At 35.3% G+C, this 72089-nt stretch overlaps 1 long non-coding RNA gene across 1 annotated transcript; it reads left to right on the forward strand.

The window, feature by feature from the left end:
* Positions 1-36574: 36574 nt before the first annotated feature.
* On the forward strand, positions 36575-42387 carry LOC134199037 (uncharacterized). The gene is made up of 3 exons (XR_009973362.1): positions 36575-36633; positions 38622-38758; positions 42200-42387. It is a non-coding gene; the product is annotated as an uncharacterized LOC134199037 (long non-coding RNA).
* The last annotated feature ends 29702 nt before the right edge of the window (positions 42388-72089 follow it).

Consider the following 72089-nt stretch of genomic DNA (forward strand, 5'->3'; position numbering starts at 1 on the left):
TTTTCACTGAAAGCGTGGTCGCTATGGAGGTCTAATTGATTTAATTAAAATGTCGTCCGCAGCTATAATAGTGTAAACAACGCCTGCCCTTTTGCACACGCATTAAAGTTTCAATTGAATTGGTACCGTACCCTTCGAATAGAATTGCTGACTAATTCAGAAATAGCCCCAGTATGGTCGTGCTGACTGATGGCTGTTTACACATGCGGGTCTTAGAAATTCGATGCACAATCATTAGGAATTCATAAACAAACTTCCACAAACCTTGTGTTTGTTGTCTTTATGATGGAGAAGATTGCGTATTTATTGAATAAGTTAGGAAAAAATAATGCAGACTGATGATAAAGTATTAGCCACAGCGGCTCGGGTACAGCAGGATCGCACACCTGGTTTTTTTAAATTATATTCCCCATAAAGTAAATACCATCACTCACTATAAGATATGGAGGTCAAAGGCGTAACTGTATTTTGCTGCTTTTTTCCTTCCTAAGCTGGTATTCTTAGAGGGTTATGCCAGCGTAACCTGACTAGTAGGTGAGCTCGCGGGGCTCTAACCTGATGACGTTGCTAACACTAGCCCTAGCAAGAGCAGTGATTCGCCGAATCTACCACCGGATCGGAAACGCGACTAACTGACGATATCAGACGTGAAACTCAGTGGGTTGTATCTGTGGGTAAATTTACTCGCCGTGGCCGGTGCTTGAGGTACCTAAAAGCACCGTTAGTGGAACGGGAGGATCCGTAATGACGTGTTTAGGGCGACGTCGACTGTTTACCATGGTATTTTGTCACTACCCACTATTCCAACCGGACTCAAATATGGTCGTACGCCTGCACGCCAAAATATACTCAATTACAATTAGTTACGCATTATATTTAATTTTAGTGAGTTTTTTTTGGTCACCTTTATTCGAACGAAGCGATGAAACTTTTTAATAAGAAGATAAGAAGCTTTTATCAATAAAACTGGAAGTAATCTCATTGGACTAACTATTTTTTTTCTCTCTACCAGGCAGAAAATTAGTAACGCCAAGGGCACAGACGTAGGTTCTGTCTTAAGCTGAGGACTCGCAAGCCACTTTATTTGATTAATTATCTAAAAGCCGTGAACACCAAAATCTTCTTGTATCGACTCCAAGTAGTCTAATGATAATTTATTGACACACAACTGATACCTATTTGACATTAATGGCCTAAGTTGAGGATCTAATTTAAGATTTCTTTCCTAGGTTTTTACTGGTGGTAGGACGTCTTGTGAGTCCGCACAGTTAGGGGTGGTGGTAACCACCCTGCTTAATGCATGTCAGTTTGAAGAATGGGGCAGCCGTCGTATTGTTAAAAGTGAGAACCTTAGAACTCATGTCTTAAGGTGGTTGACGGCATTTACGTTCTAGATGAGATGACCTCCGGTAACCATTTACTATCAGATGGGCCGTCAGCTCGTCCAATTACCTAAGCAATAAAAAAAGGCAGCGGGCCATAATGATCGTTTATTTTTTTAAACTATTTAGTAGAAACTTTGTACGTATATGCATGAGCAACATTTATCAAATCTACCACATGCGAATATATTTGTATAGTAAATGTAGGGATTCTTAAGCAGCACCCACTTTACACGGTACGTTAGTTCCAAGCGCATCTCCGTGGAAGGCGCAGTGATATGTGAAATTTAATTAAACGAAATGCAGGGTGATTATACTGAGCGAAGAACGCGCTAATCTGAGGAAAAGATGTGCGGAGCGTGGCGATGAGCAGACGATTATCATTAACAGAAATTATTCTCCGAGGACGTTCTAAAGGTTAAAACTCATACATTTGAATGATACGGTAACAAAATCAAATTTAGAATTTTTTCTATTGTTGTTTATTCGAAAACATTCTTTATTCCATTTATGATTTCGATTAAAAAAACAAATTTTTAATCTAGTTTTTTTTTTCTTTGAAGCTTAATAATTCAAAGCTAAGATTAAGTGTCATAAAAATTTTACCGACCTCAATTTCCATTTTCAAATTAAATTGCTATCAAATATAATCTTAAAATAATCAAAATTCTATCTTAATAGTTACACTTTTTGTCAGCATGAAATAAGTAATTAACAAATTGCCGATTAAATAACTTTTTTAAATTAAAAAGCGCTCCTAAAACTTCGTCTAAATTCGCCACACTTTGCACCCCATTCAAGATACGTTGAGAATGTTACGATTGCTCATTCGCGCCGAAATAATGATAGCGCCAGTGTAGTTTCCCCTAAATTACGGCAGTTAGTGTCTTAGTAAGTACATATGCTTCAAGTTACAAATGGTATATTAAAGCCTAGTCAGATATTCATAACTGTTAGAATAGAGGAAGTTTAAATTAATTGCATTATGTGTAAGGGGCCACTTGAATTATGTAAGGCGTCAAGACTGACAATACAGTGTGGCTTAGTTTGTTTTGAACTTTCGACGATTTGGTTTAAATGTAACGGTAACATTATCACGTAAAATATCACCATTCTAAATACATTTATTTAATAACTAGCGACCCGCCCTCACTTCGCTTCGGAAACATTAAATTTTATTATTGATCTCGCGATGTTACCCGCGATTATTGTCGTACCGCGGGTGAAGCCGCGGGGCGAAGCTAGTCTAAAAAAATTTGCCTAAGTTACTCCTTATATTATCAGCTACCCATCAGTGAAAGCTCGTCAAAATCGGCCCAGCCGTTCCTGAGATTAGCCGGAACAAACAGACAGACAGACAGACAGATTGACAGACAGACAAAAATTGTAAAAAATGTTATTTTGGTGTATGTACCGTATATACATATATTCATATGCATGTAGTAAAAAGCGGTTATTTCAATTATTATACAAACAGACACTCTAATTTTATTTATATGTGTATAGATAATATTAACTATAATAATCATCAGTCATCAGCTCCAAATTAAAATTTCCTTTGATATGAGTACCAAAAGACGAAGAAGGGTCATCGTACCCCCTTACGGGGGCACGGGATGTGCCTCGGAGCAAACCCCTCTGCCCAGGCAGAAGACTGATGTCGTGCGGGACTTATATGTAATTCTGCATGCGCAGTATTTACAGTGTGGTATAACATATTAAGAAAAAACAATGGAAAAAATTAAAAGAGAGAGAGAGAGAGTATTCTTTATTGTACACCAACAAAAGAAACAATGCAAAACACTAAATACAAAAAAAAAGTATAATTGGCGATTATATCGCTAAGAGCGATCTCTGTCAGACAACCATCAGGTGGAAAAGAATCGTTTGGAAACTAACTACACGCGGTGTACCAAAATTCAAAAGTGGGAAGTTAAAATAATTCAAAGAAATTTCTAATTTGAATACCACAAATATTTAATGCTTAATACTCCTTATTATGTGCCGTAAGAATCACAACTACATCCAGAAGAACGATAGTTAATTAAATAAAATCATATCTGTATCTAATGATTAATATTTAAATCTAAAAAACTAATTCTAAACCGAGAATACGGTAGGCACTCGTCATGTACTCATTATCATCATCTCTTTGTAGAATAAGAAAATATAAAAAAAATACCTTATTTCATAAGATATTGTATTTACACAAAAGGTACGTATGACCTTTACCTTTTTTTACGTACGATTTATTTATTCCCTGACTACTATATTATTTCACAGATATGGATAAGCTTATTTGAAGCATATATACACCATACCTTTCATTTCCATATTTGAAGTACCTATTCATCTAGTTAGTTACGTTCCTTCTTGTGGACTTTGTTCGCTATTAAGGTCGAGTAGGGTTAAGGCGTATATACATATATTAGGTATATAACTTTATCTTTCATTGAACTACATTTTATTAAAAAGTCTTATGTGTACTTATATGTAAACAATATAGATTTTAAAGTATATTATGTCGGAGACGATCATTAGTTTGGTAGCTAAACGAAACGCAGCACGATTCCCGAGAGATGGCAGCACGATTGCGGTATCGTCGGAACTCGGCTAACTTCGTGCTACGACAGAGCCTAGCCGATGGAGGCGCGTAGACACCAACACACTTACCAACCGGCCTTCTTGAAGAGCGGTGCCTCCGTCCTAAGAACTGTCATTCGTTTTCGTTTACTAACGTCAAGTGAAGGTTTCTAAATTGTTCTAAGACATTAAACGTGATTGGTGTACTCAATATTTCTCTTAGCTCGATCACCCTATTCGCCCCTACGATGTCTGACAATGGGTTTAGTAGTTGTGGCATTCTCCGACATATATTTGAGTTCTTATAGCACAGTGAATTTCTATTATAGTTTGGACCAGATGACTCTGCGTACTCGTAATTTCATCACGTTTATTTATTTATTTCATTAATCAGTAAGAAAAAATTAAATAAAAGTCTGGATTTATATACTTTCAATATGTAGTTTACTTTTGATTATTGGCATATCATTTTTATATTGAATAACGGATTGGATATTAGCCTTGCCAACCTGTTTTTGACTCGCGCTATGCGTCTAAGCCGTAGTTTAAACACGTATCGGTTTCTCGTGTAACCAGACGTTGGCGTACAGAGGGATGTACAACATCATTCAAATCTTTACGTGCCCTTGCTGACTGTTCAAAAAGGTAAATAGTACTAGGAACTGCGCAGAGTTCATTCTGGTTGAAGTCCGGGATAGTCATTATACAATAAAATTTGAGGCTTCGACCTTGTGTTCTAAGGTATGTTTTGACTTTCCACGGTTGTACGCTTGGGATACGAAAGAAAAAAAAGATTTATTAATCATTAATACCAACCTCTGTACTAACTTCAAATATATTCTTTAACTAGCTGACCCGGCAGACTTCGTAGTGCCTCAATCGATAAATAAAAGACCTAAACATTTGTATAATATATACTTAAAACAAACAAAAGGAATCCGTCCGACGGGGGACACATCAAAGGGAAAACAAAATTGTTATTTTTATTTAATTCCGAGCATTTTCATATTTATCTACCTTTTAAACCTTCTCTGGACTTCCACGAATAATTCAAGACCAAAATTAGCCAAATCAGTCCAGCCGTTCTCGAGTTTTAGCGAGACTAACGAACTGCAATTCAGTTTTATATATAGAGATAGATTGTTAGATATAATATTAATTTAAAAATCGGACATGTGACTCGACATCTTAAAGTAACTGCCACTACTTTACTTCGATTCATTACTTCATTACTGAGAATTTTGATATAATTGATTTTCCAAAAAAAGGTGCGAAATGTCGAATAAATTTTGTTTTTAAATTTACTGTCACAAGCACTGAATGAAACAGTAAAGAATTTAAGAAACAAAATTATACAGGGGCTCGCACATATTATACGAAAAGCTAAAATGCTTTCGGGTGGAACACTTAAACCCTTTCAACGGTGATCCGGGAAGGGTCCAAGGGTGTGACTCTCAAACAGAACTTCACAATTTTAACCCATTTATATTTCATCAGATAATCCTGTGTGCTCATCGCCAAATTTATAATTAATCGTCTATTTACGACCATTGACGGCAAAACGGACCAAGTACCTACGTCTAATAGCAACATAACTTTACTGGAATAAATTAAAATAGTTGAACTCTGTTATGCAGGTTAAATTTATATAAATATAATATTAATATGCCACGATAACCAATTCAAATATGGTGCAAAGATTATTTTTAAGTTTATTTTTAACTTTTTATTAACTACTTATCTTTATTGCGTTTCGTTAAAATCAGTGAGTACAATTTGTCGCGAAAATGTACAACAGATGAAGTTACTTTCGTATTGTTAGGTAATGATGTATTTATATTGGCAACACTGCCGGTATTTGCTTCCGCCATTATAGTCACCCTGGGCTCATGTCTTTTTACTCTAAAATACATTTATTTATTTTTTGTTTTTTTTTTTTACGATGGAATGATTACTGGTGGCTCGGAGGCCTTTCCAGTTTCACCAGGACAGGTGGGCGAGCAAAGGCTCAGCCAGGAGGGAAATTGCCCACGCTACAATCCGGCCATCCTACGACTTCATACGTATTAATAATATTTTCTAAGCATAATAACTTCTGACATAAAATAACATATAAGTAATATAAATAAAATAATACAGGGTTTTTCTGCAACATCCAATCTTAATTTTTTTCAGTATAGTTACAACGGCAGCCTCACCCTTCATACCGAAATGCATTACTGCTCCACGGCAGAAATAGGCTGGGTGGTGGGTGGTCCTACCCGCGCGGACTCACAAGAGGTTCTACCACCAGTAATTACGCAAATTATAATTTTGCTGGTTTGATTTTTACTACGTGACACAAAATGTTTTCACGATGTTTTTCCTTCACCGTGAAAGTCAATCATGAACATTTGTCAAGTAGGTACGTATTTTATTAGAAAAAATAGTATTTGCCAGCGGGATTCGAACACCGGTGCATCGCTGGATACGAATGCATCGGACGTCTTATCCTTTAGGCCACGACGACTTTTTAAACAAAGCCCCAAGTTAATAATTATCTATCTGTGAAAATAGCGCAATTGTTTAAATAGTTTTTCAGAGATGTGCGAGATTAACAAATAAACAGAAAATAATTAATAAATTTCTGATTAATGTTCTATCTATTACTTTTCTTTATTATCGCTATTTGATTTTAATATATATTTTTTAATGTACCGACACATTAAGTTTTACTGTTTTATATAGTACGTATTGATAGATTTTGTTATTAATTTTATCAAGGTTCACTGTGACTATCGCTGTGTATACACAGCAATTATTAATATTCAATCATATTATTATGTGCTTAAATAACACAGAGTTTTAATTAGAAAGGCAAATGAAAGATACATAATCCTTGTAAACGCGGACAACAAAACAAACATACAAATTAAAAAATACTAGAGGTCCCGCAGCAGTCGAAATTCGACTATAATTAATTGGAATTGTAAGTTTGTACACTATTATTATTGTATTTTATACTTCTATAATCACAAATTTCGCCAAAGCTACACTATAAAAAAATATTAATAAAGACAAACAATATTAATCTATTCTCAATTTGACCATAAACGTCAAGAACAAAAGTTTGACAATAAATAGTATGCATGCGTGTGTGCGTCAAATACATGGTATGTAGTGTGTGTAATGTTTTCTTTATTGATTTAATGTATCTTTTATGCATTATTTAAAGAAAATATTAGCATTGTGCACTTCTTCTCTATATTCTCTATAAGTGTAGAAAGTTTCATACCTACTCCTCCGTCCGCGCAATTTTCGTAAAAAGGGATACAAAGTTTTTGCTTCATGTATTAATATATAGATGCGTTTTTATTTCCTAATGGCGTTTTACAATGATACTTCAAATGAATGTATTCTTTACAAATTTATCACAGTCTACAAAAACACCTCGGGCCGTTTTAAATTATCTTTATTCGCCGTTGATCTACTTTTATGAATTTTTCTTGTCGCTCTTGTGACAATTCAACATTATGAATTATTCAGAACGTGTCGTTTTGTTTTTGTCTGGATAATTAAAGTAATCTAAAGATCTTGACACTCGTAAAACTGTTTTGGAACGAAGTTCCTTATGGGACGATGCGGAGGCGTACCCTAACCGGGAAAAAACGTCCGTAACGTAAGATTTTTATTTGTAATACACACAGTGTACGACTTAACTTTGTATTAACGTACAAAAATATAATAACATATTTTTTTATCAATCATTGACCACGATCTCAGAGCGTTCGTTTGCGCAATACACTAACCCTTATGCAAACACCTGTGAATGAAGTGTACCACAATAAGTTCGCACGTTACCGAATGACCGTGGGTGTTGCGAAATCTCCGGTTTTATATTCTTTATACCTCGAATAGAACTTGAAATTAATATTTTTATAATAAGGAACTTCGTGCCTATCCGGTGTCCCACGACACCACACATCTTTTTTTTATGTTTGAGGTATTACTGGTGGCCCGGAGGCCTCTCCAGTTTCACCAAAACAGGTGGGCGAGCAAAGACTCAGTCAGGAGGGGTGGAATTTACTAACAGCTGCCCGATCGGAATCGCCACCCGCTGAGAAACTCAGAGGGCAGATGTTTAGGTTAGGTTGCACGTCGAACTCTTTGCCGAGTTCGACGAGTATGGTTGCCGGAGTCCCTAAGTCTGCTCCTAGTGTTAGACCTGAAGGCGTCTCCGTAAAACTGTTGTATATCAAGACTTGTTTGTGTCTGTGGGTCAACTTTCAACACCCATCTGTTTATTCAAGATTTGAGCATGAAAGATTTAAAATGAAATTTAACAATTTATGAAATTCTAGTATTCATAATATCCATTATCAAACAAATGCCGCAGAGCTTGCTGGTCAAGTAGTTAAGAACTACTACTATAATATAGGTTTCAATTGTATAAGTATAAGAGAGTATTTACTGGCTATACTAACCTTCAAACCAGAAAGGATGATTATTTTGTAGCATAAATATGTAGGTAAAACGTCTGTCATTAAATATCAACTTTTAAATTATTGAATTTATACTAAATAATTGTTAAAACTAACATACTTTTGATTATCTATCTCGCTCACACATGACTTTCTTAACGTAACGTAACCAAGGTGGAACATTCAATAAATTGCTACCTATAGATTTCGGAATTATTCTCCTATAATTCTGAATACATCATGTCTTTGATCAGACATATTCAATATGTTATTATTGTTTTTGTTCCATCATATGTTATCTCTAGTACAATTACATACAAATTGTAAAGGTTACAAAATTCTATATAGAACCTTAATTGTCAATTTGATATATTAGATTAATTAAGATATTTGTATGACTTCAGTTTGTCCTAACGAATGTTTGTTATGTTAATATTCATTTCAAAGAATACTTGAAACCTACAATTACACACAATACACACAAGTTGTGAAATAGACAACATTATTAAATCTTACGTTACGGACGTTTTTTCCCGGTTAGGGTACGCCTCCGCACGGTCCCATAAGGAACTTCGTTCCAAAACAGTTTTACAAGTGTCAAGATCTTTAGATTACTTTAATTATCCAAAGAATATTAATTATCAAAAACTCACTTTTATTTAACACAATGATATTATTTAAATGTAAGAAACCATATTTTTTTCAACGTATGAAACATATATCACGGCTGTAGTTACTAAAACCCAATATCCAATATTTACATAAATTGTAGTTTTAGCCATATCTAATCTAATCTAAACACTTACACAAATACTTTTTTTAAAACACTCCCCTAGATGGATGCTTCTATAAATGGAGCTTTCCAACTAAATCGTTCTAGATTGTTTTTTTTTTCTTTTAATGCAACCTTTACTTAGGATCAGTGGACCACATCTATTCAAGATCTTAAGTAAATAATAGTAAAGTAATATAGCACTTAACAAATCTTTGGGGCAACATTGTTTTTTTAAAATTGAATATTTATCATTCAACTAAATCAAATAATCCGATAGAGCATCTCTTTTTTTTTTGTTGCCCCAGTAGGCTGACGATCATACGGCCCATCTGATGGTAAATAGCTACAGTTGCCCATGGACTTCAGCAATACCTGGAGCAGAGCCAAGCCGCTGCCTACCGTTAAGTACTCTCCACAATCCTCGTTTGAAGAAGGACAAGTCATAGCGCTAGAGAAACACTGTAAAGAGAAGCTCATTCCAAAGCCGGATGGTACGTGGCAAAAAAGATCTCTGAAAACGCACTGTAGATGAACGCAGTGGCTCCATGTAGTATGGATGAACTCTACTCCGATGGCGGGCCGTGCGATGGTAAATACGCGATGATGGAATCATCTCAAACAATTCCTCAGAGCATTCCCCATGGCACCTTTTGCTCTCTATATTTTCTCAGTACATTAATAACGTGATACACCATTTCTTAGAACGTAAAGTTTATATGAAAAGCTTTATGTTATTCCCCGTAGAACAACTAAACTGGAAGTTTCAGGAAAAGCCACGGGAACTCACAAAGTCTCAGCCTACAAAGTACGTACTAAAGACCAAACTGTAATTATCTACACTGAATAAGTAATGTATTGCTATAAGAGCTTCGGAAGGTTCCAGATAATTTATCATATTACATTTGAAATTTACTGTGAATGAAAAACATAAAGAGCTGAAGGAAAAACAATTTGGTATGTTCATTGTACTAAGGTTGGATGGATTACGTTCATATTACGTGCTCCGTTATTCCACAGTTATGAATATTAAAATATTTCCTGTTCACGAAAATTACTATAATGTTTTACTAAGCTCAATATAGTCTTTCAATAGTTTTTTTTTTTTTTTTCAATAGAATATATTTTGAATGGCATTCTTGTGCAAAAAAGATGTGTGGTGTCGTGGGAAACCGGATAGGAACGAAGTTCCTTATTATAAAAAATATTAATTTTAAGTTCTATTCGAGGTATAAAGAAAATAATTATTTGGGTATACATTTTTTATTATGATTTTTTTATTGATAATAATAAAATAAAACTACTTTACAAAGTTATCAACTTTATTTTATTCACAACGGTTTATAAAAAAATAGCGACCCGCCCTCGCTTCGCTTCGGAAACTGTAATTTATTATTGATTTCTCCACTATTTAATGGATGTTATTATACATATAAACCTTCCTCTTCAATAATTCTATCTATTAAAAAAAACCGCATCAAAATCCGTTGCGTAGTTTTAAAGATTTAAGCATACATAGGGACAGAGAAAGCGACTTTGTTTTATACTATGTAGTGATATATAAAGAAATATGGTATTTTTTGTACGTTATTACAAAGTTAAGTCATACACTGTGTGCATTACTAATAAAAATCTTACGTTACGGACGTTTTTTCCCGCATCGTTTTCCCTCCGCATCGTCCCATAAGGAACTTCGTTCCAAAAATATATGCAAAGTTTAAAGGTTTAATTTAAAAAAAAAAAACCGGATCTGTATAAGCAAATACTCGCTCACAAAGCTAACGCAGGTAGTACGGACGCCCTTACGGCAATAGCCACTTTACCCAACAATATGGAACCCTAATAAGGTTTAAAAGACTATAAATCGTGAGGCCATCAATTTGCATGCTAATAATAATATAGAAGCGACTGCCTGCCGCAGACAACTGAGTGACTAGGGAGAAACTTTAACAGCGCCCCCACCCCCTGCCGTGGACGCCCAAATGATCCTTGGGGTATTAAGACATTTTTCTTCTCTCGGCAATTATATTACAGATCTGCTATTATTAAAAAAAAAACCGAAGTGTATAAAGCTACGTTTCGTTTTTTTTAAAAAGCAATTTATTCATTCATCTGCCAGTAACATTTCTTAGGAATAGTGATTAAAACGAGAACAATTATTCATTTTAATTAATGGTACTACAGCGGTGTGCGGTTAATGTCGTGAAATTGAATTTGAATTTTGGAATCTGTCAGGCTATTGGTTTTTTTTTTAAATTAAAATTAATGAATGCTAACTTTGTCCGAAACAATTTTGTGGCTCTATTTAATTAGTTTAACTGGCAGATGGACAAATGTTCTATTTGTTTTTAAATTTCATCTTAATGCCAAAATAACGTAATGCCATTAATTATATCAACAAGCTGTCCGCAAAAGGCAATTGAAGCTCTCGAATAATAAGCCGACTAAATTAGGTTGACATTACACAAACAGTGTATCATTATCATTACTAAATTGTTATGAAATACACAAACACTAAATTACAAATTCGTCCCACGAATCGCCTTGTTTGTTTGGGTGAAAGCTTTTGATACGATTCATTTACGTTGTTAATATAGGTTACTTCTAGCAAAGTTATATATTTGCTTATATAGATTTTTATTCATTTCGGCGAATGGGAAGGTAAACAAGGCAGCATCGTAATGAGAAAATTCAAAATGCGTTCTCCGCCTTAGGACGATATTGACAAGATGAAACAAAGCCAACACTACACAAACCCAGTTCCTTTTGCTGATAGTAGACTGACTTGATGAACATCGTGGTTCGTCTATAGTTTTTTTTTTAAATTCTAAATGGGTGGACGAGCCCACAGCCCACCTAGTGTTAAGTGGTTACTGGAGCCCATAGACATCTATGACGTAAATGCGCCACCCACCTTGAGATATAAGTTCTAAGGTCTCAAGTATAGTTACAACGGCTTCCCCACCCTTCAAACCGAAACGCATTACTGCTTCACGGCAGAACTAGACAGGGCGGTGGTACCTACCCGGGCGGACTCACAAGAGGTCCTAGAGGTCCAATTAAATTGTAGTATATTAAATTTCTCAGTGCAGTTGATCAATTTAAAGAAAAGGTGATGAAACACTGTGTTTTATGATGACAAAAAACTGTGTGCTTTTTCTCGTAAAACTTATAAACAGTAATTTTGAGATAGATATGCTCATATTTTAGATTAAGCAGCTCATTTAATTAAATGACTTCAATAATTTAACTGTTGACATTAGAAGTGTAATGTTCGTTTTTATTTCTTTTAAATAAGTACCTACAGACGTGAAAAACACAACGTTAATGCTGTCATTCACAGTTGAGACAAAGTCGAAGTCTCCATTGAAGTATGGAGGTCCCGCCTTTGAATTGGAACAATTACTATAAGGAGGATATTAGAAGCATCCGTTCGAGCTAATAGTACCCTATCATTAATAGAATAATAATTGAAAATTATGTACAATCACGAATCTAAAACATCTCTGGGTCTAAGGGATTGCCGTTCCGTAGTCACTAAGTTCTAGTATTGAATGAACTATCAAGTTGTTCACTATACTCGTGTAGACAATCTACTGCATAGGTCTAACGGAGTCTCGTACCTAATAACAGGAGAAGTTGCGAGTTGATCCGCTGGCCCGAACGCTTTGTTTCACGGAATTTACATTTATATTACTTCGAGTTTTCAGCAAAACTTGCATGCCGCCTGTCTCTCCCAACACCTTTGCAGTTTCTCAACATTAAAACAACTTTCCCTGTCAAATCGATTGCAAATATCTTTGAAAATTCGAAGAGCTTATTTAATTCCTATTTCCTTTTATGGCTGTTTATGGGCAAACGAAATCACAGCCCAATTGGTGACAAGTGGTTGCAAAAACTGGACAATGGACAGTGCAGGTGGCAGCGGACTGGACATACCTATATACACTAGAGCCGACGATCATTAGAGCAAACGGATTTTAGAGTGGAACCGTGTACGCGCATACATAACGTGAAGAGTCCCTAGATCAAGTGGAGCGATGATTTCCAAAGGATAGCCAGCATGAAATGGATGACAAGGACCAAATACTGGTTCCATGGTGTAAGCTGGGAGAAGGCTGTGTTCAACAGTGGACAGCTGTGGACTTATGATAATGATAGACCAACTTTGACACAATGTAGCCCACTAAATTTTTCGCCATATCTTCTCAGTATGAAAGCGTTTCCGATCCGATGATAGATTCTGCGAAACACTGCTCTTGCTAGAGCTAGTGAGAGCAATTTCGTCAGGTTAGAGCACCGTGAGCTCGCCTACTCGCCCGGTGAATCTAGTAAAACCCCTCGAGGCTATCAGAATAGGTACAATGATAGGAATAGGAAACAAACAAAATGATCTAAAAAAGATGAAATACGATACGACACAGTAAAAACATTTAGTATTTTTTTTAAATTTTAAAATATTATTTATAGCTATCCACACTTAAAGCAAAGTATTAAGGAAGGCCCATAATTTAATTGAACTGTTTTATTAAACTTAAGACGAAACGTTTAGAGTTTCGCATTACCAAGTTTTATACCCGAGCCCTTCGTTTTGTAATCGAATAAATAATTCAGCTAGTCAAGAGAAATAATTCCTGGGAAGATATTTTATTACGTATTTAAAGAGATCTCCAATTAATTTAATGGCATTAATATTCAATTAAGATTAAATAGAAATAAGTTACTAAGTAAGATTGAGGATTTAAAGAGAATAAGTAAGTGCTAATAGCAAAATGTCTAAGCCTGCTTGGTTATTTCTGCCGTCAAGCAATTTACAGTTCGATTATATCGCTACGAGTATTATTACCTTAATATTGAAACTGCTACCTCATGTCTTTCGTTTTACTCACACAATGTTACGTCCTTAATGTGAAAGTAATTCTTCAACACATGTTAGCTCAGTTAGGTACGCATTTACGTAAGAAAGTTAATAAAATAACTGTACTATAATACTCGACACTTTTTTGATGGAAGGATCATTGATGCCTCGAGGGCCTTTCCAGTTTCACCAGAACAGGTGGGCGAATACGGGATTAGTCAGATGGGGTGGGATTTTCTAATAGCAGCCCGAGCTCCTCTGAGATTATATATCTCAAAGAACTGTTTCGTGAATGCATCTACAACCGGATAGAAATCGCGACCTGCTGTGAAGAGAGAGTGTTTCTGAGATTCTCTCAGTTCGTACGGTTCTTCTTCTTCTCAGTCGCATGCACTCTTGGCAGAGTGGTCGTGGTCATCACTTCGGTTGGTGGTGCGCTTCACCAGACGTCGCCATTCCTCGCGTACTGCGGCCCTTCTTGTGCACTTGTTAACGGTACCGTTTAAAGCTGCCTTTATTTGGTCGGTCCATCGTAACGGTGATCTGCCGCGCGGTCTTGTACCCTCTATCATGCCCTGCACCACAAGGCGCTCCACTGAGTCGTCACCCTACCGCGACATATGCCCGAAGAAAGTGAGAATGCGACCCTGAACGATGGAGGATAGTCGCTGCTTGATGCCGAGTTCCTGTAGAATTGACTGATTCGTTCGTACGGTTATCGAAGTCTTAACGCCTATTCCTACAGTTAGACCTGCACCTATCTAATAGCTTTATCAGTAATCGGGTAGATCCGTAAGAACGTGTTTAGGACGTCGACGGTGACAAACTCCTGAGCGAGCCGTTTTCGGAGGGTAGTCAATAGCGGCCACGTTGAGGCGGTCATTATTACTCGACTGACTAGTAATTTAGGGTGTATTTTATACTGAAACCGGTATTTACAACCACACTGCGTATTTATCGTGTAAATCAGTTATGCATTGTAGATAATGAATAGAACAACCTATAAAATTAAAAGTAGCGAATTCAATGCTGTGGTGCTTAGGTTAAGGTAAGTTTATATCGGTTAAACTGAGAGATTACTTTCTTATATTTAGTACACGCGCGCAGGCATGAAATAACATCGTAGATTTTTCTTTACTGTTTGTTTGACTATTATCTCTTATCACTAGCAAAACCTACTCACGTTTCACTTTTTTTTAATTTACGACCTACCAAATTACCAAATAATATACTCACAAGCACATATATCGCAAAGGAAAGAACATATTTATTATATACATTTTTATATGCAAGATAAAATTTTAAAAATTGAATTGAGAAGTAACCAATGATTTTCCATAAAATAGCAATTACCTTAACCCGAATATAAACAACGCAACTATTAATTTAACAATAAAATCAAACGGAGCCTACAATGTGGGATAAAAGGATAATTTCCTCATTATCCATTTGCTTTACAGCTGTGCCCATTAACCGAATGAGCATCACGCCATCACGAGATGTGTAATGAGTAATTAGTTTTAGGAAAGGTTGTTAAATAGATCTCTCTTATGGAGGCTTTTAGTTTAGTTGCTAGTCATATCGTTCGAGTATTCAGGTATCTCCGAATGTGTTTCACCACTCGTATAATCACAAATAAAAAAAAAAAGGATTATGTGGTTTTACGACAGCACGGTAAAAGTGAAACTTTTTTTCACATTATAGACATTTAACTCTGACAAACAACATTTACATCAAACACGGACAAAAATAAACAAAATAGCGTGGAGCACTGGCACAAATTAGTAATAGTCTATCACACTACACACACGGTCAGCTGCTGCGAACTATAGTCGCCACCATTTATTGGCCTTGGCTGCTCTGACGAGCGCCTTTCACTTTATCCCTACTCCTCGGCCGACCGTCATGCGACATGCAACACACAGACGAAAAAGTTTAAGACGATGTAATAAAATAATAATAATAATAATAACTCTTTATTTATATAACACCTTAATATGTACACAGTAAAGTAATAAAACAAAAGTCGGTATATAAATCGGCGGCCTTATCGCTGAAAGCGATCTCTTCCAGGCAACCTTGCAGGGAGAGGAATAAGTTAACTGGACGGTGCTATATCTTAATAAACTTACATAAAAATATATACTTAAATACACATGTGAAAAATAAATACCATATAAGATAAACTTACATACGATTAAATACAAATAAATACTAAAAATATACAAGATAAAATACAAAAGAAGTAGAAACTTATACAGCTATATCATAGAAGCAAAGTAGTGCGATTTCAATCTGGACTTGAAAATTTCCGGCGAGGACGATTGTTTAACGCTTAAAGGTAACGCATTCCATAAACGGACAGCTTCAACCGCAAAGGAATGGTCATAAAATGACGTCCCGTGAGCCGGAAACTTCAGCATTAAATTCTCCGATGACCTGAGTGAATGAGAGCTTGCAGTATGTAGGAAATCAAAACGTTCCTGAAGGTAGCGCGGGGACGAGGAATTAAACAGGACACTGTAAAGAAGAGACAATATATGAACATTCCGGCGATAACGAATAGGAAGCCACTTGAGCTTAACTCGATACTCAGAGACGTGGTCATATTTGCGTAAACCAAATATAAACCTTATGATAAAATTTTGAAGCCGCTCAAGTTTATTTAGCTGGGCCTCGGTTAGATCAAGATAGCTGGCGTCGGCATAATCAATAATGGGGAGTAAAAGAGACTGTGCAAGTGCAATTTTAGTAGATGTTGGAAGAAAATTACGCAACCTACGTAAGGAACCTGCAGAGGAAAATAGTTTGCGACTGACTGACACCAGTTGTGGTCCCCATGACAAACTGCGGTCAATGATAACACCAAGATTTTTAACGGTGTCACTAAACGGGATGGTTATCCCGTCAAGAGACAATTGGGGCAGATGTGTCCACTCTATCTTACTGCATGTCCTTTGGCTGCCAACAATTATACACTGCGTTTTTGTTGGATTCAGTTTAAGGCCGTACGCGTTACTCCACTCAGATAAGACGCGTAAGTCGCTATCCATAGTTCGAATAGCATCATGTAACTGAGGAAGTGGAGCTTGACAATACAGCTGAAGATCGTCTGCATAAAGGTGGTAGGACGAAGTGAGATTACAAGATATTGAATTAATGAAAAGAGAAAACAAAAGAGGAGATAAAACGCCACCCTGAGGCACTCCGGCAGATGTATTACACCAAGATGAAATCGATTCACCAAGGCGAACACACTGTCGGCGTCCGTACAGGTAATTACGAAACCATTCAATCACAGTTGGAGATATGTTGAAGGAGCGAAGAACGGCAAGTAGTATGTCAAAATCAACCGTATTGAATGCATTGCTGAAGTCCAGCAGTGTCAACACAGTTAACTGACCGTTTTCCATACCCAGGCGTATGTCGTCGGTGATTTTTACCAGAGCAGTGACTGTACTATGGCCAGGACGAAAACCGGACTGAAAGGGGTTCAGGAGATCATGACTATTAAGGAACGAACTCAACTGGTTATGGATAAGGCGTTCGAGGACTTTAGATAGGAAAGGAAGAATGGATATAGGTCGATAGTCGGAAAAGGATTTAGGGTTAGGTTTTTTTGGCAGAGGTATTATCTGTGCTTCTTTCCAAACAGAAGGAAACACACAGTTGGAAATTGAATAATTAAGGATGTGGCAAAGAATAGGAAGCAGGATATCAACTAATGGGATGACCATATTACGACTTATACTATCTGTTCCGATAGCATTGGACGCTATAGAAAGGATACTCCTTCGAACATCACAAGCTGTGAATTGACGAAATTTAAAAGAAGAATGGTCAGGAGCGGTAATGTTAGAAAGAGAATTAATGGTAGATGACTTAACAACGTCATCTAATAAAGACGAAGAAGTAAAGAAAATGTTCATCTGATCAATGTTAATGTTTGTAGAATTACACTCTTGACGAGATTTACCAACTCCTAATGACCTTAGAAATTTCCAGACTTTTGCTGGATCTTCAACTTTAACGGAATCATGAATGTGACGTCTTTGAGCGTCTCTACACACCATATTGCAACGATTTCTGATCTTAACATAACGTGTTCGGTTAAACTCGGTTGGGCGCAACTTATACTTAGTCTTAGCCGCAGACTTCCTCCTCTTCAGATCTCTAATATGGTCAGTGATCCAAGGCGCCGGCTGATGTTTAATTTTTATCGCCCTTAAGGGAGCATGGATGTCATATAAACTGATCATTAGTGAATTAAATATTGCCACTTGGTCATCGATTGAGCTAGCCGCCATCACAGGCTCCCAATCTACAGTTTTGGCATCCGCAACAAATGCATCCATGTCCATTCTACCAAAATTGCGTTGCAGAATAACGGTAGGTTTACGTTTAGGAGGCCGAATTTTGTAGGATAAGAAAATCAGATGATGGTAGGAAAAAGAGTCAGCTGAGCATTGTCCGTGCCTGGCAACATGCTCTAGGGAAGAAACTAAGATGAGATCAAGCAGGGATGGGGAAGAATTTGGAAAATGGTGGGTAGCGCTAAGTGGGAGAATGTGCATGTTGCTCGACGTGATAATGCTTTCTAAGGAAGAAGAACGATGATCACGTTTAAGAAGGCAGGTATTGAAGTCACCCATAATTATGGTGTGCTCATAGCAAGGAAGTAGGTCTTCCAAGACCTTTTCAAAAGAAGAAAAATAATTAATGTGAAGAGATGGGCTATAAAAGACTCCAAGTAAGATTTTAGCATGTGTTAGACCGACTTCAATGAACAAGTGCTCGCTGACATTCGGCAAGGGTGATTGGTCGGAGGCGCTAACGATAGTATATGGTATATGGGAGCGTAAATATATGGCAACACCACCGCCGCCTTTGCCGATTCTATCATTGCGAATTAGGTTGAAGCCGGGTAAAGAATACGAGATAGAAGGAAGAGACGGTTTAAGCCAAGACTCGGAGACTAATACAGCATGGATGTTTTTTATATCAAAAGATACCAGCATATCAGAGAAATGAGCCGGAATGCTCTGCGCATTTATGTGAACTACATTCAGATTCCTAGGTACATCGGAGAAATTAGAGTCCAACGTTTCTGCGAGGGAAGGGATACTCAAGAAGCTATCTTCACTACCGCTACTGGATGAAGTAATAGATAAATAGTCACTACTATCACTACAATTCAACATATCAGTCATAAAGATAATACCTATTATAAACACAAATAAGTAACAAAAATATATATAACACTAACAATAATATATATATATATATATATAAACAATAATAATAAACAAAAAATAAATACATTTACTCAACCTGCCGGCGTCTGATACGAAGAGAAAACTTAAAAATTAAAACTTAAACAAGACAGAAACAAATTTTACCATGTGCATTGCATTTGCCAAATACAACATGAAGTGCAATTGTAAATTACGAACTGATGTAGAATAAAATAAAATAAACTATTTATAAATGAAAACAAAACAAATACAAAAAAAAAAAAAAAAAATTATTAACACAAAATTATTAAAAATAACTAATTATAACACTAATAGGTAATTAAAAATAAAAGGAAACTTAAAAAGTTGTTAACACATTAATAGAACGTAAGAATAATGTAACAGCAAAAACAAAACGTAACAAATAACATATAAACAGAGTGGCTGTATGGCAGCTTCCATAGCCTTATACAAAAACAACAACTACTAATGACAAGTAATGTCAACAGTCAAAAATACAATAACTTTGAGTATTTACCTACTTAATAAAAATAATATTTTAACTAAATTCTAAACTACATTCTACATCAGTTATTACTAAATTTGGACAATGACAATAATGGACAGACAATTGCAGTGGGTAACAAATAAAGAAGCAGTGAATGACACCGAGAACGAACACTACTTCTTGTTCGCAGCCACACGTTTTGGTCTGGTCGCAGCTGCAGACTCCTTTGTGTCCTTGCCGGTTTGTGCCCTCTTTTGAGCAGCATCTTCCGGCATAGTCGTCTTGGCAAGAGCATCCAGATCAGACATCACTTCGACACGATGTCGCACCCCATCCGATCCCTGAACGTAAACGCAGCCGTCCCGAGTCCAGCACCTGGTTACTCCGAAGCGTTGACGTGCAGACATAAAAATATCATGACGTCTTTTAGTCAAGAACTCGGAGAGTGTTATTCCTGAGCCCTTGAGTGAAGTCTTGGCAGCCCAAACCTTAGAACGCAGGTTCATGTCGCATAGCTTCAAAAGAATGGGCCTAGATCTTTCTGGAGTAAATGTTTTACCCATTCTGTGACACCGGGAAATGTTAGATGTATTAAAGTCCATAAGTTTCAATTTACTGACAATGGTTTCGACAACTGTAGCTAAAGTGTCCTCTTTCTGTTGTTCAGGAACACCGTGTATCAGAAGAATTTTTCTCCTTGAGTGCATTTCTAGGCGATCATTTTCAAGTGAAATGAGCTCCACTTGAGTCTGTAGTGCACGAAGCGCATTCAGAGTGAAAGTTTTAAAAGCAAGAAACTCTTCTTCCAGTGTGGAGAGTGTTGAAGTGGAGGGAGCGCTCAGTTTCTGCTGTCTTACCTCAAATTCTGCAAATTTCTTGTTGAATATATCAGTCAATTGTGCCATGGACTGCTGAATACCTTCCATTGTGAGATTGTGAAGTTTAATAAATAAAAAATAAAAAAATGTTCTGTAGTGTTTTTATCCAGTGGAATCACTGCCGGCAGGTTAAAAGTGTTACAGTCTATGCATATATATCATTACACTTTAAAATTAAAGTGATTTACTATTTTAAAAATGTATTTAACTGAGAGCACTTTAAAAAAAAAAAAAAAAAAAAAAAAAAAAAAAAAAAAAAAAAAAAAAAAAAAAAAAAAAAAAAAAAAAAAAAAAAAAAAAAAAAGTTTCACTTTAAAAAACACAAATTCAACACCACATAAAATATGCTTAGCAATAAGTTATATGTTTAGGTTATCACAAACGTTTGTTGGCATATACCATAAACGTTATTATTTGATAGGTTCTTCTACGCGATTTTAAAAATTCATCCCGAAATTACGACGCTTTTGAAAGCGCCAAAATTTACATAGTTGGACATGACAGACATCTGTCTACCCTCTTTCTATTTTGTTTTAGGTTGTTACCACTTGAACGCGAAGATACCTTATAAGTATTTTGTCGGAGCGAGTCATTAGAGTAGGAGTAAGTATAATTGTACCTTATTTAACTATTTAGAATTTTTTTAACTTTTATATCAGGGCTCGATTTTTGATTATCGGATAACGTTTTCTTTTTGCGTTACCAGAAATACCAGAAATTGTTCCTTTTATAAATTAACAAACGGGCGCAATTTGACGCGTACTCAGATTTCGATAAGTCAATAGGAAACTTAGGTGAATTAGCGTAGGTGCTGAAGGCAGAACTTTTGTTATAAATTTATTCGCTACTTATTCTAATCTGTAATTCTAAGATGTATGTAATCAGTGAAGTGTAAAACATTGTGATTTATTTATTTATTTGCCCGAACCTGAATACTCTTCTTCTTTTCCACCTCCACCTTATCCCACTATGTGGGGTCGGCACAGCTAATTTTTCTCTTCCATTCTCTTCTATCAGCCGTCATCTCAACACTCACTCCTCTCTCTCTCATATCGTCATTCAAACACTCCATCCATGTCTTCTTCGGTCGACCTCTTCCCCCTCTACCTTGCACTACCATTTCCATACATCTCCTAGTCACATGCATCTTCTCTCTACGCATCACATGTCCATACCACGCTAACCTGAATACTAACCACAATAATCATATGAAAGTGGAGTTTAGGTTAATTGAAGCATTTGGATAGATACAACAAGAAACGATATATTGTGCTAACACCAGATGGCAATGATTCATGAGTGGAATGGCCCTTACATCCAATCAGAGTTTTTTTTTATTACTTAGATGGGTGGACGAGCTCACAGCCCTGGTGTTAAGTGGTTATTGGAGCCCATAGACAGCTACAACGTAAACGCGCTACCCACCTTGAGATACATGTTCTAAGGTCTCAAGTATAGTTAAAACGGCTGCCCACCCTTCAAACCGAAACGCATTACTGCTTCACGGCAGAAAGAGGCGGGGTGGGGGTACCTACCCGCGCGGACTCACAAGTGGTCCTACCACCAGTAAAATTCTATCATTGAGTCAATGAATTGAGTCTAAAAGTCATTGAATTCTACTATTATTCCATTGTCAAAATTGGCAAACATAAGAGAAAGTGATTTTCGTATATCCACAAATTGTGCTTACCGTCTATAAATGTGTATATATAAAGCAACAGCCACATAATTGACAAGACTTATGACCGGGTTTTATTAATCTAATGTTTAATAAAATGAACGTTTGTGGTTGGCATTCGAAAGGAAGATTTTTGTTATAGATCATAGACTGTTGATACATATTTTATGGCGTGCTATTAGTTTAAATAATATAGACGGGAGCTGGGTCGAGTTTCAATAGTTTGAAAAAACAAATGTTGGTTCTCAAAAGTATACTGTCCTACAAAATTACTTAAATTTTTACTGGTGGTAGGACCTCTTGAGAGTCCGCACGGGTAGGTACCACCATCTATTTCTGGCGTGAAGCAGCAATGCGTTTCAGTTTAAAGGGTGGGGCAGCCGTTGTAACTATACTTGAGACCTTAGAACTTGTATCTCAAGGTGGGTGGCGCATTTACGTTGTAGATGTCTATGGGCTCCGGTAACCATTTAACACCAGGAGGGCTGTGAGCTCGTCCACCCATCTAAGCAATAAAAAAAAATAGATATCATAATAAAAATACATTCTGATTTAAGCGGCCATTAACCCAACGTACATGTCTAATTAAATAAACTATTCAGTAAAGTGGGGAGACTAAAACGGGAGCTCGTTTTATGAAAATTAGACGACTCCACAATGAGTTTTTACAGGGTTCCGTGTTGATGTAACGGAGTTCGTTAATCGAGATTTGCTTAATTGGGTAGCCGTAAAATGAATTACCCCAAAACCGTGTTGTGTTTACCTATTGTATCAACAAATGCGTTAAATATTTTACGCAGAAATACTATTTATGACGTTTAAAAATGTCACATGTTTTACCTACTGTCTTCAATGTGGGAAAACAATAAATAATAAAACAAAGCCGCTGAAAAGTCCACTGAAAAAGTCTCAGTAAATGACCACTATTTTGCTGAGATTATATTTCATCATATATCATATCATCTGATTTCATTTCATGCCACGTATCATATTAATCAACTTCATTTCGTTTCACTTCATTTTATCATTTTTCATATATATAAAAAATATATTAAAGATTAGGCTGTATGGTATGACACCGTTGCCTTCCCAGTTGAAAAAATAAAACTACTACTACTTCTTTACTGTCTTGTCTGTTATCTTTTTGTTTCAAAATTTTTGTATTTTAATGCTGAAAAGAATACGGACACGCGAAAAACAACGTTTTTAAATACCCACATAAGGAGTTCACTATGAATTTTTTTTTTTTTTCTTTTTGGACCCAACACCAAGTGTTATTTGCTACTTTCAAAATGTCCCTTTTTATTTTTTGTATATAATAACTTTTAGTTATAAATATTTTATAGTGCAAAATTTAAATTGTTATCATTTAAAACGAAAAAGTAAAGTGCGAATGCTAATTTTGTCTTATCGTCAGTTCTCTACAGAGATCTGATGGATTTGATGAAGGAATTTATTCTGATGGAGATGGGAGATTTCTTTGATAGCGTTTTGTACAATTGCGTTGTTTCCTCTTTGGTATCGGAGACGAACGATTTTACGACTGGGCTTATCGGATCTAAGTTTGTACTATATATCAATATTTCATGCTTTAATTGAGCAATAATATGTTATATAGCCGCAGCAACAAAGAATAGGTCAACTCATTCGAAAGCTGAACGAACTAAGGAAATGAAGGTTTGGATTCACTTCACAGAAATAACGTTCTTATTGTTTATAAATAAGGTTCGTAATTTATTTACAGGATATTCAGCGAAGATTATCTTTTTGTGCAGAATCTTTCCTACGAAATGTGCTCCGGACGGCCCACGCCTAACGGCCCACGCCTATTTGTTCGCATTTATGCTGGTCATGTTTCGTTCGTCTGAAATCTCAGACGCCTCAATCGAAGCCGTTTAAGAGTTAAATTTATCTTTAGTTAATTGGTATTTTCTTGTCTAGATTACACATTTGAATAGAACTTGATTATGATTTTAGTCAGTAAAACAAAAACCGTATGATCCTTTTTTATTTATTTATTAAAAATGATAGTTTGAAATTATATATGAATAAACGCAGGGGCGCATGGTAAGATTATGTGAAGGTAACGAGGTCATTAACATGAAAATACGTAATGAAATAAAACTTCTCCATAGACGTAGAGGTTCTAAACAAGCCTTTCCCAAAGTGGGCGATAACGCCCCCTTGTGGGCGCTGGAGGACCCAAGGAGGGCGTTAAGAGACTCAGAAAAAAAATGGGGGCGTTGTGTAGAGGCTTGGGAGGCGATTTGTAATTTCATCTAGGAGACTCTTAGACACCGACTGAGCTCTCGCTATTGTGGTTTTTAAGTAGGCGAAAAAATGGGGGCGCTAAAATAGAATTTATTCTCAAGGTGGACAGTAGACAAAATTTGTTTGGGAACCACTGTTCTAAACGATCCGTGTTCCGTGTGGCTGAACAAAAAAATATTTTAATTGCCAATGAAAGTCAAGGTAAATGAAGTAATATTCAGTTTCATGCAACAACGTTACCTACACTTCAGTGTGGAGTAACACAAAACTTTAAATCCAATGTTTATTTCACGTTCCATTACGAACGAGTTAAATCGAGCCTCGTATCGCGTTGTATTATTCGCGGTAGCAATTTCGTTTTTAAGCTCCGCGTTACAATTGTATCGATAATTGTGTCTCGTTTGTTTACACACTCGACAAATATCAAATTAATTAGTTTTCAAAATTAAATCTGTCGAATTTGCGCTTAGAATTGATTGACGTTGATAGCTCGTTAACGTTATTCATTTATGTAACGGTTAATTAATTTTGCTTTTGTTATTTCCAAAAATACTTACTGTATTTATTTATTACCTTAACGTGATAACGGATTTATTCTAAAATCTCAATGATGTTTAACTTTAACTAGAGGTCCCGCAGTAGTCGAAATTCAACTATAATTAATTGGAAATGTAAGTTTGTACACTATTATGATTGAATTTAAAATTCTATAATCACAAATTTCGCCAAGGCTACACTATAAAAATATTAATAAAGACAAACAATATTTAATCTATTCTCAATTTGACCACAGACGTCAAGAACAAAAGTTTAACAATAAATAGTATGCATGCGTGTGTGCGTCAAATACATGGTATGTAGTGTGTGTAATGTTTTCTTTATTGACTGAATGTATCTTTTATTTATTATTTTAAAAAAATATTAGCATTGTGCACTTCTTTTCTATATTCTCTATAAGTGTGGAAAATTTCATACTCCTCCGTCCGCGCAATTTTCGTAAAAAGGGATACAAAGTTGTGCTTCACGTATTAAATATATAGATAATATGAAAATTGCTATAGGTATTTATGTTTGATTTTCCTATTGCTATTTGTTGTAATTCTTTTCTATTAATACATTAATTTGTGAAATAAAATAAGGCGTGCAAACTTATTTGTCACCTTACTGTTATGATTTTTGTGGGCAAAAAAATAAGCACAAATTTCTTTGAGTTCAAAATCTTTGGAAGTGAAGTGATAAGATATTTTGAGAATTGTAATGTGTGATTGTGTAATTGTGTAATGCGTTAAAGATAGAAGTATAATATAAGCCATAGATGGATTCACAATTATAAATAAATAAAAATATTTTGCGGAACACCTTAAACTATGAAGCAATAACAGACGTTTATCCGGTGACTGACGATACATATAAAAAAAGCGATAGTAATATAAACGCAAGTAGTTAAAGTATTGTCGTATTGTAATTAATGTATTAGTTCCATCAATCAATATGTTTAAATACATTTTTGATGAAAAACTTTTCTCTCCACGAATATGTAGAATTCGAACCAATATAATTTTCCATACAGATCGACCAGAATACGGTGAGCTCTCATTTGTAATATCGATTAGTAAAACTTCAGCTAACATCACGAAAGAGCTAACTTATAATATGATGAAATGATAATACGAACAAAGTGCCGCATCACGAACAAGGTGCCGTATCACAATGAATACAAACTTTAAAACAAATGAACCATAACATTAATAAATCTTACAATATAAGAATTGTCGATAACAGTAGGAAGGTACGCTGCTCTAGACGATATAGGCTCGGCCAAAAGAAATAAAGCCACGGCGAATGACCAATTCCCCGATCTAAGCCTACATTCATTTAATGCTAATAACAGCTGCCTCATTTATTATGCAGTTGAATTGCTTACCATAAAATTACGTACTACTAGGTTCCTCGCATAAGCCAACGGAACCACAACATTATTTCCTGTAATAAAGTACATAGTATTTGTTTGGCCTATTTTAAAATAAGGTGTTTTTAAGGCGTTATCACGCTGACATGTGGGCACGCCTTTGTCACGGGGAGCGGTCTTTTTGTTTTCGTGTCAATGGTGAATATACTTTTAAATTAAAGGGATATATATATATATATATATATATATATATTAAAAGGATATTATCAAAATAACCCTTTTACTCATATCTGTTCATAAAATATTTATAACTATTGATACCATGCACCCCACGCTTTTTTACAATAAAATCGTTTTTTCTTACACTATTTTTAATTCAAATTTATTTTCTATTTTTTAGTTGAATTTTCTATAAAAACGTATTTTGTTAGTTTTTTTAAACTATTATTTATTTTTAATTTTTTAGTTGAATTTCAATTTTTCAATTTTTTTTTCGTTTTTTTTTTGTATTGTCATGGGTCCTTAATAAGTAAACCAAATTTCGAGTTAATCCGACGTTTTGAAGGGGTTCAAAATCATGTTCAAAGATTCCATTACATACATACGTCTGAAGCTAATAAAAGCGTATTAAAAATATAATGACTATCATTCAAAGCATTTTGTATGATTTCACTAAATTCTCGAGGCATTAAGATAGCTATCAAGAAAGTATAAGGAAGTCTGCTGTATCAGTGTTCCCCACAATGGATGATGAGTGAGGGAAAGAGAAATACGGCAATTTATTTAATGGTGCTAAAGTACATTACCGCGTGGTTATGGAGGATTCAGCATATCTACGTATTTTTCTGTCAGCGGCAATATATCTGGTATAATGTACCAATTTGTTTAATAGTAAGAGTATTCGCATCGGCTAAGTCAATATTTAGTATGAATATTAGGTATTTTTTAAATATCATTTCTTCTTACTCTAAATCAAACAATTAATGAGAAAGTTTTGCGGCTACATTTTAAGCATCTGAATTTAGAGTTGCTGTACCATTTCTCAAGCACGTTTCTCTTTCTTAATAGTCAATAATAACACATATGATATACGAATATATTCTGAACGTTTAAGACATTTGCGTTGGCAGAAATATATCAAGTGTCATTTCAATCGACAGTGGTTTTTACGGATGTTCCGTTATAACTACTGAACCATGCATCCGATTGACTTGAATCTTGGCATCCATGTAGAAAATACACGTACTTAATGGATAGACTAATATTTATATGAGTGTTGGACTCCCTACACCAGTTGCGGAGGGGTTAATAATGAGAATCTTTGTGGGGGTGAGAAATAATAATGTTAATTTTAAATGCCCAGCGAAGCGGACGGGTACAGCTATCGCTAAATAAAACAAATATAGATGACGTCAACGTTTCGAACATTTACATTCAAATAAATACGTACAATTTTTATTCCTTAATTTAAAACATCAGCGTGGCTCCCGTCTGCGACCCTGCAGTGCGACTGTCTACTTGAAATTCCAGAATTGCGCTGCGTACAATAAATTTAACCCCGGAGAGTCCTTCGTAGTTAATTTTATGCTTATTTTCTACAAATTGTTTCAGTTTCACTACGTTTCTCTACAATGCGATAGTTGCTGAAATACGTAGTTAGGAAAAATATCTTTTGTATTCAGGTTTAATGAAGGATAATTCAATTTTGTTTTTTAAATGTTACAAATTGGAAATCGTTTTAATTTAATAAGTGTAGCGATATAATTATGTATGAAACTTTAGTGTTTATCCATTATCGAAATAGGTAAAACCATAAACAATTTAGTGATAAGATTAAAAAACGACAAAAATCACAGTAACCGATGTTCAAACATAAACTTTGCCTAAGCTTTTAAAAGCTCTCGTCGAAAGAATATCTTTCTTTTATCTCTTCCAATTTAAAAAATTAGGTTCGTACTTCAAAATGCTTTTGAAATAGCCATTGAAGTGCCTGGAAAAGATAGGCCAAGAGGCATCTCCAATATTATCGACTCAGTGGCATTTTATGTTGTCCGATACTTTAGCACGTACGTGTGGTTGCATTTCATAATTTACCATCATTAATTATTTTACGATAATGAATTATTACTACCCTTTTCTACGTTGAAATATTTAATATTCATTTAACATGTTTTCTTCTTCCATACTCCTCTATCATATACCATTTCTTCGCTATTACTAGTATGACAACATTATAGGTTTAATATATTAGGTCATATATGCACTTCGGTTAAATGAAGCCAAAGAAAGTCTTCCGAGGCTTAATACCAATAATCTTTGGAGTAGTTGTATCTGGAAGCAATGCCGATGCAATGATCAATCATTATGTATTAATACAATATTCATTTTTGAAATGTGAAAATAAAATTTTAAAATTTAACTACGGAATAATTGGATTTACTTTAGTCATTACAACTGTTTGACCTTAAATTTTTTTATATATTTGCACGAGTTATCGACCCGATTAAAGAAATAAAAATCTAATTTAGGATCAAATCTTGGGCTAATCTTATTTTATATAAATAATTTTAAATCATAGTTTAATTCCATTTATGCTGTTACCTAAATTTAATGTAATCCATTTTCTTGTTAGGTATTATTTATTCCTCTATGGTGCCCGAACCAAAATTAATTGGTTTTATTTATTTACTGACAATTTTCATGATCATATTACATTACGCTGTAAATTCCGGTAGCCACTCAAGACCAGGTGGGCCGTGAGCTTGTTCCCTGATCGGCAAACTACGCAATTAATAATAATAAAACGTTTTGTTAGAAAGTCCAGATTAGGTGAGTGTTGTCACGCCATGGAGAATAAGTGATAAATATCAAAATATTGTATAATAATTGTATGTATTAAATAAAGAACAATTCGTCAGGTACTTCATATCACTCAAGCGCCCAAAACGAGGTAAAAAATAAGCAAAAATTTCAATCTCGCTACATTTTAAATTAAATTCGAAACGCACGGCAGTAAATCCGTTTTTTATGTACCCTTTGATAACAGGCAACTTACAATGTAACCTTTCCACGAATTTTATTTACCGGAAATTTTCAGCTAAAACAAAAGAAAAATAACATGACCCTGACGTTCCGGACACAGTAAGCATTGGTGGGAACGCTCGTTTTTCTAGCTATTAACAAAGCCACGAGGAAAGAATCGGCCATAGAAACAGCCATTACACCGTCTATTGCAGCGAAAGCGTTATTTTCCGTAATCCCTTGTAAGATTTCTGCTTGGTGTAGCTCCTAAATATTTATTACACGGTCCCTAACCTGGCGTTGAGGAGTTCAGCTCGATGGGTTTTATGTTACAGATCTGGAATAATGAAGCGACCCAAACTAAGCCCTAAATACATAAGTGAATTTGGCACTTTTAAATTTTATTCTCATTTCAATATTTTTCGAGACATAGTTACGTAATGTTGCCTATTAAATTGTTATGTCTTTAAAAAATATTTATGTTACAGTTAGTATTATTCTGCATCTATCTTCTTCTATCTTTCGGCCCACCAACGTCCACTGTTGGACATAAACCTTCCCTAAGCCTCAACGACCGGTCCTACATTGCTTGCATCCCGCGGATGCCCTATTTTTCCAATATTTTCCATCATATTATATTTTTTTATATTATATTTACTTTAGAACTAATAGACCATAGGAAAGGAAACACAAAATCTTTATAAAAAGAAAAATCCAACACAAACATTTTTCCTTCTTTTAGTTATAAATGCAACCGACCCAAATTAATTCCGTAAGCTGCACGGATCCAGAAATTTATTCCTCAATAAAAGAAAACCGTTGAGCTAGCGCATTTAATTCGATCTCGGCTAACAGAGTATATACTGAAACTTATTAATTACGACCTAAGTTGAGTTAGCTTATCGATTTAATTAAAAAATATAGTATTGCCTCCATTAATTACGGACACAATCTGAATGAAATTAATTTCGATATGCAGTTTACGAACGTCGCGCTTGCCCGAACTTTCTGTTTGATAGCGTTCGTTAGTGGCCAGGAAACATACCCTGATGACAGTTTGTATACTATATTTATTTAATAAGATTTGAGGTGCCACATCATGTTCAAATGTTTTTTTTTGAAGTATATACAAAACCCTGCGATAAAATAAAATTTAAGAATATAGCAGATTATCTATTAATTCCTATTATAGCGGCCCAAGCTAGCAATTTTTACGAGCCAAAAACGATGACAAGAACTAAGTGTTATCAGTCCTCAGGAAAAAAAAGAGCGGATAATTTTAATAAATTCTACGAATTTTATTGAGAACGGAATCTTTTGACAATTAAATTTATTGAGTTTAATTTTCTATTTATATTATTCTGAAGCAATTTTAAATACTTTCCACGTACTGTAAAAATATTAGATGTGAGAGCCACAAGAAATCTCTTGGCCTGGTTCGAGCAGACCCTGACCTATGGAATTAGATTGCTAATCTATGTCATACTTCAAGTTTCCTTATTGTTTATCGGCGCCAGGAAAATAGTCTCAGAATGCTTGTTTGTAAATTTGATTTGATTTGATTTGATTTGATTTATGTAGTGCTTAGAAACTTTCAATAACTTATTTCCATTCAAGGTACCACTGTGACCATATTTGAAGATGACACCAAGGAAGTCAACGAAGAACAATGGACAAAATCTATGACCCAACATTCTTTTGTTGCATTAATAGAGTACGAATTATCATTAACATAATCATTGTACATACATAAATCAATGTAGGGAATACTTGAGCTATAAGATTTCAATAATACGAGTCTACCTGGTTTGTATGAAAAGCAAAATGCCCACCCACATTTAGCCGCGACGTGATTGTTGAGATTAGTGTCCAAATTGGACAAGGGTGGAAAACTAGACCAGCATTAAGTTTAATATTTGATGGCTTCAGAAGTAGAAAGAATATGTCTTGCTTCTGTACAATATAAAAAAAAATTATATTATATTTAAATGATATAGATGATTTATGTCACAATAAAGAATGCTAAAACAAAAAAGAATCTCTGCCAATCCTAGACGAAGACAAAACCTCAGCCATAAAAATTAAAAAGGGAACCAGATCCCAAGACAGTGTTTGTTTAAAAATAGCTGCTTAATCTGAGATTGTTAGAAATGAAAAGTATATTATCATTGTATCTCACCGAGTTTTCGATAATGCGTCTTATATAATAATGTGTGTGCCGCGTTAAAAATCTCTGCTTTGATATCTAGTTACAGTTTTTAATCCTTTGCAGTGTATATCAAATTTGAATTGACTTCCAACGCAACTTTTTTTCAGCATTATCTTCACTGATGGATTAAAAAAATACTGCACTGGTACCATAATACATGAAAATGTGGTAATAACTGCAGCGCATTGTTTGTATGTATTTTATGCATATTCATTTATAATTCCTATTTTCAATTCCTCCCGTTCGCGACCCATGTGGTACTAAGTCCTGAGACCTAAAGACATCATACCGTCAACTTCGCCACACACCGTAAGACAGATTTTTTTCTCGCAATTGTATTATAATTACGCAAATTTTAATTCTTGCGGGCCTTATTTTTTATAAATGTTGTTATTCCTTCATCGTGCATTGTCATTCAATCGGAAAATTTAATATCATATTTCCGCCGCGACGACTTCAAGTTAAAATTGAATCTATTAAGTTTTCAAGTAGACAAGCAAGATGGTATCACAAACAAAAATGTTTTTAGTGTATCAAGCAATAAGAAAGTGATTCCAGAACTCTCAATGTCATTCGTGGTGATCGGTACAAAGAAGATGTTCGATACGGGCTATGAACATTACCTTCCGATAGAAAGAATTTTGACCCATTCAAAATTCAATGGTCTGACCGCTGATCTATCTTTAGTGTTTACGTTCGTTTCCATGACGATGGATAAACCCGGCTCGGTTATAAAATTGTCAGGAGAAAGAACGACCACCCCTGTCGATTCAAACGTCACGGTTTTGAGTTGGGGAAACTTTGAAGAAGATGAGGTACTGTATTATCAGATATTAATACATCTAAAACATTTATATTTATTTAATAGTTACATATATTAAATGCCGCCAAACTCTTTCCACCGTCTAAGTATAAGTTTTATAATACAACGGCTGCCCCAACATTTTTGATAAGGACGAAGAGTTCGAGGTGCGAACTACCCCTTAGACATCACACACTCGCTGCATCTTCAAAGTGGGTCGTGATTCTGTTCCGGTGGTATTTTCTGCGAAGCACTGTTCTTGCTATGGCTAGTGTTAACAATCCACTCAGATTTAGAGGAAAAAAGCCTTCAAACCAAACGCTTTATCACTTCGCGACAGAAATAGGCAGGGTGGTGGTACCTACCGGTAGGATGGATAGTGGATGAGTAGTGTTTTTTTTTATTTACCAGTGATTTTATAACTTCGTGTAAATTATGACGTCACTTCTCAACCTGTTACCCATGAAACAAACCAAACATGAACAAACAGGACGAAGCAAAACGTTATCGTGTTAAACCTTTGTTTCCATCAGATTTATAGTTTTTGGACTTTAAAATTATTTTTTTATTTTTTTTTATTGCTTAGATGGATGGACGAGCTCACAGCCCATCTGGTGTTAAGTGGTTACTGGAGCCCATAGACATCTACAACGTAAATGCGCCACCCAACTCGAGATATAAGTTCTAAGGTCTCAGTATAGTTACAACGGCTACCCCACCCTTCGAACCGAAACGCATTAGTGCTTCACGGCGGAAATAGGCGGGGTGGTGGTACCTACCCGTGCGGACTCCCAAGAGGTCCTACCACCAGTGAAAAAGGGGATACTAGCATTTTTATTTATTTATTGACTTTGTACTACATATAAACAGAGTACTTCATTCTTAATACTTTTACATTCTTTGTTCTTTGCTAAAGACTGAAGATTGCGTGAAAGGAGTAACGGCGAACATACCGCTCAGATCTAGCATTGATAATAGTGTTAGCCGCTATAAACATAATCTTCGAAAACAAAATGAAAAGAAACAGTTCCGAAAACGTGATACAGATTCGAACAGAGAACTTCTCAGATCACGTACAGATACCGTGCCAAAACTGGCCAGTCGGTATTTAACATCGAAGGAAAATTTTGTAAGTGGAATTTATTATGCTCGCGTGAATGCAAGAATAGTAAATACTCATTTCCATACTTTGTAATTACGCGCTTTTCACAGTATGGATATTTTTGGTACCTATCGTTGTTCGATGAACCTTCAGCTCTTCTTCTGATAATTGGGTACCGTTCCCCTTGGACATTGGAACTGCTGAGGGCATAGCCAAGCCGCTCTCAATATACTATCTTAAGGAGTTTTGGTGAGCTTTAGAAGTATAACTTGTAGAATAGCGTAGAGGCGTGAACATTAGAGAGAATATTGTTTTGTCGTAGGACTGAAATGTCTTTTAGAGTAAAAATACAAGTCCTCTCCATAATAACACTTTCTTTGAGACAAAATAATTATATTTTCATTAAATTTTAAAGTAACTTAAACATCTCTTAGTCGTTTATTCAAACAGTTTCATCAGAAGTCACGTAAACGCCAAAAGTTGGATCGTAAAAAATGTTATAACCTAAGTTGGAACTAAGCACGTTTATAAATGTTGAATATCTAGTTAGACATCTTACTTTTACTATGCAAATTTAGTCTTTCTTACACTTTCAGAGCGAAGAACATAGTGAATATGAACAAATGAATTTTAAACCAAATTTAGAGGGTGTTGACGTTGGTGTTACAAATGTTACGGTATGTGCCCTATTACATTTAAACGGTGGAAAAGTTATTGAGGTTATAAAATACGATTTACTGAACTTTTTTTGTGGTATTGCATTCAACAGCTATCTAAGCGCATTTTAGTTTTTCCGTTTTTTTCATTATAACTATCTTTACTGTTTAATTTCTCGTTTTTATTACTTTCATCTAATTGATTTTAGAATTCTAATTGACATTTTGAATACTTTACAATTTTTGTGGTCTATCAATTGTAAAAGTAGTTTTAATTAATTTTTCGAGCATCAGTTCGAACATTAATTTTATTTTATTAGTAAATTTCTATTGTATTCAATATGCTATTGCACCAGAATAAAATGTTGATAAACTACACACATTAAAATACAAACGACATAATACGTATGTGGACAATCATCAACACCATGAAATTCAAAATAAGAACATGTAATTGAAAAATATAGTCTGTCCATTTGGCAGTAGGCATTGCCATTGTAGGCAAACGAGCATACGGCCCACCTGATGGTGAGTGGTTACCGTTGCCCATGGACTTCAACAATGCCAGGGGCAGAGCCAAGCCGCTGCCTACCGCTTAATACTCTCCACAAGCCTCTTTTGAAGAAGGACATGTCATAGCGCTCGGGAAACACCGTGGAGGGGAGCTCATTCCATAGCCGGATGGTACGTGGCAAAAAAGATCTCTGGAAACGCACTGTGGATGACCGCAGTGGCTCCAGGTAGTACGGATGAACTCTACTCCGATGGCGGGCGGTGCGATGGTAAAAACGAGATGCCGGTATCATCTCGAACGGCTTGACTGTGCCCCTGGGTTGTTGATGATCATGGGCGACAGTGACTACATAAAATCAGGTGAAACTTAAGCTTATGTGCCTACAAAGGCAAAATACATCTAGAGCTGTAAAAATGTAAGCAGAATAATAAAATTCACTATCCCATTAAAATATTTTTTTGTTAACATAGTAATTAAATTAAATAGGGACGTGACCTAAGGATCAAAATTAATTATCAAACACGATATTCGTATACATAAATTTGTAACTCCATTGTTCCCTCCCTCGCCATGCTATTTTCTAGAATGGTTCAGAGAAAGAAATAAAGTACAAAACGTCTCGTTTATCAGAGGAGAAAAATACAAAGAGCTTTAAGTTACTTTACAAGAATCGGCGCCGTCAAATGGGATCACAGGTAAATAAGTATTGCTTTGCTTTAACCAGACAACTGAAATACACCCCAACAAAACTAATACACTTTATTCCTTTTGAAGTTTATCTAGAAAGGATTTGTTAGTTTCATTGTTGACATGAAAAATACAACACAATAAATATTCAGGGGATTCTGTCATAATATATAATAATTACACATACGCTGTTTGATTTTATTGTCTCTAATACATACTCCAAGATAATTAGCTTATTTTCTTTTCAAATAATAATTGTAATTGTATAATGATTGTACACATCAAAGAAATTTATACATATAATAGCTACATTAGAAAAAAATGCATTTGAATTGTAGTGCTCAATTTAAGTTATATTCGCGTTACTGTTCCAGCAAAAAACACTATCTGTTGAAATATTTGGATTCGTAAACATGCAGACGTGTAAGAAATACGTTGACAGAGCCGCACCACCTGAGCTTGAGACAAGTAAGTTGGGAAAAACGACCCAAGTAAAGGGTATTTGTTTACTATTTGGAATAGACTTTCTGACAGATGTCTAGAAGTATTAGAAGCTTGATTACTACACAATATATCTATATAGGTAATAATATAATACTAATATCCATGTATCTAATTCAGATGTATCTTAATTGTATCTAACTTAAATATAATTAAATCAGTAACTATACTGTGACCTTAAAATTCATTTCTTAATTTAGGTGACGGCAGTTACGTTGTATATGTCTACCTGTCTGTCTGTCTGGCTTCGGTAACCACTTAACACCAGGTGGGTCGTGAGCTCGTTCACCCACCTAAGCAATAAACAATAAAAATAAAAGTTTTGATACTGCGATTTGAAGTGATTCCTTCGTAATTATCATGAATTTCACCGAAACGAAAATAAAATCAAATAATAAATAAGTTTATAAATAACTGGATGAATCTAAAAATTTCCCAGATATTTGATTTCAACAGTCAAAAAATATTTAGCCTCGCTTTTAACATGTTCTAACTGTAGTTAATAGTGATATTATTATCCAATAAATCTTCGTTGTTCGACTTGTGTTTCAGAAAACGATAGCAACGATTTCGTATGTTATATAAGTGATGAACGTCACATCACCATTGTGAGTAAAAATATAAGTTCACATACCAAATGTTTTTAGAAATGTTTAAGCTTAACTCTGAACTTTATAATATTATAATATCTAATATATAAAATTCTCGTGTCACAATGTTCGTTCCCATACTCCTCATGAAATTCTTTATGCATATTCAGTAAGCCTGAGAATATTTTTTTTTTTTTTTTTCTTTTTTTTTTTCCCTACCTATGCTGATAGCCTTGAGAGGCTATTTCAGCTTCACCCTAACGTTAGTAGGTGAGCTCGCGGGGCTCAACCGGAGAGTTGCTAACACTGACCCTAGCAAGAGCAGTGCTTCGCAGAATCTACCACCGGATCGGAAACGCGACCCACTGAGAAGATCCGGCGAGAAACTCAGTGGGCTGTGTCTATGGGTTAGTTCGCTCGTCGAGCCCTTCGTCGCAAGCGACGGGTTCGACGAGGACGGTGACCGGTGCTTGTGGTGCCTAAAAGCACCGTTAATGGATCAGGAGGATCCGTAATGACGTGCTTTGGGCGACGTCGACGGTTTACCCAGCCTGAGAATCGGCTACTATCTATTTTTTATACCCCTAAGTGATTAGGGTTGTCCACCCCTAACATATGTTTTTTTTATTTGGACATTTTTTTTTGTTAGAATGAGGTATTATGTGGTTGAATGAGGTTTTGTTATTTTTATTATATATTCCCTCATCATTCACAGCACTGCATACCTCTTTCACTCATTAACCACATTCTTACACACTTACAATAAGTTTTTTTTTTTTCTACACTAGAAATTCCTTAGAAATCTTATATATGGCAAAACAATGTTTGCCGGGTCAGCTAGTTATTTATAATATTTATAACTAGCCGTACTCGCCCGCTTCGCTGGGCATTTAAAATGAACATTATTATTTATTGTCATTATTATTAGGGAGTCCAACACTCATATAAATATTAGCCTATCCATTAAGTATATGTATTTTCTACATGGATACTATGTTTCAAGTCGATCGGATGCATGGTGCAGTAGTTATAACGGAAAATCCGTAAAACCCACTGTAGATTTATATATTAGTATAGATTGAATAACAAAGGATAATGTTGTGAGTTGTTTAAAACCCGTGGATCTACAAAGTGACTTGAAGTCTTTATCTCTGTTTTGTGCCGTATTAGTCTCGCTCTGGTATGATTCTAAAGTTTAAATTTTAACATCGCACCAGTAGAGCGAAGTCGATCCGTCTTATCTAAAACAATCCGGTCCGAACACTGTGTGGCTTCATAATGATAATTCCTGATCTTCACGAATATCAGCGATGCGTTTACATAATTTAGTTTAGCAGTTACTTGTAGAATTGGATATAAATCGTCAACTGAATTGGACATTATTACATATAAATTAGCGATGTTTATAAAAACGATCAAGGGCATCAGTTATGTTAATAGTAAATGAGGTAGTGTAATTGTTTAATGTTTCTTGACTGACTAATGTCAGTGAATGACTAATGTGTGTGATTTCCTTTGCGATTGTGATTTATTGCTACTTCCTTACATTAAAAGTTAGATTGATTTCCGTTATCGCGCTGTCTTGCCCTATAGTTGTAATGAACATTGTGAACTGGTGGTAGGACCTCTTGTGAGTCCGCGCGGGTGGGTACCACCGCCCTGCCTATTTCGGCCGTGAAGCAGTAATGTATTTCGGTTTGAAGGGTGGGGCAGCCGTTGTAACTATACTGAGACCCTTAGAACTTATATCTCAAGGTGGGTGGCGCATTTACGTTGTAGATGTCTATGGGCTCCAGTAACCACTTAACACCAGGTGGGCTGTGAGCTCGTCCACCCATCTAAGCAATAAATAAAAAAAAGTTTGTCCTGATTAATTGTTCGCGTATGTTACAAGCCAAATTGTTTACTTGTTGTTTGTGTATATTTTCTTTTTTAGCTTGTAATGTGTATTATGTGCCTAATAAATGAATTAATTAATTAATTAAATTGCATTTTCATACTCCAAGAGAGATTCCGGAGCCCCGGTGATTTACAAAGGAAAATTGGTAGCTGTTACCATTGGGGGTGCAGAATGTGACAGTGATTATGTTGGCATTGGACTGAAAATGAGTTGTTATTGCTCATGGATTGCCAATAATTTGCCGTAAGTTAAATTTTTATTTAATACTAGCGACCCGCTCTCGCTTCGCTTCGGAAACATTCAATTTTATTATTGACTACCGACCTGCTCTCGCTTCGCTTCGGAAGCATTAAATTTTATTGTTGATAGCTGAGTCCCGTGATGGTACCCGCGGTGATTGTCGTACCGCGGGTGACGCCGCGGGGCGAAGCTAGTCTAAAAAACTGACTAAACTATTTAGCTTAAGTTACTCCTTATATCATCAGCTACCTATCAGTGACAGTCTCGTCAAAAACGATCCAGCCATTCCAGAGATTAGCCGGAACAAAGAGACAGACAAAAATTGTAAAAAAATAAATTTTGGTGTACGTACCATATATATATTCATTTGCGTGTAGTAAAAAGCGGTTATTTCAATATTACAAACAGACACTCCAATTTTATTTATATGCATAGATTTTTGATAATCCACGGGATCAAATTAACTGCTTACATTATTCCAAGAACAGCTAAAGGTGAAAGCCATATTGTTTGAAAGCGATATACATTTTTTTTGGGGTATTTTGTGTTGAGTTTTGTTTTTTTTTGTCTTTTTGCTCAGCATTAATCAACATTGTCAAGTAAAGTGTGGAATTGTTACAACAAATTAACCTGTTCGAAAATCTTAAGTTAACAAACTATACATACTCTAGTGCAGATTTGTATTTGATAATGTAGGAGTATATTCACGTTGTCTTAAAAATGTTGTTGCAAAACATGTTATATTAAGCAAAGAATAACATATTTTGCAACAACATTTTTAAGTAAAGTACCATAGTTCACTTTGACTCATGAGAGAGTTTGAACTCTTTGTATATCAGGGCGGTCACTGTTCGAAGAACTCTGCGGCGCAAATAAGTTGTGTCGTAATTGAATTATGAAAACACACTCGGGACTTAAACAGTATCAGGAGATTTTTTTTATTGCCCTTGTAGGCAGACGAGCATACGGCCCACCTGATGGTGAGTGGTTACCGTCGCCCATGGACTTCAGCAATGCCAGGAGCAGAGCCAAGCCGCTGCCTACCGCTTGATACTCTCCACAAGCCTCTTTTAAAGAAGAACATGTCATAGCGCTCAGGACACACCGTGGAGGGGAGCTCATTCCATAGCCGGATGGTACGTGGCAAAATGCTGATTTGCCTTAAAAATAGTAGGCCACAACAGCTTTCAAATGAAATCCATACCTAATTTTTTAAATTTTCATATCACACGACCGAAGAAAAAAATATTTTCTAAAAATTTACCTCTATCTACGGAGCAATTTTTCATGAAAAATGGCGGAAGGGTAACATCCGAAACGATAGTTACCGGCGCTGGCTGGATTTCACAGTGACATGAGGGGATGAATCGACCCGCTCGCCCTGACTTACGCCAATCGCTTCCGGATCCGTATTCTAGAAATTTCCAAATAAAGTTCCAGGTTAATTGGGTTTTCAGAGGAAATTTCACAAGGGTTCAACGTTTATTTTCACATTCCATTACCGAATTACTATTTAATACATGAATTATTGAATCATGTAATTATAAATATAAAGTTAGGTAAATTTTTAAGTATTATTGCTAAATATCATTTTTTACTATCCTCGAGAAGCATATTTCCTTCCCACCACGAACTTCTCATAATCAAAGAAAATTAAAAATCTGTAATGAAAAATCGTTATCACTCCAAATATCCGAAATAAGATAAAAATACTTCTCAGATTCAATTTTTCTTAATAAATCGATGAAAGGACCTGAAAATAATAGTATACCTACGTAATAAGACCTCGGCTTATCACCGTGACGCTGTCAATTACAAGCTGTTTTGTTCACAGTACGCCGCACTTCTCTTTTCGTACATTTTTGAATTTTCCATTTTTAACTCAAATTCAAAGCAGATAAAGTTCATAATAATTCAGCTGGTAATAAATTAGTGATGCGAATTTACGAGTAAAATTATTTTGTACAAATAATCGTAATCGTTTATTCAAATATGGAAGTTAATTGACAATTAGTTTACTTCTCTGTTATAAATTCGAAATATTGTTCGTTACATATTTTTATCATTTTGATTGGGAAATTTATTGGTACTTATTGCATATATTATAACATTAGATTGAAACATTACATCTCGTGCCACAATGTGTTAATATGCATTTACATATGTATCTACAGTTAATGAGGATTTCTAATCATGCGGTTAAACTTTATTAGTTTTCTTAATGAGTCAAGTATGAGCCAATATGACTTACGAATTATGACTACAGTCCAAAAAAATTAGTTTTGTTTTAACTTCACCACTAAAAACTCTCGACGCCATCACCCAGTGAAATTCACATGATAATAATCTGCCTCTCAATTAATCAGAAGATAGTCTGTCTCCAAGTTTTACTAAATCTGCATAATTTGCCCGTGGTAGTGCTCTGAGCGCCTTAATCTAAGCCCACTAAACCCTATGCTCACTTGGCAATCCACCGACCCAAAAGACTAGTCGTAAATGTGAAATCTAAATCAAGCTATCCCTAACCGTAGTTAGTGGTACAAGAGTAGGAAAAAAAACTTACATTATAATATCCAAATCTTCTTAGTGAAACACAGCATTAATATATTTTCGACAGAATTTTCTGGCAGCAAGAAGCTTTGGGGTAAAACTCTAAAAGCTACCACTAATAAGGCGATTGTAATCCATTCGCATTACTATTATAAGCAGTGAGGTTTTTTTGAGTGGAAAATAGAAAACCATCTTTATTTTACATAAAAGATCCACAGAGATAAGGCCTACTCTTTTATGTGATTTCTACAAAAGTACAACGAAATTAATTTAAAAGTAACAGCTATCAAAAACAAAATACATGAGTAAATTTAAATACGATAAACAAACCTGGTGGTAGGACCTCTTGTGAGTCCGCGCGGGTAGGTACCACCACCCTGCCTATTTCTGCCGTGAAGCAGTAATGCGTATCGGTCTGAAGAGTAGAGCAGCCGTTGTAACTATACTGAGATCTTAGAACTTATATCTCAAGGTGGGTGGCGCATTTACGTTGTAGATGTCTATGGGCTCCAGTAACCACTTAACACCAGGTGGGCTGTGAGCTCGTCTACCCATGTAAGCAATAAATAAAAAAAACCTAATACAACTATGTATTTTGATAGCCACATTAGATAGATACTTTCAAACCAATTAATGCGCAAATAGAGAAACATTACATGTATATAGGTTTGTTGACGATATATCAAATAATTACAATAAAACTGCTGCTTTTTCACTCTTAAAACATTCATGAAAGAGCTAAAATCTATAGAATGTGGAAAATAGTTCTTTATATAGCACAGCATGAAAAATGAATGAGCTATCATTCCGACTAGAAGTTTCCATTTCTAAGTGTCCTGAAGAAAAGAATGGTAACACATAAAATTCAATAATACATAGATTGTATAATTTCAGAAACGGAAATACTAATCTGAAGTGCTGCAGAAACTGTTGCGATATCAAACACGAAAAAGATTCGATCGATTTGAGGAACCATAAAAATATCTTTTTACGAAAATAAAATGTCACAATAATATGTGGTAGCATTCGGACTTGATATTTTTTTTCGTATGCAATTAAAAACATCACGGCATATCCCTTAAGATCGTCTTGTCTATCTAAAAGTTCAACCATGCAAATAAGCTGCGCGTCCCTAATAAGATTTATGGCGACAAGTTAATCCGTACTGAAGCCGATTTGTCTGTTTAACAGCGAATAAAAAGCGTTAGCTTATAAGAAACAAGGCTAAGAAGATTTAAAAGGTCTTCTCCCTAATATAGATTGGTATGCGGTTAATGATTAGAAAAAAGCAGCTTCACAATAGATTTATTGACACTGACAATGACCTTAACTTTCATTTGCACGTTCAAATGTTTTAACTGTCATATAGCTATAGCGAAAATACTTTAAAACTACAGAACCAAGAATGTTTTATTAAACAAAGCTCATTATTTTATCACAAAAATACAAATCTTTCTTCTTTTGAATTTGAGTTTTTTAATTGTATACAGAGATTTTTTTTATCGTCAAAGTATTCGAATATCGTAAATGGACTTTGATTATTAATTTATTTTCCTTTCAAAATTACTTTAATTTCTGTACGAGAAATAAAGCAGCAATTATACGTATACATATCTTTATTCTACAAAATAACAAATTGCAATTAGCATTTTGATGAAAGTATCATATTTCAGGGTATCAAAACAATTTTAGTTTGCTATTGAGGACTAGGACTCTTCAGATATTTTTTTTACTAGAAACCTTTTTAAGTTTTTTTTTTTATTTTTGTCAGTAGACGGCACATGCTTGGTTCGTCTTGTATCAAATTATTTGCATAGCCCATTAACGTCAAAACATCTATACTACGAATTTGTACCATAAGAATGAATTCTCAATTATATTGAACACGAATATCCTATCTATAACTGTCTTTAGTGACATTTTCGTAAATTGTAGGTGAATAAAAAATGAACTGACATCAAAACCCGCTGCAGCTATTCATTCAAAAGCTGGTGGTAGTGTGTACTGTAAATCTATAACCATCTATGATTTTATTAACCATTATTAACAATCTATGATATTATCACAACCGCTGTACTATATGATTAAAATTGCGAACTTATATCTTAAAGGGAATGGCGGCATTCACGTTTTGATCATTACGAACTTCGGTAAAAATGAACAATAGATAATCGTTCACACATCTATGCAATATAAAAATTAAATAACAAAAATATGAAAAATTAATTTTGTACTTAATTACGTCATCCTAAACATTTTCAAATTTACATAATTTTTTTATTATTTTTAACATTAGTGAACCCGTGGACCTTTCTTTGCATCGGGCTGTATTTGAGTTTGACCTTTGATTACGTTCTCTCGTCTAGACTAATTTATTTTATACGTCTAAGATTGGGAACTTCTGAAATTCAATGCAATTAAAAAAAAAAGTTCGTATTTAATGGTAAGTAATGCGCATCGTAATAAGATGAATTTAGATAAATTTATTTTTCACGCCTAGATTTTTCTTTTATTCGAGTACGTTTATAGAATTATAGATTATATTAATTAAAAATAATAAAATAAGCAGTGTGGGACGGCCACCTACTAGATTTTTTTTTTTTTTTTTGTTGCTTAGATTGACCGACGAACTAGTTAAAAGCGCTGGGTCTCGTTGGATGCAGGTGGCAATGGACCGGTCGCACTGGAAATCTATTGGAGAGGTCTATGTTCAGCAGTGGACGGCGATAGGCTGAAATGATGATGATGATGATGAAAAATAATAAATTACTGATTTGCATTTGTTTAATGGACAATCTCATTGCTTTTGTTAATCAATTAAATTATGTGCCATTGCCACAACAAATCTCTGTTGTACGTAGCAATGAGTGTCTACCAAAGTAAGTGCATCCGATTAACGTCTTGTCTAAATATATCGACGCTTGAATGGCAAACGTGACTAAGCGACAATAACTGCTTTGTACATAAATGATAGGCAATAACCATACTCGATGCGCAAAAAAAATATATATTTGCTAGGTCTATTAAAATAATTTCAATCCTACAGCTAGATTCGTTAAAATAGATTTTTTTCAGGTATTTCAACCTTAAATTAGTCTACTGTAAAGTCGCACGCATTGTCGCTTAGTCACGTTTGCCATTCAAGCGTCGAAATATATTATTTCTTGTTCTTGCGGGTAGGTATGTATATAGGTAGAATTGAAATTGCCGGCAATTGTGTTAGGCGTTAATGCCGTAAGATTACAAAGCTACGCTACTGAGATGTTTATTTTTATCAAAATGAATTTCATTGTTTTCATTTTTAGGTAAACTCGAATATAATTAATAGCTCGTAAATATTTAAAAAACTTAAGTCACATTTTTCGGACACAAAATTTAATTTTAGTTTCAAACATAATCTAAAGTTTTCTACGGACTGGATCAAAAGTCGTTAGTAAAACCGCTCACTTGTCTCGACTGAAGCTGTAACCGTTTTCCAGATTTCGATTAGCTCAAAACTCAAACTATATTCCTTATCTCATCATGAGTTTTCCTTTGAATTAGCGTTCAAGTTCAAAGAAACTATTAAATGAGTACACGCTAAAATAAATTTAACATCTAAATTAATTAAACATAATTGAAGTTACTTAAATTTATGTTTGAAATTCCAAGTCATTATGTAATGTAATGATTTTGACATTAAAGTGATAATAATATGTTAGCGATATTTTTCGGGAAGTTAACCTCATCCATCCCTTTCCTCATTAAACAGTAAATACCCACATTATCCGAATCCCGGACTGCCGATCACAGCTTAACGGATTAACAACCCTGATCAATATGTTGAAGTTAAAATTTACTGTTAGACATTTCAATGAAAGTCTCAGTTGAATAATAAATTCATTATTTAATTACTTTTTTGCTTACAGCTCACCTAGTCTTAGGCAATTGCCGCAGTTCATGGACCCACAGACACAGCCCACTGAATTTCTCGCCGGATCTTCTCAGTGGGTCGCGTTTCCGATCCGGTGGTAGATTCTGCGAAGCACTGCTATTGCTAGGGCTAGTGCTAGCCTCTGGTTTGAGCCCCGAGAGCTTATCTACCACTTACAATACCAGCTCCAGCGATTACACTTGAGTTGAAGTTCAGATGAATTAATCCTTCGAATGCAATAATACAAGAGAGAATTACACTAGGAATCTGTAGGCCGTGACTTGGCTGTGCTCTTCGCATTGCTCACGCTATGGCCGACGTTGACCAGTCACCATCAGGTCCGCCATATGTCTGTCTACAAAGCCAATAAACTAAAATAGGTCATCCTTGCAACGGTTGATAAAGCTCGACAGGCCAACGGTCCAATTATTACTGTTGGGAACTTGTGTTTTTAATAAATTCAAAATTCTTGAAATTCAGGTTTGTCCGATGTATTCTATTTGGTGATCGATACCCTAAGCTCTATTAGTTCACACATTCAGTGTGAAGCCGGAAAGATCTCTGGACCAAAGCTAATCGTTCCGCCCATAAATTTATATCAAAACTGATGCTTTTTGATATAATATTATGGTACCTCGGTATGATTTGGTATACAGACTTTGATCTATTTTTTGTTATACTATGGTGTTATGAGTCATGTTTTATGGCAGCAATGAAAAATTTAACGTTAATTGTACATTGTTTCGAAATAAAATCGTTTTTCTCTCATATTTTAAAACTATATCTTACAAATCGTAAATTGTGCTTATGTCTCGTTTAAAACTATTTATTTTTAGGGTAAGAGATATTATAAGTAATTAAATCTAAAAAATTTAGTCCACAGTTCAGGGCTCCAAAAAAAAGCATTAAAATTTCAAGAATTAATAAACGAATTCATTAATTCCATAACGTTGGATAAAAATTGTGTAGGCTAAATTGAGAAGATTGTGTGTTATGTGTAAACCTGACATTATATTTTCTGTCTAATCTCTAAAATTCCCTGTGACAAACACATATTGTAGGAGCAAGGGAAGCGTGCTAGCCCGATCCGCTGGGTGTAACCGTCTCTGTTGAAATTGCTCTGGTAATCCGAGATCATGGCTCGGCCTGACACAAGCACAACAATTATTATCCGGCAGTATTACATGAAATATACACGGAGCTTAATATGGCTGGATAAGGATTGCTGACAAAGAGTGATATTACAAATGAGAAATCGAATTGCAAAATTATGTTTATTGATTTAAGACATAGATGGTTCAGCTAACTGCCATTGTATCACTGATACATAACATAATAAAATATAGACACTTGGTGTTACAAGAACACTAACAATACAAAAAACTAACACTAACACCAAAAACGTTATGATTAAAACAGCATAGTTCGTAACGACATGGGAAAAGTCTAAGAGAGTGTAAAAGTAAAAAAAAAGAATTATGAGACTAATTGGAGGTTGAACAGGTTACATAACAAAAAAAATATTGTTAAAAATTTAGATTTCAGCTTCGATAATAATTCGATTCAGAAAGCAATATTGTTTGCAACTGCAAGCATGAAATAATTTAACAAAGGCCATTTCTAATGGTAGATATAGATTTGTATTCTCTCTAATAATTTTCGCAAAATCTTTTGGACAAATGTTTCGAACGATTTGACTTGTTTTCTTCTGCTCTGAAAAGGCTTTTACGATTGCAACACGATACGAGATTACAAAGCTGTGTATGGATGTGCTGTGTATATGTCGCAATATATACAAAGAACTATTTTGGAAACCAAAGGAACCTAAGATCCGTTTAGAAGCGAATACCATCAATAATGATAGATCAGTATTCTGTAAAACAAATTCTAAATTATTTAAACAATAAACACAAAAAGATGGTGTTGAATTAAAATCAACTGCAGACTCTGCTCCTTCAAACTAGAATTTATGTTTAAATCTCACAAGAACCAACCAAAGCCATTATCTAAATCACATTACTAACTTCAAAGCCAGTACGAGCCGTGCGGATAAACATTAAAATCTGACTGCAAGCGTACAACATGTTATGTTCTGTGCTACAGCACGAAACATTCTCTAGCTAGAGAGAGATAAGCTGAAGACAAGTTGTTTTAACGCAATAGAATTTCTTGAATAAACTAATTTAGTTAGATATGGGAGCATTGTGAATACTTACGTAAGAATCTTTGTCGGTCTGATCAGAGAAAAGACATGAAATAATAAAATTAGAGAATTAGAAGCAGGTTTCATAAAATAATATTTTATTTCTTTCTTTCATAGACCAATGATTAAGATCACGATCCTGATGATGACGGGTGTTGAGTAACTACCGAAGGCCATAGACACCGTAACTTGAGCATGGCAATCTTATAACATAATAGCTGGCATTATTAGTTGCATTACTGATTTGCGGCATAAATAAGCACGATGTTTCATAAGACGTCCTACCGCCAGTAAATACACAAATAGCATTTTTTGCCAATTTGACTTTTATCACACGCTGCCTTCATTTTGAAATACTTTCGTAAACATTAGAAATAAAATAGCACCTACCTGTAGAATTCTAATAGTGCCACAATCGAATCGCCCGATACGGGTACACCGGGCGTTTCATCCCTTACAGATCTCTACTCAACCCTCGATCTACTATCGCGAAATTAATTTCAGTAGTGTTCAAGGATGACGAGTGGAGGTTAAGTGACAAAAACTATCGTTAAGTGTTGAAGGATCTGATAATTACCTGCCTAAACTTACCTACGTAAAATGGTTACAATAAGACAGGTAAGGCAGATAGTTAATGGTTAAAACATAGTAATAATAGATTATTGAAGATCTCTAGTAGGAAGTTAGGAACACGAATAACACACAATTGTTTTTGTTTTGTTGGTCAGTTAGATATTTTACTTTGGAAGGTCATCCGAGATTTGTCGACTATTGCATTCCAATGTTTTTTTTTCGGAATCAACGGTATACTATATATTATGTGTTCTGTTCTTGACTTTAAATTATAATGTTTGAGAAACAAAACATATAAAAAGTGATGAAAATATTTGAATGCTATTGGTTGAATTTTTTTTTTTAATTTCCCTTAGTTAAACATAGAACCACCACTTCCTAACAAACCGTATCTAAGTAATTGACTAAGTAAACATACTCGGTAAACTTGCCAACGGTGTAATGTCAACATAGTTTGACGCGACTCAGTCCGAAATGCTCTTTATATAATATAATCGACTGTGCAAACTTTAGAGCATAGAATATAAACCCTCGAAACGTAAACGTCAAGGGGCAAGTTTACTCATGGTCAGACCATTAGTTCGCTAGGATGTTTGCACTCCTCCCCCCTAATGGCCTCGCTGTACTTGCAATATATCGCTCGACCAGCTTTTATTGCGCGCCGAGATTATTTAAACGGCCGGAGGGAGCCAAGAGAGTCATAATTTGCTAGGAGAATACTCTAGCTCCTTCGTATACATTTAGTCTCCACTAACGAGATGTACCAATTTAATTTTTATTCTCAACTTTATAATGTATTTATTTCTTTAGCCACCATTTTGAAACTTTTCGTATTAAATGCGATTGAAAAGAAAAACTTGAGCTTTTTATCGCCAACGTTCAGACATGAAAACGACAGCCAGTAGTATAAAAATACCTCATATTAATACAAACTTTCCCTATTTAATACAGCCTCCGGGCAAGTTGTGAACTCTCCCCATTTACTCCCTCTTGAATTACCATTTACGAGACTGTACTTGAAAATATTGTGGAACTTTTATTCGAACGTCAAAACCGTTCCCCACGGAGCGATGACCTTTGTGAAGATGCCTCCAGCCTCGTGCCGCAATCCTTATAAATCACACGAGATCTTTTCGAATACATTCTAAGCAATTCAGATGCAATTTAAATAGTCCAACGACTTAGACGCAGGCACTTAGAAATTTATCTTTATTTATGTAAATCTCATGAATTCCGACAAGTTATTCTCGGCTTCTGTGAAAACGTTTCGTTACAAAGTAGTTTCCGATGGATCGAAAACAAACTTAAGCGTTGTTTGTTTCTTGAGATATCCTCTTAAAGAATACACGAAAAGTCAATTATGGCGAGTCGAAGTTTAGTACTTCTACAGCATCCACAAACAAGCAACTTGAAAGTTACGAGCCCCGATTAAAATCATAGCCTCGATACTTGAGCAGCGGGGAATTGTTACCGTAAAATGTTCTGAAACTTACACAATCTGGAGTCTTAAATTTAATAGCTAATATTTAAAGCTAACAAATCTACGTAAAGTTAAATTGGGTCCATCGCAATTATTACGGTCGAAAGACCTGCTGAAATGAAATTGAAAATGATTTAATGATATAAAAATTAAAAAAACGGAAAATATTCAGTATTTTCAAAAACCAATCTTAATTAACGATTTTATTTTTCTTCATAGTTTGCAGAAGGTGCTATTAATATTTTAATATCTTCTTCAATTTCTATTATCAAATGCAGTTACTTCTGAGTAATCCATTGGATCTCTAATAACTTTCTTTTCAATTAAGACAATCCCATATCATCTCGGCCATCACAACTAATCTCTCATACAGTTATGATAGATAAATCGAAAGCCAGCGGAAAAGGCACGATCGTTTCAATAAAAATTTCAACAATTTCACCGTCAATTTTTTTTTATTGCTTAGATGGGTGGACGAGCTCATAGCCCACCTAGTGTGAAGTGGTTACTGGAGCCCATAGACATCTACAACGTAAATGGGCCACCCACCTTGAGATATAAGTTTTAAGGTCTCAAGTATAGTTACAACGGCTGCCCCACCCTTCAAACCGAAACGCATTACTACTTTACGGCAGAAATAGGCAGGGTGGTGGTACCTACCCGCGCGGACTCACAAGAGGTCCTACCACCACTAAAACATTTATTTATAACTTCTTAAAAATGGTCATAAGATTTATTAACTTCATTGTAGTAAGCAAACAAGCAGCGGAATTTATTCTCCTACTTAACTATGTATTATTCTAAGTGCTTTAAAAACATGACTACTGTAACGTGATTCTTGTTAGATAAATTATTGGCTTCAGGGAGTAATTTTCTAAGATATTCACTATTCGTTTCGAAATCTTCTATATAAGTCGCCGCGTGTTTTTATAAACCATGAGTTCATGACTAATAAAGATGGGACGACAAACAACACGTGCAAGCATTCATCGAAAACAACACGTGCAAGATAAGAATCGTAAACAACATCGTCCCACCACGATACCTTGCTATAAAAACGCTCCGTTGTTGTCTCTCGAGCTGCCGGATCTTCTCAGTGGGTCGCGTTTCCGATCCGGTGGTAGATTCTGCGAAGCACTGCTCTTGCTAGAGTCAGTGTTAGCAACTCTCCGGTTGAGCCCCGCGAGCTCACCTACTAACGTTAGGGTGAAGCTGAAATAGCCTCTCAAGGCTATCAGCATAGGTAGGAAAAAAAAAAAAACTCTCGAGCTAAGAAGCGAGCGAGTCGCCGTATCAGACGGAACGCTCCTGCGTAATATACGCTCTGAGTTAACATTTCTGGTTTTATTGACTTACGAAGACCGCCCGCTTACCATGTCGCTACCCGAAAGTGGAAATACTCCAACATATATATAAAAATGAATTGCCGTTCGTTAGTCTCGCTAAAACTCGAGAACTGCTGGACCGATTTGGCTAATTTTGGTCTTGAATTATTTGTGGAAGTCCAGAGAATGTTTAAAATGTAGATAAATATGAAAGTGGTCGGAATTAAATAAAAATAACAATTATGTTTTCCTTTTGATGTGTCCCCCGTCGGACCTTCCTTCCTTCCTTTTGTTTGTTTTAAGTTTAATTTATACAAAAGCTTAGGTCTTTTATTTATCGATTGAGGCACTACGAAGTCTGCCGGGTCAGCTATAGTCACGTATAAAGTGCATACATTGATGCATTAAACATAAAGTCTATGAAATATATGTTAACTATCTCAATATATTCCGTTAAGTTCCACGTTTAAGCGCTAATTTATAAATAGATCCGTTCGATCCGTGCACTGATCGCATTTTTACTGGCGGCTTCGTTTCTCAAATTTGCATTTTTATTATGCAGCGTCTGGCTGTTGGTATGGTTGAGACATTTTGCAGCGATTCGTCGAGCCTAACTTCTAGGTAAGGATTTTTTTTTATTAACAATATAAATGGGTAGCCAATAACCAAAGCTGTAAAGACCGCCGAGGACGGGAAGACGTGAAGAAGTGAATCGAGTGATCAACACTTCAAGCTAGACACGAGCTTCAGCAATGAAGAGATCGACTGAGAAGAAGAAGAAGCACTTGATGTTAAAGAATAAAATGAATATGAATTTGGGAGGCGTACGTTTATTTTAGCGTAAAAATTTTTTTCACGACCCATCACGACTTCACCAAGTAAATGCGTTAAAGCATGAGGTCTAAGTCACAATTGTATAATAATACATCAGTTATCCCACATTTCAAACTAGAACTCGTGACTTATTCGTGATACTATTAGGCAGGGATAATACCAAGTTGTGCGAGCTCACAATATGGCTTATCACCAGTAATAATATAAACGTATTATTTGCTATTTAGGATATTATTGTTCATCGTGAAAGCCATTCGTAAGCATGTGATAAGTACGTATTTCGTTGGAAAAATTGGTACCTGTTTTTTTTTTCAATCTGATCGAACCCCCTCCGAGATGCATGCGTCACGAGGGCGCACATATGCGTGACTGCGAAGTTATTGGATACAACCTACTAAACAACCCCTGCATTCTCGCCCAAACGTCTAATCTTCGCTCGAGCCTGAACTCAGAAAAGGTAGGGGACTACGTCAGTAAACTAAGCTCGCAGCTCGCCCCAAGGACTCAAGGAAAGCGGATTTTGAAACTGGCTTTGTCGCAACGCTTCATAGAGTACACTGGGCATCTCATTCTTTAGCCTAGATTGAACTCAAATATATTAACAAAAAGGGACTATTAGCGTTAGCATATATTTTTCATTTTCAATTCATTTAAAATCCCATTGAAGTATTTCTCTGATAGTTTTGATAGTTTGACATGAGTAAAGAGCCACGGAGCTATTATTGAATTCATATTCTACGAATAAATAATAAGTCATTTATTCGTAGTTCATATTACATATCGCATACCCACTTACTAAAGTGTCATAACTATATCTCACTTTAATTAAATTATCTCAGCAAACTACACCAAATTTAGTTTTCAATTTTATTCCAGCCACTTTATTCCTGGTAGTACGAAAATATTAGCACTTATATTCTCAATATTTTTAAGCTTTCTAGCAAACGTTTATTTTGGTGTGTAAATTTAGTGGCTACTTTACCTGGTTATAAAGTCAAGCTATTGCCCTTTGTGTGTAATATTTACGAGATTTTTAACCGCGATGCTGCTAATAAAAGTTCGGAGGTGAAACTTTACCTCTATAACTTTTCGGAACGAGTGTCTCAATTATTTTAAACAGTTTTTATGGGCTAATTTTCTGTTTAGAGCAAACATTATGCATGCTCGGATAATTGGTGTTTTAACGAATGTTTTATTCAATGATATTCGATGTTTAATTAAATGCTGTGTGTTTGTGTTTGTGGTGGATATTTTATAAAACACCATTCATAGCCAGCTTACTATAGCCATACCTAGCCAACACTTGACAACAACTGTTCGCCTACAACTCTGCTTTACAGTTTTCTTTTACACTAAATTGGTTCCTTTCTTGTAAAATATACTTCCAATTAAATAATCTAATGTGATACAAGCCATTTTAATAGGTTATGGAAATCGTTGATATCTCCAATAAATAATCAAATCTATGACGTCAGCGCTTATCACACGTCAGCGGCCCTTTTCTCAAAATATTAGCACCAGCTTACTTTAGACATTTTATAATTCGATGAGTCACAACAAGCACAACCTTTTACAACGCTTTTTGGTATCCATTTCCCGGGATACTGTTCAAGTATATTTTGGTGTGGTGTATCGCCGATGATTTAAAATAGTTTGACGTCATCAATTCTGTTGTCGTCGTTGACTAGTATAAGCGGTGCCGTTTTCCAGTTACAATCGCTGTAGATATATATGAATCTACGTATGGAGAGTGGTATCTAATGCCATTGGTATGCACGAAATATTTTCAACTGAAGAAAAATATAATTAAAATATGTAGTACGTGTATTCCGAGAACAACAAGTTGGTATTTTTTCTTATGGAAAACAACATAAGCTTGTTATTTTTATATTTAATGCTTACTTTAAGTAGGTACTTACGCTGATAAATTAATACAGTTTTGGAGCCATTAAATTATTTCCTACCAACATTTGATCGAGAAGCATCATACACTATCACATAATAATGGATTTTTGGATAATATTTGGATAATGGACATAATGTCTTGTAATTATTGATAATGGTTTATTGTGTTATGGACCGTTGAAAACCCCCAAAAAAGAAGATATCTCCTGCACAAAAATGGATTTTTACTAAAAAAGTTGTTGTAAGACAATTGTAAAACCAAGGCCCTGAAAACCAGTCGCTAAATAGATACGAGATTTCGGCCATTTAGAAATATTATATTATGGTATTTGTGGACTGTGAAAACCGTTTGCTATCAGGTCGAATGTGGAACCTTTTTGGCCATTCTAAGTTTAAATTACCACGACCCCTGTCCCATCTTTTTTTATGTACTGGTCGCTCACTTATATTTACATATGTATTAATATTTATCGTACTAACTGAGACGATCTCATAGTCCAACCGGCGTTGAGTGGCTATGAAACCTCAAAAATCATTCAGAATTTTAATACCGCTACCCGTTTCAAGACATGAAATCGAATTGTTAAAATTAATGCTTTGCTTTGCACCAAAATTATACAGGTGATTATAATTATACAGGGTGACACGTGCGGTCTTATCTCTTACCATGAAGTCTCTAGCTGCGTTTGAAATTTTCATGTAAATCACTTCCCTAAATAATAAATTATCAACACACAAATTTGTTCATTAAAACTCAACACCTGGATACTGATGGTTGGAGTTATGCATTTAGGTGTTCGTATATCTCGTTAATACCTTAATTTGTCTATCTATATAACCAAAAACAAAATACACCAATTTCACCTCACTTCATTGACTTACTTTGTGAGCTGCCTAAGACAAAAGAAGTCGTGATCTAAGTTGCCGAAAATACTAATATAAAGAACAGCGCGACGTTAACATTTGAAAATAAAAACTCAACTCGTACCAAGTCGCAGTGTAGGAGAGTTAAAATTGCATCCACATTTAAAGCTTGACCTCATTCTGTTAGGCGGTTTCTGCTTTTCATATGGCGTGCAACCAGAAAATACTTTTATGAAAAAGGTTATAATATCTTATACAAACTGTTTGGTTTTAGTTTCATTTTACGCTATTTTATTTTTCATCGAGTTAGTTGTGAGTTAATATTTAATTGAAATTGGAAAAAAAAAGAGCTAAATGTAACATACATATGGAACATTTATTTAGGATTTATTTTAGAATTATTTAGGATGGAAGTGTACATACACTATACTAAATACTATACTATAAATACATATATTATACATATACTCTACTATAAATATACTATAGTCTAAATAAGTACATACTTCCATCCCCAATAGCCCTTAAAGCATCTGTAGACATTGAAATAAAACACATTTCAGAATTACAATTACATAAATTTAAAGGACAGACTGAAAGCTATTAAAAGAGTCCCCAACCAGTAAAACACTCAAATTAACATCGACAAAAAGCGATAATAAAAATTCAGAATCTCCGCTAATCAATGTCATATTAAACAATAACTCGAAAAATCATTAGGGATCCTTTTGTTTTGTTTTGTTGTAGGCGTCCCAAAATGCTCGTTACATACAACCTAATTGGTTTTAAATAACTTTTGTTTCGGTACTTTGTTTTTAAGTTAAAGGGTACATCACACTTATAGATTGCTTTATTATTAGCTAAGATGACAATGTGGTCACGCAAGCATATAGATGGTAAAGCTACTACTCATTTGCAACACAATATTTTAAGTTTAATGTTTTTTTTTTCTATTGCCCTTGTAGGCAGACAAGCATACTGCCCATCTGATGATGAGAGGTCATAATCGCTTATGGACATCAGCAATACCAGCAGCACAGCCAAACTGCTGCCATATAGAATCAATGGAAGTGGAAAACTCTCTGGAGCGAGTAACTGAGTGGGGTGAATTGAACTTGATTCAATTGGCTCGATTTAATTATAAATTGTGTGCGTGACATATATTTTTAGTTCTCAATTTTTAATTATCAAGCCCATGTGCACGGAATAATAAATAACCTTATTTATCTATTCCGTGTCTGAAATGAAGCCAAATTCCGAATCGGTGTGAAGTCATGACGATTTAAAAGCGTCTAGGGAGGTCTACTTGAAAAAACCTTTACTGGTGGTAGGACCTCTTGTGAGTTCGCACGGCTAGATACCACCACCCTGCCTATTTCTACCGTGAAGCAGTAATGCGTTTCGGTTTGAAGGGTGGGGCAGTCGTTGTAACTATACTGAGATTTTAGAACTTACATCTCAAGGTGGGTGGCGCATTTACGTTGTAGATGTCTATAGGCTCCAGTAACCACTTAACACCAGATCGGCTGTGAGCTCGTCCAACTATTTAAGCAATAAAAAAAAAAAAACGATTTTGTCTAAGCTATATGGTAAGCAATACATTTTGAAGGACACTCGATTTTTAGGATACGCCTGTTTTTATACAAGACGGTTTCTGGGCCAGATTGAGGGTGACATTTCATATTGACGAAGGCACGATCCATCACGATCAGAGTGTCTTACTTTTCTCACTATTCTTAGATCAATTTAATGTTGTGTCCTTTTTGCATCCGAATAGATCGGGTAAAAGGTTTTTTTCGTATTTTACATACGAATTCGAGGTATTGTTTGCTATAATTTATTTACATTTGATTATAATATAATATAATATAAATAACGGTGCATTACACTTTTAAATAATGAAAACCATTTATAATAATTTTGAGTTTTATAATTTATTTTGTTATTTTTATAATCGTAGGTATTTTTTTGTTTGTTATTTTTATAATTATTAATTGTGTGTATTCGGCTAAATGGTAGTTTTAATTATGAGCGGGTAACAACAAATAGCGTTATGTTTGTCAAATCCATAGACGATACACTTGTTGTGAAGTCATTCATTCTCTTGTTCAATTAAGTGTATAATCTATGCTCTTGTTGACAGCGATCGCACATGGTGGCAATTCGCAAATCCATTGGTTCTAAATCACTAATTATTCTTTTAATCTCTGATTGTTTTAATAATGTATCACGTCGGTAAAGCTAAAATAGTTAAGAATCAACACTACAGTTAAGTTATTTCAACGTGTCCTAAAGTTCAACGCCCACCATGAATTCCTGTATATTTGTTCTTCATCATTGTAACTATACTGAGACCTTAGAACTTAAATCTCAAGGTGTGTGGCGCATTTAAGTTTGTAGATGTCTATGGGCTCCAGTAACCACTTAACACCAAGTGGTCTGTGAGCTCGTCCACACATCTAAACAATAAAAATAAAAGTTCAACCATATTCGATAGTTCGATAACCCTAAAATTTCACCATACATATATCATTTACTTATTGCGTGCTAGTCTGTGTTTCTTTAAATGTAGTTAAATGATCGAAGATATCAAGCTCCAAGAACTCAAAGATCACGATCAAAGGACCGTGACCTATTTCACACGTCCTTTTCATCACTGCTGTTCAATCGTTTTCATAACTTTTTCTTCAATAATAAGGCAAAAGTTTATTTAAAATTTAAATCAAACATGCTTGGAAACAGTAAAAAAATATATGAACCTGTAACGCCATCTGTTATTATCATAAATATTACTAACATAATATGATGATATTACTTTGTTGTAGTGGTAAAACAGATAGTGTCCATATTACAACATATTGTTTAGATGAACGATAATACAAAGTTTGAAATAGTAGTTAAATAAAAAATTGAATCAGAATTATTCTGGGTCGTTAATTAATACCCACGCACATGATGAATAAAACAACCAATGCCATCTACTTTTTTTTTAACTTGAATTCAAGTACAGTGGAAACTCGATTAACCGGACTAATTGTTGTGGTTAGGCATTCGGATAATAGAAAATCCGGATAATAGAAGGTATGAAAAATAGCAGGTTTTATGCATATGTAGTACATAATGTTATGTTTTAATTAAAAATAACGAATACATACATATTAACGAAAATCAATGTTTATTAAGAGATACGTCCTACATAGATTGTACATGTACTGAAATAATTTTACCTTAATCGTGAAATTAAATATTTAGGTACATATATATGTACGTATGTATCTTAAAATATCCATACAAAAGAGCTGTTGATGTCTGATTTTATATTCATTTGAAATCAATAAAAATATGAACGGTATCTAACGAACAACTTAACTCTATAATAAATATAATCTCATGCAATTTAAAGTAATTTCGACTAAATTACAGTTCTGAAAGTATTTCCGTACCCCGATAAAAAAAATTCAACTCCGTTCGGAATTTTCTATTAAAACAAAAGAATGTTTTGACAGAAAGCCCGTTTCAGCAGGTGAGGTCTTTGTTAGAAACAAAAAAAAAAACTTTAACCAATTTATATTCAAGGAAATAAAATATGACGTCATAATTTGTTTTAGTCTGATAGAATAAAAACTTTTTTGTTCTACCTTTGCGTACTGGTACTCCGAAGTAATTAACGAGGGTATTTGAACATCCAATAAAAACAAAATTGAAAAATAACATTCAATGTTCGATAGAGTTATAGGTTATCCGAAATTAATTTTACTGCTTGTTTATCAGTTTCATAATATAATGATTTAAAATAGCTTCCTAAATATGTAATATACAGAATTATATATCTTTGCATTTAGCCGTTCACGTTTCAAACATTTGGTAATTTACTGTTTGTAGATCGCATTCTACTTACATATACATACAGTACGGATAGGTACTACTATCGTATTTATTTAGCTGCGACACAGTCAAGCTATCCTGACTCCTGGTTGAGCCTTTGCTCGCCCACCTGTCCTGGTGAAACTGGAAAGGTCTCCGGGCCACCAAAAAAAAAGCTATTCTGATTTGAAGCGTAAGGAAGTCTTTTTTTAATACAATTGAGGTTTGGTCTCAAAGCTTAGCTAAAAACAAGGTAGAACGAAATCTTCATTTATTTAAAAAATCTGTTATGGATATTATTATTAACCAATACTTCCGCTTATACTCTTTGTTTTGTAGCATTTATTTTTCTTAAGTTGAAGTTCTTTGCAATCATAATTATTATTGCTCCTTTTACTAGTGTAATTTTTCTGAATAAATAAACCTCAAATTAGCCTGTGGCTTTCATAATTTCATCAAATAGTCTCACACTGAAAATATTCAAAACACGCCACCAACTACACCGTCTTGTATTTAGAGTACACGAATTAATTAAAATTTTAATATTTACAACGACAAAATCCTGTTAATTAAGTATTAAGTTGTCACTTCTTTGGAGTCACTGCTAGTTAGTTCATTATCAAATAAACATATTATAATGTGCAATTCACACGTGGTAGAAGTGAAACCTTTAAAAATTTTGACTTCAAGATAATGAGACGAATACAAAATTTCGGGAAAAGGATAATTTTAGGTTTTAGTAATGATCATAGTGATACAAAATTTGGTAATTATTTTACATTTTATTCAAGTATATTACATAGATAAATCTATTCTATTCAGAATATATTAAATACGAATATTACATATTATTATAATGAAGTAGAGCACAAAGAAACTACAAATATAAGAAACACTGTATAATGCTTCCTATCTCATTTTTTCCCATGCTAAATCTTATGAATTTATGTATCTGTCTCTTTTTACTGTCGCTTTTTCGTTTCATCAACTTTCGAATCACATCGATGCTAAAGAAGTTTTCCCTTCAAAAACAAAACAGCTACCGAAACATGTGGTCTAAGAAATTTATTGTATGTAGCACGCTGTATATGATAGCAACCTTCAAAAACCGAAAATAATGTCGGCGACAGCAAAAACTTTTTGTTAAACATTTCTATTCTTAATCCTATTAAAAATGTACGTATATGTTTCAACCGCGTAGAAGTAAACATAGAACTAATTCGAAGCCCTTGAGAAACACAACTCGAGATTGGTCCGCAAATTAAATCTCATTTCTCGGAACCGAACGTAATTTTTTATGTATAGAGGTTTTGATTAAAGCGCATGAAGTGGAAAATTCAAACTCAGACCAGTAGTTTCTCTGTGGCACGTTGATGCGCCAGTAAACACAGGTAATATAAATGTAAATCGAATAAATAAGATGATAGCATATGATGTTTCGATTTGTTGATCCTTTGTTTCAGATAGATGCAAAAAGTTCATAGATATCAATGTCAAACCAGACTTGAGAAATGGACTATTGATTGTTTGGCAGCAGAAGAATAGGCGGTACGACAATTGTGAGGCAGTGCAGGCGTACAATATAGCTGTCACTACGCATTTCGCGAATTTCATTTTTAAAACACATCGATATTCCTCCACCAAGAACGTTATTCATATTCATAATCTATCTATATAAATAAAAATTAATTGCTGTTCATTAGTCTCACTAAAACTTGAGAACGGCTGGACCGATTTGGCTAATTTTGGTCTTGAATTATTTGTGGAAGTCCAGAGAAGGCTTAAGGCAGATAAATACGAAAATGCTCGGAATTAAATAAAAATAACAATTTTGCTTTTCCTTTGTTGTGTCCCCCGTCGGAAGGATTCCTTTTGTGTGTTTTAAGTTTATTTTATACAAAAGCTTAGGTCTTTTATTTATCGATTGAGGCACTACGAAGTCTGCCGGTTCAGCTAGTAGAAAATAAATACAAATGTTTTTCTCGATGTTCACTAAAGTTTATTGCTTATTGATTTTTCAAAGTTTACAAATTTCTAATGAAGAAACAGATCGATCAAAAAGATCACATGTATATTTTTGCAGACATTTACATTTAAAAGTGAATTCAATTTCAATCAAAAATGAAATTGTCGATTCGAATTTCGACGGCGTTTTCTGTCGAAGTTTTTTAAATTTTCTACTTATTTTGTTTCAATTCGTAAAATAAACTAGAAACTTGGATATGTTAAGAAAACGTCTGAAGGTGAAATTATAAACAAAGAAACTTAATCCAAGTATCGAAATTCAATCACCATAAAATCTATATACATATATAAAAATGAATTGCTGTTCGTTAGTCTCGCTAAAACTCGAGAACGGCTGCATCGATTTGGCTAATTTTGGTCTTGAATTATTTGTAATAAATATGAAAATGCTCGGAATCAAATAAAAATAACAATTTTGTTTTTCCTTTGATGTGTCCCCCGTCGGACGGATTTCTTTTGTTTGTTTTAAGTTTATTTTATACAAAAGTTTAGGTCTTTTATTTATCGATTGAGGCACTACGACGTCAGCCGGGTCAGCTAGTCATTTATAAAATGGTTAAATAACTGAAAAGTATTGTGCTACATAGTCGTGTAGTAATTTGAATCATATTAAATAGCACTTTATTAAGATATGCGTTTGCATTTGTGTGCAACGAGCTATTTTTATTATTGTCCTAGGGGCAACTAACCCGAACGGAGATATCAATACCCTGCTTATTTTTGCCGTGAAGCAGTCGTCCGTTCTAATTTTAACCTATAGGACATACTCTCGTCTGCGAAATGAGCAAAAAATGCAATAAAATCCTTGAATCACACGATTATTATATCAATAGTATGAATATTTCTGAAAGTTTCTTATCGAAACATATGATAAGTAGTAACGAGCTAGTATGAGTATGATACCTATGAGGACCATTTAATCCCAAAAATTACCTTTGACTTCTTTATTAAACAATAATAATATGAACCCTAAAGTCTGCAGTCTAAAAATATATTTTTTTATTTTAATAGACATTTACATAAACTGGTTGCATAAAGAGCATTCATGCTGCTTCCATCCACTTACAAATTAACGTCTTATTCTGAAAATATATTTGAAACGCTACACTTATGACTTTATAGCAAATTGTGTTTTATAACAAACGTCGGAAACGTTAAAATCCTTTGTACGAAACATTTTTCATAACATAAACGACGTATTGAAGAGATATTTCAAAAACGAAAAACTACAAGGACTTGGAACGGCGGTGAAAATTGTAGTTTAACACGTGCTTACGTTGAATGAGACTGTCTTTAAAGAAAACGTGACCAAGAGCGGGAGGATCGACATATTACCGTACCTCTTTTATACTTTTCCATACAATAAAAGTTTAATTTTTCGCTTGTACTGTTTGCTTTTAGAAATGTCTTTCATTCTGTGATCTTGAGTGTTTTTGAAGATTTCGAACGTAAGAAGTAACTCGAAGTCAACGCGTCTTAACACCGATATCCGATCGTCGTGTTACACTATATTGTGCTCCAGCGAATCTTCTTAATTAATGAAACATATTCCCAATCTAACTTTATTATAAAATCTTACATAAAATTAAATAGAGTATGATAATCACGGTACAATGATAATACTTATGGCGATCGAAAAGAGCTGCCGCGCCTTTCTTGCCGATTCTTCTAATTTGTAAAACTGCAACGCGAATCAGTGGAATTTTAGTGATTTGCTCATTGACTGGCGGTTTATTATCACGGATATCACGGTTTATTATGATGGTTTATTATATATTTAAACGAAAATAAGTATGTATATCGGAATCTGATTCCCGTAACACAGGGAAACCTTTTTTTTCCTAGTTAGGCTGACGGCCTTGAGAGGCTATTTCGGCGTAACCTTAGCTAGTAGGTGAGCTCACGGGGCTCAAACTCTTTCTAACACTGGCCCTAGCAAGAGCAGTGCTTCGCAGAATCTACCACCGGATCGGAAACACGACCCACTCAGAAGATCCGGCGAGATACTCAGTGGGCAGTGACAAATACATAGTAGTATATGTAATGGTTTCTATCCATTAACGGTGCTTTTAGGTGCCACATGCACCGGTCACCGTCTTCTTCGAACCCGTCGCTTGCGACGAAGGGCTCGACGAGCGAATTAACCCATAGACACAGTGTAGTTTTATTTAGTACTTTTATTTAAGTGCGCGCGTAACCTAGCCATATCAAGTATGCTTCTCATGCGAAGCAACACGATAATTTGAATTCAGTTCGAGTGCTCACGCTTGGTAGCCTTATATGAATATACTAAAGACAATTGCGTTCAAAGATCATACTTGGCTGCCTATACAAGATACAAAACAACGGACAAGAAAGAAAAAGTTAAACGCCTCAAAATCTTCAAACAACGAAATTGTTGAAAACATTTGAATTCCGCATATGACACTTCGCAAGAGTTTCTCACGATTAATAGCAGTCATATTTTGTTTAATTATTTTAGCGAATTCCCCCTTAAGCTTTAAGGAATGCCTGCGTTATTTTCCTCGCTCATGTGTGAAGAATTTTAATAGCAACATGTGAGCCTGGCAAAATTAATATACATCTCTCTAATTTGTCGAGTTTCGGAGATGGTTTTTTTTTTCATGACCGCTATCTCGTAGCTTTTATTGCGGACTCTTTTAGTATCTTCAAATTCGTGCTTAAATTTGTTGGATCTAAAAGGAGCAGTTTGTATTAAATAACGAAAGCTCAGGGACAAGCCGTCCGGTTTCTTCGTTGAGAGTAATAAAACTAAAGTCCCGTGATACGTATCTTATTTCAAAGCAAATTCGTACATATTGCGTACAGATATTTTACATATTATGTGTGTAAGAACCTAGGTGAATAAAAAAAAAGTTTCATTTTTTATACTCTGTTATTGTATTCGTTTCTTCGTGACTTAAGATGAAAGACATAAATAAATGTTTTGTGACAGATTACTTTTGTCCTTTATGAAGAAATAGCGTTGTGGAGTAAATTTATCTCACAAAATCAAGATATTCGCGCAATTATTGTTTATACCGACGTATTGTGAATCACTATACTAATTAATACCTTTATGAGACAGCCTTAACAAAACGCAACTGAAATTCCGACAGTATATTTCAAAATAAATTTAATAATATAATAGAATAGATAATGAGCTCATCTGATTTTAAGTGGGTAATAATGTAATTTTTGAGACATGATAATGTCTCGTAAAATAGGTGGTAATTTCATTGTTTGCGACAGAAATAGGATGGAGGTACCTACTCATATCGGCGGCATATTCGCCATACCACCAGAGCATACGTTTACCGTAACTTTGGAACAATATCAAACTACTGGTAGGAAAACTAATGTAGAAACGGCACGCAGCTTTTAATGATTTAATAATTTCGCTTGTCAAATATTTGAACATCCGAATAACGTTGATAAAGATGAAGCAGGAATGGAATTAAGGTCATGCAATCGACTGGGCATATTTCATAAGACTGTCATAAGCACTAGCCTTTATTATGTGTGAATAACCGTATTGTGAAACGATAAAATGAAATACAAATCGAAAAAACTTACGGATATAGAAATTATCTTTTTGAATGTCAATAAGTTGTGATTACTGTGTTAAGCATAGCGATTCTGAATTATTGGAAATAATGATAGATTACAGTCTACATTGCGAGGATGATTCATTGACTATTAAAGCAGACGATATAAAAAGCAAAAAGGATTTTAGGGTTAGTACTGAATTTGAGTTGTGTACAATCGAAGGATCTGTCGAAATAGATTTTGTCGGATCTACTAAATATATTAGTATTTTCAGTTTGCCTAACTTATTAATAAAAAACATGTGCAGTTCACGCGCTGTAGAAGCGTGACTTTCAGTGGTATTCTATCTCACTCTAAATTTTATATATCGGTATATGTTTATCTCTATTTTTTAGTGTCGCTGTTCGTTTCATAGAGTTTCAAATCAAAATAGTGCAAAGAAGTCTTGCCCTCAAAAAAATACGACATCCAAACAAAAGGAATCCGTCCGACGGGGAACACATCAAAGGATAAACAAAATTGTTAATTTTATTTTATTCCGAGCATTTTCATATTTATCTACCTTTTTAACCTTCTCTAGACTTCCACAAATAATTGAAGACCAAAATTAGCGAAATCGGTCCAGCCGTTCTCGAGTTTTAGCGAGACTAACGAACAGCAATTCATTTTTATATTATATACATATATCTTGTTTAAGGTATTATTTTGGATGAAAATATATTATTTTTATCACGTGGCGCTCGGCACGGTGACCACTCCCAAAATATTCGTATTAGGGCTATGTTATATTGCCCCAAAGACGAACGTTGGATTTGCCTATCGCAGGCAATCGCGGACTCTGAGCCACTTTAAGTATTTCTCTAAATCCCGCCCCCGGGATCTTACAAAATCTTTGTCCGGATCTTTTCAATGAAATTCAATTTCCTCGGATGCGCACATTTGTTTGTTTTTTTTTTCTTCTTACACGATAACTCGGTTATTTGTTTCGGATTTCTGCTTTGATTTTATCTTCGGAACGTGAGACCTTATTGTAAATTTGAAGTATTCGTGACATTATAGATAAACCCATAATACAATACGTTAAATTAACGATTTGGTCAAACAAAGAAATTTCTAAAACGTCTTCTTAATATAAATATGTATAAATAAAAATATAGTGCAAAACCGACTCCAAAATTGAAATGGATGAAACGAATAAAACTTAATAATGGTATTACTCCGGAAATTGGTTAATAAAATACTAATTGTGATTTAGAAATAGCTAAAATACCTTCTTTTTTTTTATTGCTTAGATGGGTGGACGAGCTCACAGCCCACCTGGTGTTAAGTGGCAGAAACAGGCAGGGCGGTGGTACCTACCCGTGCGGACTTACAAGAGGTCCTACCACCAGTAATTACGCAAATTATAATTTTGCGGGTTTGACTTTTATTTCACGATGTTATTCCTTCACCGTGGAAGTGAATCGTGAACATTTGTTAAGTACGTATTTCATTAGAAAAACTGGTACCCACCTGCGGGATTCGAACACCGATGCATCGCAGCAACGAATGCACCGGACGTCTTATCCTTTAGGCCACGACGACTTCAACATTTAACATAATTTTATTATAATTATTTTGCTGGGTTCACATTGGCAAATTAATTACGTCCAAATTAGTGTACAACGATACTGGGAACCCATTTACGCTACAACGTGTAGGTACACCAGTTTATCTTGATACAATGTCTTTACCATGCTTCAACAAGATCGAGTAACCTCAAATGAAAACGACTGTATTATTTTGTGATAAATGTACCAAAGCAGAGAAGTAGAAATTTCCATTTTTATTCCACTGTAGACAGACGTGCATACGGCCCAACTGATGCTGAGTGGCCAGCATCAGTCATAGAAGTCTACAATACCAGGGGCACAGTTAAACCACTGTCTATACCTAGTCCAGCCATAAGTTCTATTACAAATGAAAATACATTTTTTTAAACGAAGTAATGTATTACTATTAAAAGTTGAAAAAAGGAAAGTTTTGGAACGAAGTTCCTTATGGTACGATGCGGAGGGGTACCCTAACCAAGAAAAAACGTCCGTAACGTAAGATTTTTATTGGTACTGCATACAGTGTACGACTTAACTTTGTATTAACGTACAAATTAGTAATGCATACACTGTACGACTTAACTTTGTAATAACGTACAAAAAATAACATATTTTTTATAATTCATTGACCACGATCTCAGAGCGTTCCTTTGCGCAATACACTAGCTCTTACGCAAACAACCGTGAACGAAGTGTACCACAATAAGTTCGCACCTTACCGAATGATTGTGGGTTGTTGCGAAACCTCCAGTTTTATTTTCTTTATACCTCGAATAGAACTTAAAATTAATATTTTTATAATAAGGAACTTCGTTCCTATCCGGTGTCTGACGTCACCACACATATTTTTTTATGTAACAGTCTTTATGGCCAGACTGGTTAGTTAATTCATAAATACGTGTATCGCTTCATAAATAAAAGTAGGTACATTTATCCTTATAGCATGCCCTGGATACAGACTCAATACATATGTGAGGCTCCTCATTACGTCACAAAGGCTTGTAAAGCTGCGAAGCAAATGGCGTAAACCTAAAGTTTTATGTGCGGCCGGTTTATTGTGGTCATAAACACTGTAGTATAAGAGGCGGCGACGCCCAGTGCAACAAATTAATTGCGTGCGTCTGGAAGTTCAGGTCAATAAACATACTCTATGATTTATTGACTTTGCTAATTGCGATTTTATGTATTATTTTTCATTAGATAAAACTTTTTTTTTTAATTGGAAATGCTATTAATTTTAAGACATGATTTTCGAGTGTCACTGATCTTATGCATAACAGCTATGCACAAATACTATACGTATCGTACACGTCCTTACGGATCCATCAGATCCAATAACCTTTGCATTAGACGCCTTCAGCTCTAATACTAGGAGCAGGCTTAGGGACCCCGGTAACCGTACTCGTCGAACTCGACAAAGAGGTCGACGTGCAACCTAACTCATGCATCAGCCCGCTGAGTTTCTCGCCGGATCTTCTCAGCGGGTCGCGATTCCGATCCGGTAGTAGATTCATTCGCGAAGCAATTGCTCTTGAGTTGTTAGGTCTCCTTCGGAAGCGCTCGGGCAGTTGTTAGCAAATCCCACACCTCCTGGCTGAGCCTCTGCTCGCCCACCTGTCCTGGTGAAACTCGAAAAGGCCTTCGGGCCACCTTTCAATAATAAAAAAAACCTATACGTATCTACGCATCTCGAAATTATAGGCACAGTGAAGGGATGATTTAGGAATATATGAAAGATATTCCAGAATTAACATTTAATATGAAAAATCAGATGTGACCTTATTTCTCAGTTTTACATTTGAAATTTATTATCTACTCTTTCATTTCATTCAAATCGTAGATTCTTTGAAGTCTCTGTCACTCGAGCAGAAGTACGATTATTAATAATATAATTATATCTTTGTTTAGCTTTCTAACATATTCTAATATTCTTATTTTAATATTACCAAGCCAATTGAATAATTTATTCGTAAATTTTTTATAATATTTAATTGTGTATACGACATTTGGATGATCGCAGTGGCTCCAGGTAGTATGGATGAACTCTACTCCGGTGGCGGGCGGTGCGATGGTAAAAACGAGATGCTGGTATCATCTCGAACAATTCCTCAGAGCACTCCCCATGGAACATACGGTACAAAATACAGAGGGAACCGAAGTCCCTCCGCAGACCCAGAGGCTCCAAACGATCCGAGAGAATGGGATTATCGACAATCCGAACGGCCCTCCTCTGTATGGAGTCAAATGGAAGAAGCTGGTATTTGGGAGCCCCAGCCCAGAGATGGGAGCAGTACTCCATGCGAGGCCGAACTTGTGCTTTATAAAGCAAAAGCCTTTGTCCAGGCGTGAAGTACCGCTTCGCTCTGTTGAGGACTCCCAGCATTTTGGACGCCAACTTGGCTTTGCCTTCCAAATGACTCCGAAACTGGACATCGCTCGAAATGTCGACCCCAAGTATCCCGATACTCTCGGAAGGTTGCAGGGATACTCCTTGGAATTGCGGCGCCATGACAAAGGGGTCCCTCTTCGCAGTGAACGCGCAAACTTGTGTCTTTATCGGGTTGAATTGAACCAAGTTCAATTCACCCCATTCGGAGACTCGCCCCAGAGAGCTCTCCACTTCAGACACAAGTTTTGATCGTCTCTCTTGCACCACGCTCCGAGAGAGACTCTGATGGCCGATATATCGCGCATCCCCTGTGCTGTCATCCGCATAGCAATGCATGCCATCAATAGACAGCATGTCATTGATATACAGGATGAAAAGCGTGGGGGAGAGCACCGAACCTTGTGGAACGCCAGCGTTAATGGTCATGGTATCAGAACAGTCACCGTCTACAACGACCGTGATGCTCCGCCCATCCAAAAAGCTAGCGATCCACTTGCAGAGACCCTCGGGGATTCCGTAAGATGGTAACTTCGATAGAAGTGCCCTATGCCAGACCCTGTCGAAGGCCTTCGCGATATCAAGGCTCACAGCAAGAGCCTCGCACTTGCTCTCCAAGGCTTCAGACCACCTGTGAGTAAGGTATACAAGAAGATCGCCAGCTGAGCGACCGTGACGGAAACCGTACTGTCGGTCACTGATCAGCTGGCGATCCTCCAGATACTTCAGGAGTTGTATATTAATTATTCGCTCCATCACCTTGGAAAGCAAGGAAGTTATCGCGATAGGCCTATAGCTCGATGGGTCCGACCGGTCACCCTTCTTGGGGATAGGGTGGACGTGGGCAGTCTTCCATGAAGACGGAACCCTGTTAGTGCAGTAAGAGAGGCGATACAAACGCGTTAGCGCAGGCGTCAGCTCAGGGGCGCACGTTTTCAGAACCACTGCAGGGATGCCGTCTGGCCCGCTCGACTTATGGACGTCCAGGAGTCGGAGTTCCCGCCTGACTGCACACTGTGTAAAGCAGATCTCCGGCAGGGAACTATCACACCGGAGGATGTTCGGTGGTGTGGCACCCCCGTCGTCCACAGTCGAGTTCGAGGCGAAGAGTTTGACCAGAAGGATATACCACTATAACATTTTGTGTAGTACCATAATATGTACTAAATTTTAAAGCAATACTTCTACAATAAATCAACCCCAAATACTTCAACTATTGTAAAACAAATGAACTATGAACAAGACTATTTCTCAATAACAAACAAACAAGGGAAATTAGTTTTCACTCGAGTGCGGCCTTGCTTCAACTTCGGAACTATGTCCACGCTATTGTTTCACGATATTCATTCTGTTTCGAGCTCCTGAACTATGAGGGTCCTCGTGGAGCTTTACAAATAAACGCGAGACAAGCCCACCACTGGTTATTATGGACGATATATAAGAAAGGAACCAAACGAAATCTTGAATATTTTTTAATCCAGCCTCTAGTGAAGTGTTCAAAGTAAGATTTGTAAAACAACGCCCAACAGAAAATCATATTTACAGTTAGAATTATATACCTAATATCTAAAAATTAACATTAAATAAAAATAGTAATTTATTTATAATAATAAGTATATATTTCATATTATATGTAAACGGTATATATTTTGTTTATTATATGTATATATTTTCTATAATGTATTATCTATAGTACACCGCAACATACCTGCTATATTTTTTTATATTTTCCAGAATTTCTATAAATTAAACGGTTGTCTGGAAGAGATCGCTTTTAGCGATAAGACCGCCTATTGTACAAATTTATCTGTTTTTTGATTGTTTTTTTGAATGTAAATTGTGTTTTGGTGTGCAATAAAGTGTATTCTCTCTCTCTCTCTCTCTCTCTCTCTCTCTCTCTAATGTACCAAGTAAGCATATTAAATACAACATTATATTCACTTTAATTATTATCAATACAATTATATTTATTAAAAACGGTGAGCAATTCTAGCGATATGTTTGACAAAGTATTTATTATTATCAGTACAACTAAACAATATTTATTAAATAATAGTTTAAAAAAACAAAATAAGCACGCTTTATATAAAATTCAACAAAAAATAGAAAATAAATTTTAATAAATTTAAATTGAAAATAGTGTAAAATATATTTTATTGTAAAAAAAGCGTGGGGTGCATGGTGTTAATACTTATAAATATTTTTCTGAAAGATATGAGTAGAAGAATGATTATTTCAATAATAGGTATCTTAAAAAGCACACCACGCTTTTTTTTTAAATAATGTTTCTATAAAAGCGTATTTTTAAAACTATTAAGTACTTTAACATCAATTCCTGCCTTATCGACTATAGATAAAAATTATATAAATTGGCAAAAATCTTATTTTGAAAATTGAACAATGGAATAATCTTATCAAATTAGTGTATTGTCATCGGTCCTCGATAAATCTACAAGGTTTGAATGAAATCTGGCCGTTTAAACTGGGTCAAAATCGCGTCTAAAGGAGTCAGTTACAAACATACAAATATACATACAAGTGAAGCTAATATAAAGCGTGTAAAAATAGTAATCATTACAAGTTTTGTTTAACGAATTGTTTAACGAATTATTTAAAAATTCTAAAGGAACACGTCTTTTTTTTATTGCTTAGATGGGTGGACGAGCTTACGGCCCACCTGATGTTAAGTGGTTACCTGGGCCCATAGACATCTACAACGTAAATGCCGCCATCCACCTTGATATAAGAGTTTTAAGGTCTCAGTAGTTACAACAGCTGCCCCACCCTTCAAACCCAAACACATTACTGCTTCACAGCAGAAATAAGCAGGGTGGTGGTACCTACCCGTGCGGACTCACAAGAAGTACTACCACCAGTAAAAAGTCTGCTATCCAGTCTGCCCCTTTTTTGGCAGAGCCAAGTCGTATATAATTCTGGGTAATATTTATTTTCATGTACCTCTAACCCGCATGTTAGGTCTATCATAAAAGTAATCACATTCAGTGAACACGTCACATTTGTACACGATATTGCACAAGCCAAAACCACGAATCACACTGGGAGAAAGCATCACGCCATAGGCCGGATATTTTCTACCCCGTGCTGCAATATATGTATATGTCGGAGACGGTCATTAGCTAAACGAAACGCAGCACGATTCCCGAGAGATGACAGTATGATTGCGGTATCGTCGGAACTCGGCTAACTTCATGCTACGACATAACCTAGCCGATGGAGGCGCGTAGATGCCATCACACTTAGGGGAAAGTGGGAGAATTGGGAACACTTAACTTCAAATGTTCAAAACTAATAGAAAAAAGTCATAAACATAATCAACTTTCATTGAAAGTAAGCTTTGCTTATATATCTACTTATTGATGACAAGAAAAAACTCCAAAATCAACGTTTTATTAAAAATATTAATAAACTAAAAAAACAATAGCGGGATCGTCCACCACCAACCAGCCTTCTTGAAGAGCGGTGCCTCCGCTAAAAACTGTTATTCGTTTCCGTTTGCTAACGCCAAGAGAAAATTTCTAGATTGTTCTAAGATAACAAACGTGATTAGTGTACCCAAGTCTCTTAACTCGATCACCCTATTTGCCCCTACGATGTCTGACGATGGTGTTAATAATTGTGGCTTCTCCGACATATATACTTAGTCTGGCCATAAATACTGTTACAATTAAAAATAAACATAATATTACGTTTGAATTTGGAATCTGTCATTTTTATATGATTGCTCATTGAGTTTTCTCATTTTGGCGCCAATACATTTTACAATATTTTGCGATATTAAAATGGAGTGGGGTGATAAAGAGAACCGAATCGCTGTGATTGCATTACACAAAGTAGGTATGGAGTCATATGCAATTTTTAAAACTCTGCATACGCTTGGTATTAGTAAAATGTTTGTGTACCGGGTTATTAATAGGTGCAATGAGACCTTTCGTGCGAAAAAAGTGGTCAAAGCGGTAAGGGAAAGAATTCGAAGAAATCCTGTCCGAAAGCAAAAGATTTTATCTCGGGAGATGAAGATAGCACCTAGAACCATGTCGCGTATTTTAAACGATGACTTAGGACTTGCAGCTTATAAGAGACGTACTGGTCATTTCTTAACTGATAATTTAAAAGAGAATAGGGTCGTAAAATCGACACAACTACTGAAGCGGTACGCAAACGGAGGTCATAGAAATTTTTTGTTTACGGATGAGAAAATTTTTACAATTGAGCAACATTTTAACAAACAAAATGACCATATTTATGCTCAA

The sequence above is a fragment of the Bombyx mori genome, chromosome 6 (assembly GCF_030269925.1).
Source record: "Bombyx mori chromosome 6, ASM3026992v2".
NCBI classification, from domain to species: domain Eukaryota; kingdom Metazoa; phylum Arthropoda; class Insecta; order Lepidoptera; family Bombycidae; genus Bombyx; species Bombyx mori.